This window comes from Saccoglossus kowalevskii, chromosome 6, assembly GCF_978046115.1.
Source record: "Saccoglossus kowalevskii chromosome 6, keSacKowa6.1, whole genome shotgun sequence".
Classification (NCBI taxonomy): domain Eukaryota; kingdom Metazoa; phylum Hemichordata; class Enteropneusta; family Harrimaniidae; genus Saccoglossus; species Saccoglossus kowalevskii.
Genome location: NC_140646.1, coordinates 1,975,543 through 2,045,326, shown reverse-complemented (window position 1 = coordinate 2,045,326; position 69,784 = coordinate 1,975,543). Strand labels below are relative to the sequence as shown.

General features: G+C 36.3%; 5 protein-coding genes and 2 long non-coding RNA genes across 8 annotated transcripts in view; 1 reads left to right on the top strand and 6 right to left on the bottom strand.

Moving 5' to 3' along the window:
- Window positions 1-22, bottom strand: part of LOC144350100 (uncharacterized) — an 8,170-nt gene extending 8,148 nt beyond the window's left edge. The window contains exon 1 of the long non-coding RNA XR_013420155.1: window positions 1-22. This exon is cut by the window's left edge and continues 30 nt beyond it. This is a non-coding gene — a long non-coding RNA (uncharacterized LOC144350100).
- A 10,081-nt stretch (window positions 23-10,103) lies between these two features.
- Window positions 10,104-27,211, bottom strand: LOC100368324 (large ribosomal subunit protein mL38-like). Its single transcript, XM_002733808.4, has 8 exons — window positions 27,019-27,211; window positions 23,708-23,839; window positions 21,617-21,822; window positions 17,132-17,204; window positions 16,527-16,572; window positions 16,140-16,298; window positions 14,613-14,749; window positions 10,104-10,537 (listed from the first exon to the last, which is right to left on the bottom strand). The coding sequence occupies exons 1-8, from the start codon at window positions 27,188-27,190 to the stop codon at window positions 10,422-10,424; spliced, it is 1,041 nt and encodes a 346-aa protein (XP_002733854.3). The 5' UTR covers window positions 27,191-27,211; the 3' UTR covers window positions 10,104-10,421.
- On the bottom strand, window positions 22,330-23,231 carry LOC146741463 (uncharacterized). 2 transcript variants are annotated; one of them, XR_014929758.1, is made up of 2 exons: window positions 23,134-23,231; window positions 22,330-22,591 (listed from the first exon to the last, which is right to left on the bottom strand). It is a non-coding gene; the product is annotated as an uncharacterized LOC146741463 (long non-coding RNA). The 2 variants fall into 2 exon arrangements; XR_014929756.1 differs by lacking the exon at window positions 23,134-23,231 and adding an exon at window positions 23,006-23,065.
- LOC144350097 (short transmembrane mitochondrial protein 1-like) lies at window positions 27,197-44,189 on the top strand. Its single transcript, XM_078008450.2, has 3 exons — window positions 27,197-27,285; window positions 39,696-39,749; window positions 43,816-44,189. Exons 1-3 carry the CDS (start codon window positions 27,271-27,273, stop codon window positions 43,915-43,917), a joined length of 171 nt encoding a protein of 56 aa, XP_077864576.1. The 5' UTR covers window positions 27,197-27,270; the 3' UTR covers window positions 43,918-44,189.
- A 7,729-nt stretch (window positions 44,190-51,918) lies between these two features.
- Window positions 51,919-52,506, bottom strand: LOC102803492 (uncharacterized). The gene has a single exon (XM_006815317.1). It carries the CDS (start codon window positions 52,504-52,506, stop codon window positions 51,919-51,921), a length of 588 nt encoding a protein of 195 aa, XP_006815380.1.
- A 5,966-nt stretch (window positions 52,507-58,472) lies between these two features.
- LOC144350098 (uncharacterized) lies at window positions 58,473-59,012 on the bottom strand. The gene has a single exon (XM_078008451.1). The coding sequence runs from the start codon at window positions 59,010-59,012 to the stop codon at window positions 58,473-58,475; it is 540 nt and encodes a 179-aa protein (XP_077864577.1).
- Window positions 59,013-60,712: 1,700 nt separating this feature from the next.
- LOC100368176 (uncharacterized) lies at window positions 60,713-62,933 on the bottom strand. The gene is made up of 3 exons (XM_078008453.2): window positions 62,429-62,933; window positions 61,583-61,672; window positions 60,713-60,955 (listed from the first exon to the last, which is right to left on the bottom strand). Exons 1-3 carry the CDS (start codon window positions 62,780-62,782, stop codon window positions 60,806-60,808), a joined length of 594 nt encoding a protein of 197 aa, XP_077864579.1. The 5' UTR covers window positions 62,783-62,933; the 3' UTR covers window positions 60,713-60,805.
- Window positions 62,934-69,784: the final 6,851 nt, after the last annotated feature.

Genomic DNA, 69,784 nt, shown 5'->3' with positions numbered 1-69,784 from the left:
AGCTCGACTTCAACAACAAATATTTATGGTAATTTAATGGTTCTATGATACGTCATATACTATTAAATATGCATTAGATGCTAGGTACACAGTACATGATATTAAATATGCATTAGATGCTAGGTACACAGTACATGATATTAAATATGCATTAGATGCTAGGTTCACAGTACATGATATTAAATATGCATTAGATGCTAGGTACACTGTACATGATATTAAATATGCATTAGATGCTAGGTACACAGTACATGATATTAAATATGCATTAGATGCTAGGTACACAGTACATGATATTAAATATGCATTAGATGCTAGGTACACAGTACATGATATCTAAAACAATCACACTACAAATTGTATGCAAAATAATTTATATTCATATTCATACTCAAATTTAATCTATATTTGTTAAGATCTAGTAGTCTTGGTGGGTCACTGATTGGCTTCCTTGCGTTTTTTGAGGTTTCATTAGCATTCAATGCCCCTCGTATTGCAATCTGATTGGTTTGCTTGTGTCTTGCGTTTCGCATCATTGTGCTGTGTTCAGTTCATCGTTTTGCTGTTCCCCGCCTCGTTGTGCTATGGCTCGTGTCTTGATTTGTGAAGTTCTGTCTTTGGCTGTAAACACTCAACTATTCAATTACGTAAAAACACTTGAACTCTGGAGAAGTTGAATACATATACATAGTCCAAATACGTAGTCCAACTAATTACTGAGACATATATAAATATATCTACTTCAGAATTATTTCAATATTAAAACGTTCCTTGATACAAAAAAACACGCCATACCAATGCATATTTGTAAGTAGATATCGAAAGAAAGTTTTACAACAAACTAAAGTTTTTCTTTGTATTTAAGATAACTTGGATATTACATTTTGGATACCTCGGAGTCTGTCACCATCATTTATAAATATCATAAAATTATGTTTATTTTGGAATCAACATTTAGTTTGATGACAACAATGTTTGAACACCGACCATGCAATGGACTGTTGCACAGTAAAACATTCTTTCATTGAGTTTTTCAATGCGGTATCCCGATAGTGTTGGTTAAACCAGCATGTTCTTTCTTTCCAACAGTAATAAAAGTATGAAACAGATGTCATTTTTATTCGTCGCACTGTTCAACAGACGCATGATATAGCAGTAGATTATCGTTTGTAGAAAGCTAAGATTTGGAAGAATACGATTGTGTATTTTTCGTCAGGGGGTTAGACATTTCGTCAAACATTAAGACATTCAAGTGAACCTTCTATTTTTCATGTGGAATGGCTGTTTCTCACTTTTCGTTATTCCTATGATTATTTCACTGTGTCTCCGAATTTTGATATGCCTCATAGTTTAGAGACATTGTCTGTTGAACTTAATCTTGTGGCCAGAATTAAAAATCAAATAATCACTAAAACTATGAGATGTAATTGTTCACGCAATGATTAATATTGATTTGTGTATCATTAGCGTACTGAAAGATGACATTTCCAATTGTCGCGATGGTTGCCATAAAATGTGTCATTTTGTTTGGCTGTGAATAAACAGATAATTAATAATCAAAAATTTGCCATTTGACTATACATATACAATTATCTGATTTACAGGACTGTTTCAACAAACAATTGGTGGTCAATCTACTAAAAAATGACAAAACTTAAAAATTAAATCGGATGCTAACTCGAAAAAGATGGCGTATTGCATAATTGATTTATTCAAGTTCAATTGTTGAAACTCGAACAGTACAATCAGTTCTGATTTGTGATAAAAAGGTGACTGTTTTGCCTCGCGGTGCATAAAAATGAACGTAGCGTTGGCTATGCTAAACAGGGATTCGCGTGTTATTGTTGTTGTATCGCAGATATCGTTATAGATTAACAACAAGTCATAAACATTATATTTATTTTGATTTATTTGTCAGTCAACACAAATAATCTCTGCACATTTTAATGTGTTGATTGAATGTCCGGTGTACAAATGGTTTTAATTGCACCGTCCGGGATATTGCATGGGACAGATAAGAATCCAGTATCTGTAAAAGAAAAAAAAGAAAAACTAATTTTTGATTAGGAGAAATGAAATGAACAATGAGTATTTTCATGAACATAAGGATGTTGTCAGTATCTATTACATCATGCCAATACTACAGTTCAAAACGTATAGGATTGTAGTTAAACCTTAACAACATTTTAAATCGATTACATTGTGGAATGATAATCAATTAGTGATCACAATGTTACCATCGTTCTTTTTCAGATATCGACCTCTTGCAATAGATTGTTTGGGGATCTGCCAGTATCCTCTTTCATGGAGTTTTTGAATGTAGTTCAATCCTGACAAAGTCGACGATACAAGCATGGTACACACTATTACCAGTATTAAAAATAAGGTTGTGAATTTCTTCATTTCAATTTTAAGCCTGTTAGTGAGAATTTTCAATGTTCAATCAGTTGAGAGAAAATGACGAGTTAAATAAGTGTTGATATATGTTTTCGTGGTAAATAGTGAAATACCTTGGAATGTGCTGAGCCCAGCGTTGTTTGCAATAAAAAAAGATATGACATCATTGACCCGAGTCTTGGATACAAATTGGTTTATTCCACTACAAAAATTGGCATCCTCTATACACTGATTTGTCGGCTATTTCAAGATAACCAGTCATTTCGTTGGATACATTTTATTGTTTGCATGGCCATAATTTAGTTTTAGTATTTAAGTTGAGACATGTCAGTCAGGTGACCTGACTTCATCCTGTAACATCCTGTGATGCTGATACCTGACTCCAGTGAGCTATCACGGGGAAATTCTCCTCCTTTGAGGTCTCCACACGTGCCAGCGGGGGAATCTCGTCTCTGTCTCTATATCGCTTCCCTTTGAAGTACGGGATCGGGAACGTCACTTAAACTATACAGTAAAATAAGACACACATACGTTTCAACTCTCGTCTTTAGTCGGTCAGTCGAGTATTCTATAAGACACAGCGCCCTGGGGAAAAGTCCCCAAGACTATCGCAAGGCTGGCCCAAGACTCTGTTAGACTGCCCCACGACTGCCCCAAGACTGCGTCTGTCGTGGTGTTCTCGCCAAGACCAACTAAAACAACTTTATTCATTTTCCAAAACCTTAACCAATTACAAAGAAGTTAAAAGACTCTAAGGCGTTGCCTTCACACATTCAACCAATCACCCTAAGTACTGGACACGTCATATCTTTTGATTAACCGTTCACTACATTAGTAACTGCGAATACCAACTGTCAGAAATAGTAGTCCGAATAGCGACGGTTATATCGTAATTAGTTCCAAATCACTGAGTCGAGTTCCATCCAGGACCTCGCATGAGCCTAAACGATGACAGACATAACACAGTCATTCGCTAGTAATCAGCTAAATAAGTCGATTAACAGATACCCGCGAATAAATTCATCACAGAGCTGTACCTTATACAGGGGAACATGTACAGACGTGCTGGGCAGTAATCCCTGCTGATCAACAGGAACCACTGACACTCACTGCCCGAATGGCTCCCGTTGTACCAGTGCTACCAGTAACAGCAGATAGCAGTAGTGCAGTTGCCGATACTCCCTGGACACAGGGCATGAGTTTAAATTGTAGTGCGGCTGCTTCGACAACGAAGGAACGCAACATTGTACATTGCTGTTCACGGGAGAATGGAGTGTTCCCTGCAGCATCGATCAGGTCCTAAATTTTGTTTGTTTACTGTATATTCCCATTCATTGCTGGTTCTAGTGACTAGCACTCTGTAATATTTATGTATTAAAGTGAAAGAAACCTATATTGTGTTGTTTTGATTTATTGTATTCGTTACCGGTATATTTCCTTCCCTGCACTGCCTCAGGTGTGGTGATATACTTTCATCAAACGATCCTCACCCCGTGACAGCGGACAAGCTGAATGGAGAAGACTTATAAGTTAAGCACTCTACTGGAGATGTCTATTAGACTTATATTGAAGATAAGCTTCCAGCTTCTGAATACGGATTAGCCTCACAAAGACCCCTCTCCATATTTTACGTCACAATATTATCATATATATGTATTATAATTTTGATATATAATCAGGAAATGAATAATTGGTTATTTAAAACAATGATTGTTGATAGAAAAAAACCCACAAATAGTAGTTTTTTGCATTTACTGGCTTATGTGAGTAAATTGCTTATTCAACAGCACTATAAAAACAGGGAATATGGACATTATTTAAGCTAGTAATGTTTACAATATGTGGCATAGTCTATTTAAATACATAGAATGAAGACGTGGTGGTATTTCAGGATATTAATAAAAGTGTTATATTCTCATACATTTATATGTCATTATTTTTTGGATTTTGTCAATTATTCATCAAAGACAATTATATATGTGTTTTAAATTCATGAATAAAATACATACATAGTGTTAGCTTTACTGAACACAGACAACACAGCTCGTATTTCATTACCTGCAACAACAAATGTTTATGGTAATTTATTGGCTACATGATACGTCGTGTACCACTAAATATTCATTAGATGCTAGATACACAATGCATGCCGTGTACCACTAAATATTCATTAGATGCTAGATACACAATGCATGTCGTGTACCACTAAATATTCATTAGATGCTAGATACACAATGCATGTTGTGTACCACTAAATATTCATTAGATGCTAGATACACAATGCATGTCGTGTACCACTAAATAGTCATTAGATGCTAGATACACAATGCATGTCGTGTACCACTAAATATTCATTAGATGCTAGATACACAATGCATGTCGTGTACCACTAAATATTCATTAGATGCTAGATACACAATGCATGTCGTGTACCACTAAATATTCATTAGATGCTAGATACACAATGCATGTCGTGTACCACTAAATATTCATTAGATGCTAGATACACAATGCATGTCGTGTACCACTAAATATTCATTAGATGCTAGATACACAATGCATGTCGTGTACCACTAAATATTCATTAGATGCTAGATACACAATGCATGTCGCGTACCACTAAATATTCATTAGATGCTAGATACACAATGCATGTCGTGTACCACTAAATATTCATTAGATGCTAGATACACAATGCATGTCGTGTACCACTAAATATTCATTAGATGCTAGATACACAATGCATGTCGCGTACCACTAAATATTCATTAGATGCTAGATACACAATGCATGTCGCGTACCACTAAATATTCATTAGATGCTAGATACACAATGCATGTCGTGTACCACTAAATATTCATTAGATGCTAGATACACAATGCATGTCGTGTACCACTAAATATTCATTAGATGCTAGATACACAATGCATGTCGTGTACCACTAAATATTCATTAGATGCTAGATACACAATGCATGTCGTGTACCACTAAATATTCATTAGATGCTAGATACACAATGCATGTCGTGTACCACTAAATATTCATTAGATGCTAGATACACAATGCATGTCGTGTACCACTAAATATTCATTAGATGCTAGATACACAATGCATGTCGTGTACCACTAAATATTCATTAGATGCTAGATACACAATGCATGTCGTGTACCACTAAATATTCATTGGATGCTAGATACACAATGTATGTCGTGTACCACTAAATATTCATTAGATGCTAGATACACAATGCATGTCGTGTACCACTAAATATTCATTAGATGCTAGATAGACAATGCATGTCGTGTACCATTAAATATTCATTAGATGCTAGATACACAATGCATGTCGTGTACCACTAAATATTCATTAGATGCTAGATACACAATGCATGTCGTGTACCACTAAATATTCATTAGATGCTAGATACACAATGCATGTCGTGTACCACTAACAATTCATTAGATGCTAGATACACAATGCATGTCGTGTACCGCTAAATATTCATTAGATGCTAGATACACAATGCATGTTGTGTACCACTAAATATTCATTAGATGCTAGATACACAATGCATGTCGTGTACCACTAAATATTCATTAGATGCTAGATACACAATGCATGTCGTGTACCACTAAATATTCATTAGATGCTAGATACACAATGCATGTCGTGTACCACTAAATATTCATTAGATGCTAGATACACAATGCATGTCGTGTACCACTAAATATTCATTAGATGCTAGATACACAATGCATGTCGCGTACCACTAAATATTCATTAGATGCTAGATACACAATGCATGTCGTGTACCACTAAATATTCATTAGATGCTAGATACACAATGCATGTTGTGTACCACTAAATATTCATTAGATGCTAGATACACAATGCATGTCGTGTACCACTAAATATTCATTAGATGCTAGATACACAATGCATGTCGTGTACCACTAAATATTCATTAGATGCTAGATACACAATGCATGTTGTGTACCGCTAAATATTCATTAGATGCTAGATACACAATGCATGTCGTGTACCACTAAATATTCATTAGATGCTAGATACACAATGCATGTTGTGTACCACTAAATATTCATTAGATGCTAGATACACAATGCATGTCGTGTACCACTAAATATTCATTAGATGCTAGATACACAATGCATGTCGTGTACCACTAAATATTCATTAGATGCTAGATACACAATGCATGTCGTGTACCACTAAATATTCATTAGATGCTAGATACACAATGCATGTCGTGTACCACTAAATAGTCATTAGATGCTAGATACACGATGCATGTCGTGTAGGACAATTACACTAAAAAGTTACACTTAAATTATACAACAATATATATTCAGATTTAATTAATGTATGTGTTCTAGTAGCCTTGTTTTTTCTTAGCACAATAATTTTGGCTTCTTTCCCTTCGTTTTGTCACCTGATTTGTTTGCTTGACAATGTGTTAGCTTCATTTTTGGAGTATTTGTATTTGTCTCGTTTTGCTGATTAGAATTTGAGCGAATTATGAAGTCATGTGGTTATGCACGCTATCACTGCATGCTCATTCAAATAATTGTGGTTGTCAATCAATATATTATATTTCTGTGATATGGATTTCTTGCCCATAATTTAATTCAAATAAGATGTTAGCAATTTATCAAGAATATGTTCGGCCACCAACGCCTGAAATCTGATTGCTCACATTATCACATTATTAAGTGTTGGTCACGTCGACCCGATGGTCTATATTGCTTTAATCAACAAGTAGTTTAACCAAACATGAGAACATATAAAGCAGTGAATCAGCTTTATTTTCTCCAGCGTTAGTTCATGCAAACAGGTGAATAGGTATCATTATACATCAATGAATGGGTGGCTGTTATTATACATCAATGGAAAGGTGTTATCATACATCAATGAATAGGTAACATTATACATCCATGGATAGGTGGCATTATACATCAATGAATGGGTGGGTGTTATTATACATCAATGGAAAGGTGTTATCATACATCAATGAATAGGTAACATTATACATCCATGGATAGGTGGCATTATACATCAATGAATGGGTGGGTGTTATTATACATTAATGGAAAGGTGTTATCATACATCAATGAATAGGTAACATTATACATCCATGGATAGGTGGCATTATACATCAATGAATGGGTGGGTGTTATTATACATCAATGGAAAGGTGTTATCATACATCAATGAATAGGTAACATTATACATCCATGGATAGGTGGCATTATACATCAATGAATGGGTGGGTGTTATTATACATTAATGGAAAGGTGTTATCATACATCAATGAATAGGTAACATTATACATCCATGGATAGGTGGCATTATACATCAATGAATGGGTGGGTGTTATTATACATCAATGGAAAGGTGTTATCATACATCAATGAATAGGTAACATTATACATCCATGGATAGGTGGCATTATACATCAATGAATGGGTGGGTGTTATTATACATCAATGGAAAGGTGTTATCATACATCAATGAATAGGTAACATTATACATCCATGGATAGGTGGCATTATACATCAATGAATGGGTGTTATTATACATCGATGGAAAGGTGTTATTATACATCAACGAATAGGTAACATTATACATCCATGGATAGGTGGCATTATACATCAATGAATAGGTGTCATGCATTAATGAATATGAATCATCATACATCACTGAATTGGTGTTATTATACATCAATGAATAGTAACATTACACATCAATAGATAGGTACCATTATACAACAATGAATTGGTGTTATTATACATCGATGAATGGGTGTTAGTATACATCGATAGATAGGTGCTATTATGTATCAATGAATAGGTAACATTATACATCAATGGATAGGTATCATTATATATCGATGAATAGGTAACATTATACATCGATAGATATGTTATTATGCATCAATGAATAGGTAACATACATCACTAAATAGGTACCATTATACAACAATGAATTTGTGTTATTATACATCGATGGGAAGGTGTTATACATCAATGAATAGGTAACATTCTACATCCATGAATAGGCTTTATTATACATTCATGGATAGGTGTTATTATACATCCACGGATAGATGTTATTATGCATCAATGAATAGGTGTAATTGTACATCAATGAATAGGTATCGTTATACATCAATGGATAGGTGTAATTATACATCAATGAGTAGGTATCGTTATACATTGATGGATAGGTGTTATTAAACATCAATGAATAGGTATCATTATTCATCAATGAATAGGTGTAATTGTACATCAATGAATAGGTATCGTTATACATCAATGGATAGGTGTTATTATATATCAATGAATAGGTAACATTACACATCAATAGATAGGTGGCTTTATACATCAATAGATAAGTGTTATACATCGATGGATAGATATCATTATACAGCAATGAATGGGTTTATTATACATCAATGGATAGAAATACATTGATGGATATGTATCATTATACATCAATGGAAAGGTGTTATACATCAATAAATAGGTAACATTCTACATCCATGAATAGGCTTTATTATACATTCATGTATAGATGAATAGGTGTAATTGTACATCAATGGATAGGTGTAATTATACATCAATGAATAGGTATCGTTATACATCAATGAATAGGTGTAATTGTACATCAATTAATAGGTATTGTTATACATTGATGGATAGGTGTTATTAAACATCAATGAATAGGTATCATTATTCATCAATGAATGGGTGTAATTGTACATCAATGAATAGGTATCGTTATACATCAATGGATAGGTGTTATTATATATCAATGAATAGGTAACATTACACATTAATAGATAGGTGGCATTATACATCAATAGATACGTGTTATACATCGATGAATAGGTATCATTATAAATCAATGAATGGGTTTATTATACATCAATGAATAGGTATCATTATACATCAATGAATAGGTTTCATTATACATTGATGGATAGGTGTTATTAAACATCGATGAATAGATAGAAATACATCGATGGATGGGTTTTATTATACATCAATGAATAAGTGTTATACATCAATGAATGGGTTTATTATACATCAGTGGATATGTATCAATATACATCAATGAATACATCAATGAGTAAGTATTATCATAGACGAACAATTGCCTTCTCAAAAAATGGTCATGAATTGTCCACTTGGAGAAACACACTATTGCATTTCATGCTTGAAAAATATACCAAGAAAACAGTAAACTATCATTATTAGTTATCTTTTCCCCAAGCTTCTCGTGTACTGCATACAGACTTGGGCATTCAAGAGCTTATCTTACAAGCAAAATGTATAATAACTTTGTAAATGACATTGTTATATTCCAAAACGTTCTACAAATAAACCAGTCTGTGGAGTTTGCTTCCATAACTTTAGTCCAAATATATAGTTCAGGGAAGATTGCTCAACACTACAATACACAAGGTATCATGCGAACACATTCTAACTCTATGTTATGCATACTATAATTTCTCTTGAGTAGCGAATAGTTTGTATTTTACAACATTCACAGTCCCCATTTTCAGAAGAGAATAATATTGGAGTACAGCACTCAAAGTTACTTTAACAATGTGGATAAGGGTTCAGTGCATAGCATACTGGTTCTAACCAAAAATAAAAAAAAATTAAAACGACAATACACAAACATTTTGTTAAACACTTTATTACACAACTATGACCAAAAACAATAGAATTGACTACACTTGTGTTCAAATCGATTAAATACACATGAATAACACTGTCATAGTATGTTATATGCTGTTAATGCAAATGCTCCATGATTATTTTACAGTATTTGCATAATGCTATGTGTGATACAGGATTTTAACGTTCCAAAGTATCCCAATTTTTTTAAATCTAATTTCACAGCTTATGTCTTCCTTGATGGTATATGGACAAAGTGGTAGATGTCCATCCACATGGATACCAGTTTTCTTGTACAATAGTTACACACCATTATGACAATCACTTGGGAGGAATGTATTTGTCAAGGTACTCTATTCGTTTTTTGTGCGGCCATTTCCTCTGTGGTGCTGTATAGAGTGGTGGGGCGTCATAATCATATACTGGTTCCCTCATATCTGAAAACAAAATAAACACTTAGTACTAATGTAGCAAGGTGTCTTGACCAGTAATTGTACAAAATAATCAAGATTTCATACATGTTTGGTTAAGGCCAATGTGAAAAACAGTTGTTTGAATATGATGACTCATAGTAAATACCACAAGTCATTGGCAATGACATGTCACGTCACGTTTTTAGTGAAAACAATGAAAAACATGGTATGGTCAGATTATGTTTAAATATTGGGATAGTATTTAGCATATTAAATACAAATGTGCTTGAAGTATAAAGACTAAGTTTGAATGAAATTGGTCAGGACATGCCCCAGAAAATCAATGACATGTCCAATTGTTGATTTTTTGGGACAATTAATGGCTGTCAGTTGAAGGTCAACAAAATAAAACAAAGTGATATTCACATGTATCATGATTTGTGTGATGTAACAACAGGCAGGCATGCACAGAAAATAACAGACAGAAGGATGCATGTGACAGTCAAAAGTCAGCAATTTTTTATCAACTTGCAAAACTTATTTGCAGCAGTCACACATCAGATGTGATGTTCATATGTTCAGTAGAAGCGCTTGAGAAATGATACAAACAGAAAATGTTTAGAAGGCAAAATTGATTAAAACTTGGCCAAAGGTCGTTGAAAACAAATGGATGTGAAAATGCACAATTTCTTTGAAATTCAAAAATAACTGAAAACAACATTTAACTGATTATATCTTGCCTTTGTACAAAATTTAACCCAAATCTGTACAATTATTTCTTTAAAATGAGCAGAACACACTTGTAAAAAACAAATGGCCACCAATTGGCTATTTTGAATTGAATTTGATTTCAATAAAGTAAAAATCATACCATCATACAGTATGCATACAATGTATCCATGTTTTGGTCAACTATAACAGATCAATGAATGAGGGCGTGATTTTGGCACGAGCCAATTGGGTTCCGACTTACATGAATGCAACTGCTGTGATTAATCAAAGAAAGCTTAGAAAGAACTCCCATGTGCTGAGAGTATTGGAGACACATTAAATATAATTCGAAATTACTTAGCTGAAAACTAATTATGCAAATCAGAAAATTAATATGACCAGATTTGAGTGTAAAACTAATGAGGTCTGCGCAATGTAACAGAAAATCTATGTCTCCAAGTTTAATTGAAATGTGATTAGAACCAAAAAATTATGAATTATTATGCTTATTAGGGAATTAATATGAACAGATTTTTACCCCAAACTAATTAGGTTTGTACATTGTCCTAGAGCATCTTTGTACTAAGTTTCATTGAAATGGAATAATTAGCACCGTGAAAACTCCAAAATTTCGACCCCTCTAAAAATTTGACCGCCTATTTATTTGCCGGGTTTCGGTGTTTTATTTACCTCCAAATTTTCGACTCCACTAAAAATTGCCGACTCATTCTTATTCGAAAATTGCGACCAGTTTTAGTTTTCCCCCAAACGAAAAAAAAAAACGATGTGAGCGTTCAAACGGGACCTTCCTCAAAGGCATGAATCCGGGTTTCTGATTGACTGAGAGATTTTTATTTTATTGGTAACGAAAATATATTCTAAATAAACGAAGTTTCAAATAAAAACGAACACAAAAATCTCGGCATGCTGCGTTTCTGAATTGTTGATTATTACTGTACTCAGTAGTGATTATAATAATGTACACAAAATAAATTTGTTGAATGGTTATGAAATACAAATAAAAGTCAACTTAGTTTCATCGTAAGCGAATGATTCCGGTCTCGTATAAACGTTTGATGCTGTAGGATATCCGCCATGTTCTCTTAGGTCAAATAGGTCAAATCGCTAATTAACCAATCAAAAAGCTGGATGATGCGAAAACGGCATGATTTTTTTTAAATAAAAAAATTAGTTGTTTTTAAAAAATAAACTGGTCATCTGAAGAATAATTTAACATTGTTCACAGTGATAACAGCTCATTCTCGAAAGGAAGCTTACCCGCTCACGCTAGTCACGATAAAAATCATACACGTGTACTCTTGAATAGACAGACGTCAATGACTACGGTAAAACTTAGACTCTATTTTAGCCGGCAGGATTGATTGAAATGTCCGAAAAATGACGCCAAAATACACCTTAAAAGTCCCATTTTATTTTCTTAAATCCCATTATATTTTTTAATCCAAGGGCGAATTTACGGCAGAATTTGGTCCCTCAAATCACCGGTACGGTGCTCAAATAAGGGACACGTGAGCTTTGATTCTAACCGGATACATTGCACTGGGTCGGGGAGATCGTTTGCTAAACTTCCATGTATCTTTTGTCCAATGGGTACCTGTACTTCGAACATTCGCAAGTTTTCCTAGGTAGTGCGAGACAGCTTTGTCTTTTGACCTATTAGTTTTGTGCTGACCTCTTCTCCGCGTCTTGATGTTTTGTTTTGCTTGTCATAATACTCACTGATTGATGACTTTGTTTAGATTTTGAGTTACAACTCGGCCACAACCTTTGCTTTTACCGTGAAACATGAGGAAGTTTACGTCAATTGACGGACATTGCATTTTTTAAAAACTAATGAAGCACACTGTCTATCATCCCCATTTTTTTTTGCTGATTTCTATTCTGAAAAATTCGACCGTCCGAAAATGCACCTTAATTTTGACTCTAAAAACATGTCACATTTCTAACACAAATTATTTAAAACCGGTCGAAATTTTGGAGTTTTTACGGTACTTTAGATATCAGTGTGAAAGATTAAAATTGGTTAATTATGCAAATTAGGTAATTAATATGTACAGATTTTAACCCACAATTATTCAGGTCTGTCTATTGTCCTACAGCATCCATGTACATTCATTGATATGTGATGTATAGTACCTGAGATATCAGTGTGAAAGTTGGTTAATTATGCAAATTAGGTGATTAATATGCACAAATATTTACCGGAAACTAATTGGGTCTGCATAATTCTAGATTCATTGAAATATGATGATTAGTACTTTAGATATCAGTAGAAAAGCTGAAAATTAATTATGCAAATTAGGTAATTAATATGCACAATTATTTACCCTAAAACTAATCAGGTCTCTGCATAGTCCTAAAGGATCTATGTACCAAGTTTCATTGAAATGCGATGATTAGTACTTGAGATACCCGTGGAAAAGCTGAAAATTAACTAATTATGCAAATTAGGTGATTAATATGCACAAATATTTATCGAAAACAATCAATCTCTGCATAGTCCTTGAGTATGTAAGTACCAAGTTTCATTGAAATGTAATGCTAACTACTTATATCAAATGCTGAAAATTAATTAATTATGCAAATTAGGTAATTAATATGTACTGATATTACCATAAAAACTATCAGGTCTGTGCAGTGTCGTATGACATCTATGTACCAAGTTTCATTGAAATGTGATGATTAGTACTTGAGATATCAGTGGAAAAACCGAAAATTGACTAATCATTATGCAAATTAGTTAATTAGTATCCACGGATTATTACCAAAAACTAATCAAAACCTAGCATTAGTTCAGAGCATCTATGTACCAAGTTTCATCAAAATCCAATGAGTGGTTGTTTAGATATCAGTGGAACAGTCATGGAACCACTAAAAAATAGCTAATTATCATGCAAATTAGGTAATTAATATGCACGGATTTTTACCAAAAATTAATCAAATCTGCGCATATGTTTAGAGCATCTATGTACCAAGTTTCATCAAAATCCAATGAGTGGTTCTTTAGATATCAGTGGAACAGTCATAGAACAGCTAAAAATTAGCTAATTATCATGCAAATTAGGTAATTAACGAGCATGGATTTTTACCAAAACCTAATCAAATCTGCGCATTGGCCCAGAGCATCTATGCACCAAGTTTCATCAAAAACCGATGTATGGTTCTTGAGATAGCAGTGGAACAGTCGGACACACATACACACACACATACACACATACACACATACACACATACAGACACACTAACTGCAAAGACTCCCATTTTGTGCTTCGCACATGGGAGTCAAAAATGTTTGCACATGCCAAGATCCAGTAACATGAATGTAGGAATAGGAGGACCATAGTTGCATGTCCTTCACTTTACTTACTCAGAGTTTGACGGTACATGTCAGTAACTGATTTATCCCATCGACACTGGAAGAAATTCAGTCCACCGGGAGTGATCACGTCTTCATAACGTCTGTAAAAATCTAATGTTCGAAAAGTCCTCTCTTTCAAGCTGTGACTGTAGATAGAATGACAATTCACATAATAGTTGGAAGTTATGCAATGATAAACAGAATGATAATTGTCAATGATACATTCATTGGTATCATCAGATATACATACAGACATGAACATTAAAAACATTACATATAAAATACAGATAATCAATAAAAGAACTGATGAGAGCCTTGGAGGCATATTAAAACTGTTTCAAAATTGAAGATTAACCTTTCAAGCATAATGCTTGGCAACTAATATTTATCTGCTTCTTGATTTGCACAACGTGAAAACGATGAAATCCACATTATTGAAGTTTATAATACGGTACTTACAGAAAATAAATCTGTGATTTGCAGTCTTACTATATCCCAAGGCACCTCAATTGAAATCTGATTGTTTGAGATTAGAAATAGGCTAATAATTTTTTGATAATCAATATGCATGCTGTAACATTAAACTAATCATGTCTGTGAATTACCCTAGAGCATCTATGAACCAAATTTCAGTGAAATGTGATGACTATGAAATTTAGGCAATTAGTACGCTTTAATTCAATCCAAAACTAATTAGATCTTTAGCATTGTTTCCAGACACTTGTATACCAAGTCCTATTGCAATGAAATAATTGTTTTTCTGAGATACAGGTAGAAAATTGGGTAATTATTATGTATATTAAGCAATTATTATGCACAGATTTCAACCTACACTTAACTAGATCTGTGCATTGTTCCGGGGCACTTACTTATCAGTTTCATTGTAATGTGATGATTAATTCTTAAAATTTTTTTTGAAAAGCCAAAAAGTAAATGATTATGCATATTAGTTAATAATTACTTGAGATATCAATGGAAGAGCTGAAAACTGACTACTATGCAAATCAGGAAATGAAGAAAACTAATATGGGTCTGCGCAATTTCACAGAGTATCTGTACCAAGTTTCATTGAAATGTGATTAGGACTTGAGATTAGGATATTAATAAGAGCTGATTTTAACCTAAAACTGAGCACATTTGTGCATTGTTCTAGAGAAACAAGTTTTATTAAAATTAGACCAGCTGTACTGTATGGACAGACATAAAGACATAAATGTATAAGTACATACAGACAGGGTAAACGCAAATGCTCCCATTGTGTGCTACACACATGGGAGTCAAAAAATTTTCACACCAGATCATGTAATATTTGAAGAAATGATCTCTTTTTTCCTATGTTATAACATTTGTAGCGATCTAATTCCTAATAATTAAGTACCGGTACACAGCTGAATCGATTCTAAAACTAAAGGAATTAAGTTTTTTATCAGACATCTATAATTTGTGGTTGTCCCTCAATCCCTTATTTTTTACCCCTTTAATGAGATAACATTCATTATTGTGTATCCATATGTAATACAAAGCTGTAAAATATACCATGGCGAGTTTCTTTTGTCTTGGCTAAAATCAATGCATCCGTCCTGCTTGAATAGAATGAATATAAACCTATGATACCCGGTACCCTGAGCTGGGAATGGTTTTATATAGTCACATACAACCTCTCCTTTGCTGATGTCATTACCAGGTATGTTGCCACTGAAATATTACATAGTAATTGATTAGAATAAACAAAAGTTTTAAGATAATCAAACAATGAGGGCATACATCAGCAAATAAAAAAAAAAAATTTGAAAGTAATTTGAGGAAGCAGGTGACTACATAACAGGCAGCTAGACGAACAGTTGAATACAGTTGAAAAATATAGGAAAATAGGTACAGTACTTTACAGTAGATATGGATACATTAAATACACTTTTTACTTACACCATCCAATGCAAATATTCAGCATTATTATCTAATAAATGACCATCTGAAAATTGAACATAACATGTTTCTCAATAGATAAATAATTAAAAATGGAATCTAACCTAATTAACCCCCCCCATAAACTGGTATACATTGTATGATTAAAACATAGAATGTAAGAATTACAGCAATTACTGGACTGTCAATTCTAATCTATAATGAATATATGCCTTTACATCCATGCCTGTATTCATGTACATGATTTTGAAAAAATAGCATGTGAGATATTTTAACCTATGATTCAATGAAATTTGTATTAAACATTGCCATGAACAGCTGCTATGCAGCAAACAGTGTTGTTAATTAAAGATAACCATCATTGTTAAAGTTTGGCCAGATATGGTTCATTGTTCATGTTTGTGTTTTGGATTCCACATAGAGTAAATACAGTGAATGGAAATTTATTCTCTAGCAAAAGCTGAACATTTGATCTCCAACATCGAGCAATAAGCACTGACAAAACCCTTGAATGTATAAAAATCATAGTTAGACAATAATCATTATAAAAAACAGAAGAGAAGTCTAAAAACCACCTATTTCCTGAAGAAAAGTGGAGGGCTTACCTGGGTTGACGAGAATTAATGTCCACAAATCTTTTGGAGGTGAACTGAATAATACGGAGGGCTCGCTTGCAGCCTACAAACACAGGAAATACATTTTGATTAAAAACACAAACTGCAGTACAGTACTGAAAAGGTCTCATTGTACGTCTGGCAATGGGCATAATTTGAAATTTGGCTGTGCACATTACATAGTTTAAAATATGAAAATCATGCAGTAATGTTCTAAATATCTTTAAGTTAATGGAGGAGACACAAACTGAATTTTCTCAGTATTTTCCATCAAACAAACTTTTGACCATAACTTTCACACACTTCAGTCAAATCCCAAGTGATATATAAAGTCAGAGTGGCTGTGATTAAACAGTATTTTTCACAAGTTGTCTCTTAACTTTAAGCTATATTTCTAACACAGCAAAGCAGATTTACATTTGCACTCCTCCCATAAGAGATAGACATACAGACTGATACATTCCCTCCATTTCAGGAGCGAGAGAAAACATCACTGGGTTTTTTTTTTAAATTTTTAAAATACACTTCATTTTAAATTTCCATTCCACAAAAATGAATGTATATACAAATTGATTCACTTAGTCTTTGTATTCAGTATTTATTCTGTAAAAATGATGCAAGTTCTAATTTTCATACTTAGTTCCAACTGGGAACAAAACTGGTAAAAGTATGTCTTAGAAATAGTTAAGGAGCAATGAGAATAAAACAACTCGGTAACATGACCACCATTTGTTGGAAGTTCATATACATTGTAGTACCAAGTCTGAATCAAATCAGGCCTGGTATGTCTGGGAAATGGGGTTCAAATATTGTGATTTTAAGTTTTTTTAATAATCAAAGAAAGCTTAGAAAGAACTCCCATGTGCTGAGAGTATTGGAGACACATTAAATATAATTCGAAATTACTTAGCTGAAAACTAATTATGCAAATCAGAAAATTAATATGACCAGATTTGAGTGTAAAACTAATGAGGTCTGCGCAATGTAACAGAAAATCTATGTCTCCAAGTTTAATTGAAATGTGATTAGAACCAAAAAATTATGAATTATTATGCTTATTAGGGAATTAATATGAACAGATTTTTACCCCAAACTAATTAGGTTTGTACATTGTCCTAGAGCATCTTTGTACTAAGTTTCATTGAAATGGAATAATTAGCACCGTGAAAACTCCAAAATTTCGACCCCTCTAAAAATTTGACCGCCTATTTATTTGCCGGGTTTCGGTGTTTTATTTACCTCCAAATTTTCGACTCCACTAAAAATTGCCGACTCATTCTTATTCGGAAATTTCGACCAGTTTTAGTTTTCCCCCAAACGAAAAAAAAACCGATGTGAGCGTTCAAACGGGACCTTCCTCAAAGGCATGAATCCGGGTTTCTGATTGACTGAGAGATTTTTATTTTATTGGTAACGAAAATATATTCTAAATAAACGAAGTTTCAAATAAAAACGAACACAAAAATCTCGGCATGCTGCGTTTCTGAATTGTTGATTATTACTGTACTCAGTAGTGATTATAATAATGTACACAAAATAAATTTGTTGAATGGTTATGAAATACAAATAAAAGTCAACTTAGTTTCATCGTAAGCGAATGATTCCGGTCTCGTATAAACGTTTGATGCTGTAGGATATCCGCCATGTTCTCTTAGGTCAAATAGGTCAAATCGCTAATTAACCAATCAAAAAGCTGGATGATGCGAAAACGGCATGATTTTTTTTAAATAAAAAAATTAGTTGTTTTTAAAAAATAAACTGGTCATCTGAAGAATAATTTAACATTGTTCACAGTGATAACAGCTCATTCTCGAAAGGAAGCTTACCCGCTCACGCTAGTCACGATAAAAATCATACACGTGTACTCTTGAATAGACAGACGTCAATGACTACGGTAAAACTTAGACTCTATTTTAGCCGGCAGGATTGATTGAAATGTCCGAAAAATGACGCCAAAATACACCTTAAAAGTCCCATTTTATTTTCTTAAATCCCATTATATTTTTTAATCCAAGGGCGAATTTACGGCAGAATTTGGTCCCTCAAATCACCGGTACGGTGCTCAAATAAGGGACACGTGAGCTTTGATTCTAACCGGATACATTGCACTGGGTCGGGGAGATCGTTTGCTAAACTTCCATGTATCTTTTGTCCAATGGGTACCTGTACTTCGAACATTCGCAAGTTTTCCTAGGTAGTGCGAGACAGCTTTGTCTTTTGACCTATTAGTTTTGTGCTGACCTCTTCTCCGCGTCTTGATGTTTTGTTTTGCTTGTCATAATACTCACTGATTGATGACTTTGTTTAGATTTTGAGTTACAACTCGGCCACGACCTTTGCTTTTACCGTGAAACATGAGGAAGTTTACGTCAATTGACGGACATTGCATTATTTAAAAACTAATGAAGCACACTGTCTATCATCCCCATTTTTTTTGCTGATTTCTATTCTGAAAAATTCGACCGTCCGAAAATGCACCTTAATTTTGACTCTAAAAACACGTCACATTTCTAACACAAATTATTTAAAACCGGTCGAAATTTTGAAGTTTTTACGGTACTTTAGATATCAGTGTGAAAGATTAAAATTGGTTAATTATGCAAATTAGGTAATTAATATGTACAGATTTTAACCCACAATTATTCAGGTCTGTCTATTGTCCTACAGCATCCATGTACATTCATTGATATGTGATGTATAGTACCTGAGATATCAGTGTGAAAGTTGGTTAATTATGCAAATTAGGTGATTAATATGCACAAATATTTACCGGAAACTAATTGGGTCTGCATAATTCTAGATTCATTGAAATATGATGATTAGTACTTTAGATATCAGTAGAAAAGCTGAAAATTAATTATGCAAATTAGGTAATTAATATGCACAATTATTTACCCTAAAACTAATCAGGTCTCTGCATAGTCCTAAAGGATCTATGTACCAAGTTTCATTGAAATGCGATGATTAGTACTTGAGATACCCGTGGAAAAGCTGAAAATTAACTAATTATGCAAATTAGGTGATTAATATGCACAAATATTTATCGAAAACAATCAATCTCTGCATAGTCCTTGAGTATGTAAGTACCAAGTTTCATTGAAATGTAATGCTAACTACTTATATCAAATGCTGAAAATTAATTAATTATGCAAATTAGGTAATTAATATGTACTGATATTACCATAAAAACTATCAGGTCTGTGCAGTGTCGTATGACATCTATGTACCAAGTTTCATTGAAATGTGATGATTAGTACTTGAGATATCAGTGGAAAAACCGAAAATTGACTAATCATTATGCAAATTAGGTAATTAGTATCCACGGATTATTACCAAAAACTAATCAAAACCTAGCATTAGTTCAGAGCATCTATGTACCAAGTTTCATCAAAATCCAATGAGTGGTTGTTTAGATATCAGTGGAACAGTCATGGAACCACTAAAAAATAGCTAATTATCATGCAAATTAGGTAATTAATATGCACGGATTTTTACCAAAAATTAATCAAATCTGCGCATATGTTCAGAGCATCTATGTACCAAGTTTCATCAAAATCCAATGAGTGGTTCTTTAGATATCAGTGGAACAGTCATAGAACAGCTAAAAATTAGCTAATTATCATGCAAATTAGGTAATTAACGAGCATGGATTTTTACCAAAACCTAACCAAATCTGCGCATTGGCCCAGAGCATCTATGCACCAAGTTTCATCAAAAACCGATGTATGGTTCTTGAGATAGCAGTGGAACAGTCGGACACACATACACACATACACACACACATACACACACACACACATACACACATACACACATACAGACACACTAACTGCAAAGACTCCCATTTTGTGCTTCGCACATGGGAGTCAAAAATAGCTGCCACTCCATCAAATCTTAAACAAATGATGACTTGTTTTTGTATTAAATTCAAACAAAACCTGTGAAAGTGTATCTAAGAAACTTGTATAAGTATTAACAATGCACAGTCTTTGTTTTATATTTAATGTCAAATTCCATCACTAGCAGCAATCCAGTGTATGTTGAATAGTACTGTGTCATGCTATGTACTGTAATGGTCTGAGCATATTTGGTTGAATCACTATGTGATCTGCAACCGACAGAGTATGTAGAATTTAAACGAAATCATGCAAACCATTTCAGAAAAACAGTTGTTGAAATAATGTGCATCTGTAACCAAGTATGTATGACCCTGATACAAAGCCCTCTCTATCTGAGAGAAATTTCGGATACATATACAAACTGCAATTTTAAACAAATTAAGGTCACCCAAACAAGAAAAAATTGACTTGCATATGTAGTCCATAATGATTTGTCTTTTTACCAACAATAAACAATATTGATCCACACATGTTCGAGAAATGATGCGAGACGAACACATGAATGGACGATCAGATTCCAAACCACTAGTCTGTTTCAGACTATGTCTGACGGGCACTACATAACAATAGCACAAACCTCTGTTGGTGTCACTAGATTTCCCCTATACACAGGAGCAATTTCTCCACCTTGATCAAAACCAATGTGCATAATAATCTGAGGTAAAAAATCAGCACCATCAAATAAATCTTGGAATATATTATAATGGTGTCCAACACTTCTTATTTGATATGGTGCACTTGTAGTCTCCCATTCTGCAATCACCTCCTCTAAAGGAATTTTCACTACAATCAAGAATCAAGAAAAAATGATAGAATGAGTGGAGTTCAAACAAATAAATGGAAGACAACTAATAATGAAGTTGAAGTGTTGGTGTAAACAAATTCATGACTAAGTGATGTAATTTGTCTAACAGGATTTCATCTTGCAATAAATATTTGATAAAATCACTATGAATAAATCCTAATTAAGACTTAAGACTAAAGGTCGCACATCCTGGCAATAATCATATTTGCTCATTCTTCTCCAATAGAAATTCTTGTTAAATTTTATAGTAATTTTTTTAAAATATGACTTTTTTTTACCTCTGCTTTTTAAGTTAGCACATGTGCTACTACTGTAATAGAGCAAGTATGGTATTATACTTCTTTTTTGCATGTCAGACTTTTTTAAAATTAGGCCAAAGAAATTACCAGGATGTGTGACCTTTAGGGGTCAGTGTTCTCAATTTGCATACTAATTTGCATATTTTTCAGGATTCACTCTTACAAAAACAAACATACAAGAGAGTATTAAAATGTATGAGAGGCTTTATTTAAATTACATAATACTTTACATAATATACCATAATTTGACAAGATCGTCATTTAATGTGAACTGTTCCATAAAAGTTAGTCTAAACTAATCCTCCTTGACTTTGCTGTGTTCCAAACATTGGCTGCCTTACTGTAGTTAAACTCGTCATAGACCGTACCGTGCACGGGACTTTGTTCCATAAAGAAGACCCTCTCTTTGCAATCATGTTGTGCTTTGAGCATAAACTGCACAACATTCCTAGTGGGAAAAAATGAAAAATAAAAAAAAAAAAAACACAATGAGGATTGAGGTTCAAATAATGTAAACATAACGATTGAATTGTGTCGCCATCGGGAACCCAATGCCGAATGGATAGAATACCGTCTGCAAAACATGTTGTTTACATGTTGGTTTTGTCAGGCCAACGACAAGGACTCGGGAATTTCGAGGAAAAAAACATGAGGTCATTATTCAATTAAAATGAAAACGTAACGATAGAATTATGTATACAAATCGGGATTCCATCGATCATAGCTCGTGACGATAGCAGCTGTCGTTCGCAAGACGTTGAGAGGCCGCCATCTTGGAAATACCCACACAGGTCAACATGTGACCGGAAGAATACAAAAATTCGATTTTTGTTTGCTTGGACAAATTATAACATACGCGTACCCATTAATCTATGAAGATATCCATAAATAATCTAAAAAAAGTTGACAGTAACGAGTGATGTTTTTTTTCATGCCGTGTCTATACCAGCCTCGCGTCTAAGATGTTGATTGAAATCGGTGTAGGCCTACCATGTTCGGTGTTATTACGATCGGCAAAACAAACACCTACTGGCATTTTATTTCTAAAATTACGAAATCATACCTGAACAATCTGAAGTTGACCTCAACCATGGAAATGTCTTCTTCCACGACTCATCAAAACCAGCCTCACGCCGTTTCTGTGTTTCTACACGCTTCCGTTTTTGTGTTGTGCTAGCGGTGACTGTACGTTTTAGCCGGGCGGCATCACCTTTTTTTCCTTTACATGTTTTGTCATATAGCATCTCGGTGTTTGCAACTCGAGTGACAATTTGTTCCCCATTGACAGCGTCCGTACTTCACACGTGTTTAACAATGGGACTGTTTTATTCGTCCCGGCAAGTTCAAAACACCGTGACGTTGACAGTGTTAATTTATGCAGTGCTACGTGTGAGTGGGTCAAATGGATGTAAATAATGCATCCTATTAGCATGGCAGTGAAGTTGTAAGCATGGCGGTCCGAGCCCAAGCGTGGTGGCCGGGTCGCCAAGCATGGCGGTGCCGCCATGCTTTGTTCTATGTGGGGAGAACACTGGGGGTTATTCAAAATGACCTATTGACCTACATGTTCTGTGTCTTGCTGATTGTTCAAATTTAGGATCTTTTCTTTTTTCAATTCGCCATGCTTTTCTTTCTCTGTGTATCCTTGTTCTTGATTGTTGATTTATTGGTAAACCAATATCAATGCCAGCGGAGGCTAGAAAAAAGAATTAAGCGATTCAATTTATGCAGCAATATGGGGATTATGTGTGTCATTTAGAAATTAACAAGCCATGCATGTGACAGTCCCCGTTAGTTATCAAATTTAAGATATATAGTTTTGTTTATAGTAATATAGCTGGAATATAACCATGTCAGGAATATGATTTTTTAACATTAAAATAATTGACATTTGTATCTGATTGTCAAACAAGTACTTGAAACAGCATTCAAAATCAGCCATTTTGAATTTATATATATATATATATATATATAACATGATGTATAACGAATATATAAAATTTGAATATAATCAGTCAAAGCATTTAAGAGATATGGCTCTAGAAGCCCAGTCATTAAAACAAAATGGCCGCCAGTCAGCCATTTTGAATCCAAGCTGAAAAATAAAATGATGTGCATCAGGAACCCGTAATGTCTAATGTATGTACCAAGTTTGAACGAAATCAATCCATAAATGCCAGAAATGCTTGATATTTGATGATTTTCTAGCAGAAAAATTGCCACCATTTGGCCATTTTGAATAGGATCGTTAAACCAAAAAATCTGTTCATCTATGACATGATGTATAATGAATATTTAAAATTTGAACATAATCAGTCAAAGCAAGTCAGAGATATGGCACTAGAACCACATTCACTAAAACAAAATGGCCGCTAGTTGGCCATTTTTGATGTGCATCAATGTCCTATAACGTATATACAAGGTTTGAACAAAATCCATCTGTAAACAGCCGGGAAATGCTTGATTTTGATGATTTTTTAGCACAAAAATGGCCACCGTTCGGCCATTTAATAGGATCGTCAAAGCAATATATCTGTATATCTATGATATGATCTATAATGAATATTTAAACTTTGAACATAATCAGTCAAAGCAAATCAGAGATATGGCATGAGAACCACATTCATTAAAACAAAATGGCCACCATTTTTAATTTTATCTGAAAAACAAAATGATGTGCATCAAGCTCCTATAATGTCTAACGTATATACCAATTTTGAACATAATCCATCTGTAAACAGATGAAAAAAGTTTGATTTTGATAATTTTTAGCACAAAAATGGCCGCCATTCGGCCATCTTGAATCAGATCATGAAACAAATTGACGTGCATGTGCATGTGCATATGTATAATATCATGTATGATGTATGTGTGAAGTTTGATTGTGATTGGTCCAGGCATTACTAAGATACAGGTTTGGACGCACGCACGCACGGTAACACAGACGCACAGAGGTCAAAACATAAGTCCCTGTTTTCGGACTGCGTTCGAATGGGGACTAATAATGAGTGATGTGAATATATAGAAAGTGTTATGACAGAACCCCACACCCTCCGTGTGGCTTTTGTTGCGTATGGAAGTTATTTTCACAAGTGATGCGGTGTATCCTGCGGCCGTGCTTTCACGAGCGAAGCAAGTTAAAGTACAGCAGAATACACCGCATCTCGAGTGGTTTATAAAACTCAGTTTCCAGGTGATCAACATACATTAAGTTCTTCCAATCATAGTATTCCATGTGATGTACACCTAATATGCCAAAAATGTTGCTGAACGATTTGAACCGGATAAAAATAGCAGACGAAAATATGTTTTCAAAATAAGAATAGTTCAGTAGCAAATGGAAATACCATGTTCATTTGCATATAGACTGTGAAAATACCGAAAACATTATTACAAGGGTGATATGCAAATTAGTTTTAGTCAAAATAAGTGACTGCCTAAAAGTACCAATGTTGTTCAAATTTCATTTCACTAGGGAAGGGACTGCTTTGTTTGCTCTCAGACCTCATTTGCATATGGGTGTAGAAATACCGATTTTGAGTTCAGGGACGAATCAAAATAAACTGCAGTACATATGTCATAATGTAAAGCATTCATTTTTGCTAGTAGGTATTTTGAAGTGGGAGGGTTGTTAGCTGCGCATGCGGCAGACCGCCATAGCATATCATTTTTAACAAACAAACATCTTCCCATGAGCCTTTGCATTTTTAGCATGCATTGTTATCGTTGTGTCAGACTCAATTCCCACATATGCACAGGTATTTTGCACAAGACAAAATTCCACCAATGGCTGGGGGTATTCTGTCCATAAATATTAAAATCGTTATTTTGCCTTCAAAATCTTATCCTACTTTATTTACAATCGCTGTTTAACAACGCGTGATGTCTGAAAGTGACACTGTGATGTAACTACTGTAAATCACTTCAATTTCAGCTGGAATTTATTTTCGGTGAAAAGACATTTTTGGCTGTCATGTATTTTTTTCTGATTTTTGATGAGTTTGTGAACTTTATTTTTACCAATTCATCCTTCCAGTGAAAATAAAGTATTTTACAAAACGTAAAATCATTTGGAATGCTAGTGACATTTAATCAAAATGGTTTCTTATCAAAATTGCAGTCATTCAGTTTACAATTGCCACACAAACTTTCTGGGCTGAAGTTTTAGAATTGTTTACAGATTAACTCGTGGAAGAGGTGTTGCATGTCTAAGACAAAATAAAAAAAAAATCCAGAACTTTGAGCAGGATACAAATACATGTATCTTAATGCTGTAACAGCGAGTATTTCCTTGATTTACCCAGAACTCTGAGCGAATCCCCCTTGATTCTGGCTGCTGGACATTTTCGTTCATGAAATCGTCGGACATCATCAGAAAACACGGAAATTGTGCAGTTTTTAATAAAACCAAGTTAGCAATTATGAACAATGGTTATTAACGTAACACCTGATCCCCTCTAAAATTTTTGTTTCGCATTTTAAGGTAAGAAATCGACATTTGAAACCAACAGGGTGTCGATTTACTAGGTGCCGTGTTTCACAACTTGTTTATTTATATACGTATAGTGGATGATTTTTTTTTTTTTAAATTAGTATTTATTGATTTTCAGCCCCCAAGTGACTGTGGGGGGGGGGGGGTAAGAGTTAGGATCAGGAGTGTGCTTACAAAAAAATTCTTTGCTCGATTCGCATTATTAGTAATATCGATGAGAAAAATCGAAAAAAAATAGTACTGATCAATTTAGTATGTATTATTTTTTTTCAGCCCTCAAGTGTCTGCTTGGCTGGCTGCAAATATGCACATGCTCGGATCTGGAGAGATTCATATATAATCGATATATCAAGCAAACAATGCAGTTACTTTACAGAACTTACCACCAGTACAAAGACATCGCGTGCTGATTAGTGAAAGTCCGTAGTTCGCAATCGGACAAGGTGTTGGCGGTGAAATCTTAGTAAACGATTTTGCTGTGTCCCGAAGCACTCTCAATAAGGGCGCAGACATTTTGGATGGACGTATTTGCCATGCGCAATGACCCAAGGTCATACTCCCAGCAGTGCTGTGGCGTTGACGACTGAACGATCGATCGATGAGTTGTTGTTTTTCTGATTTTCGAATCATTTGATATGTTTGGCTTCGTGGTGAGTATATTCATTTATAGTTAAGCAACCAACTGTTGTCTTCCGTGTTGAACGGATTGGACTAAACCGTAACGATCCGAGTAAACGGAATGTTTTGAGAAAGTGTGCTCAGCTGTTTTTGAAATATTAAGGACTTTAAGACCAACGCCATCAACACCAATTTGCTTTACATTCCATTATTTCTAAAATTCATAAGATAATTTGATTTAGTTGAACAACACGTCAATTTGCACTATATGACGAAATCTGTACAAGAATTTAAAGTGTAATTCCATGGTCTATCTAAAAAATAGCTGTTTACACTGTATACCAGCTGGACGAAAGGGGTCAGGTAGGTTACTCATCCATCACCCAGTGTACTTGTAGTTGGTATAAATGACAATGAGGGTACAAAACATACTCAGTTCGACTTTCGGAGTTTGCGACAGAGCTCCAGAAGGAGTACCTACACTTTATGCAATTTTTTTAAAATTATGCTAATTTATTCATGACGTAGCAGTTTCTGTGCTCATGAATATTCATTAATTTGTGGGTCAATACATTCTAAAAGGGGCGATATATTATTTTTGGGGGAAGAGTTAGAAAGGGGGATTAGCATAATTTAGGGGGTCAATACAAAAGAAGGGACTCATTTGGAGAGCAGCCATGCTCCTCGTGTCTGTTGTTGCACATGACCTACAGCTGTCAACTGTGTTCGTTCTTCGACTGTGTTCGTTCTTCGACGACTTCGACTGGCTTCCATGTGGGGGTAGTATTCTTGTGTTCTGTTTTCCTGACTTGAGTTTTTGAATCCGCTGTTTATGTTTTAAACGTCTTTCATGTCTTTTGTAGGAGTGTCCAATCCGTGATTCAAACTTGCGATCTTTGAGTTCCCAGCGCACTGTCTTGTCCACTGTACCACGAGTGTCTTCACACAGGAGTTAGGATTTAAGTCCTATTCATAGGAGCACTGTCTTCACTAGCATTCAAAAATCTAACTAAACATACTGGATTCGAACCAGCGATCGCTCACATTGCTGACATAGTACAAATCAACTGAGCTATGTGGGTAGTCATGCAAATTAAATAATTTGTTGTCATATTTAGCTTTATTGCCAAATGGTGTTTGCGAGAAAAAGATGGGCAGGCAAGGGAATTGAACCCAGGTCCTCCTGATCACTATGTAGAGAACTGACCCACAAGACCACAATGGATTGACTGGATGTGTTTGCATTTGATAAGACTATATAGTGTGTATATATATAGAAATACAACATATTTCTATTATTGAGTTACAATTGTCCAAAAAATTGCCAATTTTGTGTTTTTACTTGTGTAAACTATATGCATGCCATAACCCGTTGTACATCTTGCCAATTGGGTGTTTGCCATTTGCGTTGCCCATACCTGACCCGACCCTAACCCTAATGCCAAGACACGTTCCTGTTAATAATTCCGTTGCCCATACCTGACCCGACCCTAACCCTAATGCCAAGACACATCCTGTTTATAATTGCTCAATAATGATACTCTGTTGTGCACTGTCTGCGGGTAAGTTGCATTGATGTCAACTGATTAAACAAGTCGCGTTTAAGTAATTTCCACTATTAACAAGTGGTTAAATTGTGACAATAAATGTGTGGACAAATATTTGAGATTAATTTTGGTGTAGACAACTCTCGTTTAATTATTTTACACCATTACAAGTTGTTAAATTGAGAGAATAAATGTCTCAACAAATATTTAATACTTAGTTTGATGTAAACAACTCACGTTTGATTAATTCCCACAATTACAGGTTGTTAAATTGAAAGAATAAATGTGCGGACAAATATTTTAGACTTATTTTGGTGTAGACAGCTCTCGTTTAATTATTTTACACCATTACAAGTTGTTAAATTGAGAGAATAAATGTGCGGACAAATATTTTAGACTTATTTTGGTGTAGACAGCTCTCGTTTAATTATTTTACACCATTACAAGTTGTTAAATTGAGAGAATAAATGTGCGGACAAATATTTTAGACTTATTTTGGTGTACACAGCTCTTGTTTAATTATTTTAGACCATTACAAGTTGTTAAATTGAGAGAATAAATGTGCTGACAAATATTTTAGACTTATTTTGGTGTAGACAACTCTCGTTTAATTATTTTACACCATTACAAGTTGTTAAATTGAGAGAATAAATGTATGGACTAATATTTGAGACTTATTTTGGTGTAAACAACTCGCGTTTGATTAATTCCCACAATTACAAGTTGTTAAATTGAGAGACTAAATGTGTGGACAAATATTTAGCTCCGCTGTCGACTTTGTCGAGCGGAGCTTATCATATGAGTGATTGTCCGTCGTCGTCCGTGTCAATGTTTTACTTTTTCGACTTCTTCTTGAAAACTACAAGCCTGAATGCTTTGATACTTGGTGTATATGTACCTTGGGTAGACCTCTCTTAGGTTTGTTCATTTCATGTTGATATCTTCAATTCTCTAATTTTGGTGAATATTTTTGTCATTTTTGGTAAAAAGTGATATTTTCAACTTCTTGTTAAAAACCGCAAGTGCAATTGCTTTGATATTACATATATAGGTACTACATGTGGACCTCTCTCAGATTTGTTCATTTTGTAATGATATCTTTAATTCTCTAATTTTGGTGAATATTTTTGTCATTTTTGGTAAAAAGTGATATTTTCGACTTCTTGTTATAAACCGCAAGTCCAATTGCTTTGATACTACATATACAGGTACTACATGTGGACCTCTCTCAGATTTGTTCATTTCGTGATGATATCTTCAATTCTCTAATTTTGGTGAATATTTTTGTAATTTTTGGTAAAAAGTGATATTTTCGACTTCTTGTTAAAAACCAAAAGTTCAATTGCTTTGATATTACATATATAGATACTACATGTAGACCTTTCTCAGATTTGTTCATTTTGTGATGATATCTTCAGTTCTCTAATTTTGGTGAATATTTTTGTCATTTTTGGTAAAAAGTGATATTTTCGACTTCTTGTTGAAAACTGTAAGTCCGATTGCTTTGATATTACATATATAGGTACTACATGTGGACCTCTCAGATTTGTTCATTTTGTGATGATATCTTCAATTCTCTATTTATTTTGGTGAATATTTTTGTAATTTTTGGTAAAAAGTGATATTTTCGACTTCTTGTTAAAAACTGTAAGTCCGATTGCTTTGATACTATTCATATTGTTCATTTTCTAATGATGTCTTCAGTTCTTTAATTGAAATGTGCATTGCTAACAGCGGAGCTATCTCAGCCGATAGGCTGCTTGTTTAGACTTATTTTGGTGTAGAAAAGTCACATTTAATTTACTTCCACAAATTACAAATTGTTAAATTGAGAGAATAAATGTGTGGACAAATATTTTAGACTTATTTTGGTGTAGACAACTCTCATTTAATAATTTTACACCATTACAAGTTGTTAAATTGAGAGAATAAATGTATGGACAAGTATTTGAAACTTATTTTGGTGTAGACAACTCTCATTTGATTAATTCCAACAATTACAAGTTCTTAAATTGACAGAATGAATGTATGGACAAATATTGACCATTATATTTGTGAGTAAATACCTGTTGTTTAATTAATTTCCACCTCTACAAGGTTGAGAGAATAAATGTGTCGACAAATATTTGATACTTATTTAGGTGTAAGAACTCGTGTTTGACCAACTTCCACCATTGCAAGTTGTTAAAATAATGAAATAAATATACTGGTACATGTATCATTGGATATTTGATTTAATTGTGAAACTTTCTAGCAAAATGTTAACTGCTGGCTTTGAACCCTCAATCAACAATTCCGCAGACACAGTATAAATTCAACAACACCACAGAAGATATTCGTCTGTTGCCTGAATTGTTTTCGTAATATAGGGAACGCCATCGACACTTTAACAAAACTTACCTTGACTTGGGTCTTGTTTATCTCTTGTCACAATCTGGAAACTGTTGAACAAATTGCGCGTCGTCCAGTTTAAGACGTTAGTTATTTTATTATTTATTCATTCAGTTTTGTATGGTGGAGTTTTGTGAGTTTTATTATTTTTTTGCGACGTTCTTTGTTTACTTGTTTACGGTTTGAGAGATTTCAGTTTATTTGATTTATGTTTTTACGGTAACTCTGAGCGGGACTCGAACCCACTGTCTTTTCAAGCTAATTTTGTTTTATTTTGATGGCACGCTTGTGTACCACGCCACGACGTTGGTCGTTAAGTGGTGTTCATTTTTCTAACTACTCCAGTGTTCCGATGAGTTGAACGGAAAAGCCAAAACGATTGCTTGTTTCTGATTGCTTCGGTTCTGGTGAGTGTGTATCTAGTGTGATTCGAACCCATGTCGTTTGTATTGGGCGTTTTTTTATTTCCCATGTTGGCTACGCCGTAATATGCAACCACTTCCCCGTTTTATTGTGATTTTGAGTGTTTAATGATGTCTTCCTCACCCGTCACGCCATGACCCAGTTTCAACCACACAGCCATTTTGCAACACAGTTCGTGACCCTCGGCATCACCCGACTGACTATATGAGCGTTCTGTTCAACTGTTAAGCTATGATTTATTACCGTTATTATCATTATATTGTCACGTGATTTGTTTTACCTTATGTGTAATGTCTTAAGTATCTTTATTGTAATTTGTATATACCAATTCGTATATACCAAGGAAACGACCCCGATTGAAGGTCATGTATTTTATGACGTCACCAATTCGTGTGTAGGTACTGCTTCTAGATCTGTGCCAAGTTTGCTATGAGAGATATGCATCCATATCATTGGCACAGGGTTAGTAGAGGTGGCATGGCATTATCCATATCATTGGCACAGGGTTAGTAGAGGTGGCATGGCATTATCCATATCATTGGCACAGGGTTAGTAGAGGTGGCATGGCATTATCCATATCATTGGCACAGGGTTAGTAGAGGTGGCATGGCATTATTCATATCATTGGCACAGGGTTAGTAGAGGTGGCATGGCATTATCCATATCATTGGCACAGGGTTAGTAGAGGTGGCATGGCATTATCCATATCATTGGCACAGGGTTATTAGAGGTGGCATGGCATTATCCATATCATTGGCACAGGGTTATTAGAGGTGGCATGGCATTATCCATATCATTGGCACAGGGTTATTAGAGGTGGCATGGCATTATCCATATCATTGGCACAGGGTTATTAGAGGTGGCATGGCATTATCCATATCATTGGCACAGGGTTAGTAGAGGTGTCATGGCATTATCCGTATCATTGGCACAGGGTTAGTAGAGGTGGCATGGCATTATCCATATCATTGGCACAGGGTTAGTAGAGGTGGCATGGCATTATCCATATCATTGGCACAGGGTTAGTAGAGGTGGCATGGCATTATCCATATCATTGGCACAGGGTTAGTAGAGGTGGCATGGCATTATCCATATCATTGGCACAGGGTTAGTAGAGGTGGCATGGCATTATCCATATCATTGGCACAGGGTTAGTAGAGGTGGCATGGCATTATCCATATCATTGGCACAGGGTTAGTAGAGGTGGCATGGCATTATCCATATCATTGGCACAGGGTTAGTAGAGGTGGCATGGCATTATCCATATCATTGGCACAGGGTTAGTAGAGGTGGCATGGCATTATCCATATCATTGGCACAGGGTTAGTAGAGGTGGCATGGCATTATCCATATCATTGGCACAGGGTTAGTAGAGGTGGCATGGCATTATCCATATCATTGGCACAGGGTTAGTAGAGGTGGCATGGCATTATCCATATCATTGGCACAGGGTTAGTAGAGGTGGCATGGCATTATCCATATCATTGGCACAGGGTTAGTAGAGGTGGCATGGCATTATCCATATCATTGGCACAGGGTTAGTAGAGGTGGCATGGCATTATCCATATCATTGGCACAGGGTTAGTAGAGGTGGCATGGCATTATCCATATCATTGGCACAGGGTTAGTAGAGCTGGCATGGCATTATCCATATCATTGGCACAGGGTTAGTAGAGGTGGCATGGTATTATCCATATCATTGGCACAGGGTTAGTAGAGGTGGCATGGCATTATCCATATCATTGGCACAGGGTTAGTAGAGGTGGCATGGCATTATCCATATCATTGGCACAGGGTTAGTAGAGCTGGCATGGCATTATCCATATCATTGGCACAGGGTTAGTAGAGGTGGCATGGTATTATCCATATCATTGGCACAGGGTTAGTAGAGGTGGCATGGCATTATCCATATCATTGGCACAGGGTTAGTAGAGGTGGCATGGCATTATCCATATCATTGGCACAGGGTTAGTAGAGGTGGCATGGTATTATCCATATCATTGGCACAGGGTTAGTAGAGGTGGCATGGCATTATCCATATCATTGGCACAGGGTTAGTAGAGGTGGCATGGCATTATCCATATCATTGGCACAGGGTTAGTAGAGGTGGCATGGCATTATCCATATCATTGGCACAGGGTTAGTAGAGGTGGCATGGCATTATCCATATCATTGGCACAGGGTTAGTAGAGGTGGCATGGCATTATCCATATCATTGGCACAGGGTTAGTAGAGGTGGCATGGCATTATCCATATCATTGGCACAGGGTTAGTAGAGCTGGCATGGCATTATCCATATCATTGGCACAGGGTTAGTAGAGGTGGCATGGTATTATCCATATCATTGGCACAGGGTTAGTAGAGGTGGCATGGCATTATCCATATCATTGGCACAGGGTTAGTAGAGGTGGCATGGCATTATCCATATCATTGGCACAGGGTTAGTAGAGGTGGCATGGCATTATCCATATCATTGGCACAGGGTTAGTAGAGGTGGCATGGCATTATCCATATCATTGGCACAGGGTTAGTAGAGGTGGCATGGCATTATCCATATCATTGGCACAGGGTTAGTAGAGGTGGCATGGCATTATCCATATCATTGGCACAGGGTTAGTAGAGGTGGCATGGCATTATCCATATCATTGGCACAGGGTTAGTAGAGGTGGCATGGCATTATCCATATCATTGGCACAGGGTTAGTAGAGGTGGCATGGCATTATCCATATCATTGGCACAGGGTTAGTAGAGGTGGCATGGTATTATCCATATCATTGGCACAGGGTTAGTAGAGGTGGCATGGTATTATCCATATCATTGGCACAGGGTTAGTAGAGGTGGCATGGTATTATCCATATCATTGGCACAGGGTTATTAGAGGTGGCATGGCATTATCCATATCATTGGCACAGGGTTAGTAGAGGTGGCATGGTATTATCCATATCATTGGCACAGGGTTAGTAGAGGTGGCATGGTATTATCCATATCATTGGCACAGGGTTAGTAGAGGTGGCATGGCATTATCCATATCATTGGCACAGGGTTAGTAGAGGTGGCATAGTATTATCCATATCATTGGCACAGGGTTAGTAGAGGTGGCATGGTATTATCCATATCATTGGCACAGGGTTATTAGAGGTGGCATGGCATTATCCATATCATTGGCACAGGGTTAGTAGAGGTGGCATGGTATTATCCATATCATTGGCACAGGGTTAGTAGAGGTGGCATGGTATTATCCATATCATTGGCACAGGGTTATTAGAGGTGGCATGGCATTATCCATATCATTGGCACAGGGTTAGTAGAGGTGGCATGGCATTATCCGTATCATTGGCACAGGGTTAGTAGAGGTGGCATGGTATTATCCATATCATTGGCACAGGGTTAGTAGAGGTGGCATGGCATTATCCATATCATTGGCACAGGGTTAGTAGAGGTGGCATGGCATTATCCGTATCATTGGCACAGGGTTATTAGAGGTGGCATGGCATTATCCATATCATTGGCACAGGGTTAGTAGAGGTGGCATGGCATTATCCGTATCATTGGCACAGGGTTAGTAGAGGTGGCATGGTATTATCCATATCATTGGCACAGGGTTAGTAGAGGTGGCATGGCATTATCCATATCATTGGCACAGGGTTAGTAGAGGTGGCATGGCATTATCCATATCATTGGCACAGGGTTAGTAGAGGTGGCATGGCATTATCCATATCATTGGCACAGGGTTAGTAGAGGTGGCATGGCATTATCCATATCATTGGCACAGGGTTAGTAGAGGTGGCATGGCATTATCCATATCATTGGCACAGGGTTAGTAGAGGTGGCATGGCATTATCCATATCATTGGCACAGGGTTAGTAGAGGTGGCATGGTATTATCCATATCATTGGCACAGGGTTAGTAGAGGTGGCATGGCATTATCCATATCATTGGCACAGGGTTAGTAGAGGTGGCATGGCATTATCCATATCATTGGCACAGGGTTAGTAGAGGTGGCATGGCATTATCCATATCATTGGCACAGGGTTAGTAGAGGTGGCATGGCATTATCCATATCATTGGCACAGGGTTAGTAGAGGTGGCATGGCATTCCTGTTTGCCCCATGGTGACATTGACATCATCATGTCCAAAACCCAATGTCATGCAATTTTTTTCTTTTCCACCTCGCTATATATATTATGTACATTTCAGTCAAATGTATGGACTCTGTCTGAAATAAATAATAATAATAATAATAAATGTAATCTGTATTATCAAAAACACTGTCTCGATCTTCATTGACCAAGAATTCAGGTTTTTTGTTTTGTTTTTTGATTAAAATCCCCTCCTCCATGTGCCAAATTGTTATTGCATCAAATGCAATAACTGTTTGACATCTTGTGACTTTTTTATCTTGCTGATCTAGTATATTATTATACATCTGTCACAGTAACGCCATAAGTTACAGCGTGCTGTAATTTTGCGATATTTTACGAGGTATTTTCATCCTAACATATTAGGAAATGCGAATTCCAAATATGAAATGATTATGCGTGTAAGCGTCCTCTAATTATATAAACAAACATGGCTGCCACCAGGGTTTGACTGGACCCACACACAGAAGTTTGCTGATTCTGTTTCAAACATTTTGGATTCTACATTCCCATGGTGTATCCTTGGAAGGAAAAGATGTATAATAATAAGGTTATTACAAGAATACCTCAAAGTATGCACTCAGACAGTACGCTGCGCATCGACATCCGCTGCACGTCGGTCGATAGTCCAGCTGTACTGTACTGGTCTTCATGCTTACTATGAGGTAGTCTCGTAATAACCTTATAGTATAATACAAGTATAATATTGGGTTGTGTCAAGGATGTATAAGATAAGGAAATTCACCTTTTATATCCATGTGTGGTGAGGCAATGAAAATCCTGCGAGTACCGCTAACGAACTCTAATAATTTGAAAGCGATCTCATTTCTTGCATCACAGAACACAGTTGGAAATGTTCAACTGTATTAACAGATACAATGTATGAGAAGATTATTGCCACATCCAAAAACACACATACATGTACCGCATATATTTTCCTAAAACGCCCACCCCCCACTTTTGATAAAATAAAGGAGTTGAGGTCATATCCTAGCAAACGCCCAGGGGTGTTTTTTCTACACCTGTAATAAAATAAAAAAACAAAAACCTATTTTTTTCGTTGTATTAAAAGTTTACGTCCTTGCAGTCTGTTGTGATTCTGATAACAAAATTTGAAAAATAAATGTCAATTGCATAAAACGAGGAGTGAACGCAAAATAGTTGACATAAATAGAGCAGCGCGTTCACCATTGTTTACGTAATTTACATTTATTTTTTATCAGAAACATAACAGCCAGCGAGTCCAAAAAATGTATATTAAAGGAGAAACAGTAGTTCTTTTTTAGCTCCGCTGTTGACTTTGTCGAGCGGAGCTTATCATATGAGTGATTGTCCGTCGTCGTCGTCGTCTGTCGTCCGTCGTCCGTGTCAATGTTTTACTTTTTCGACTTCTTCTTGAAAACTACAAGCCTGAATGCTTTGATACTTGGTGTATATGTACCTTGGGTAGACCTCTCTTAGGTTTGTTCATTTCATGTTGATATCTTCAATTCTCTAATTTTGGTGAATATTTTTGTCATTTTTGGTAAAAACTGATATTTTCGACTTCTTGTTAAAAACCGCAAGTCCAATTGCTTTGATACTACATATATAGGTACTACATGTGGACCTCTCTCAGATTTGTTCATTTTGTAATGATATCTTTAATTCTCTAATTTTGGTGAATATTTTTGTCATTTTTGGTAAAAACTGATATTTTCGACTTCTTGTTAAAAACCGCAAGTCCAATCGCTTTGATACTACATATATAGGTACTACATGTGGACCTCTCTCAGATTTGTTCATTTCGTGATGATATCTTCAATTCTCTAATTTTGGTGAATATTTTTGTCATTTTTGGTAAAAAGTGATATTTTCGACTTCTTGTTAAAAACCAAAAGTTCAATTGCTTTGATATTACATATATAGATACTACATGTAGACCTTTCTCAGATTTGTTCATTTTGTGATGATATCTTCAGTTCTCTAATTTTGGTTAATATTTTTGTCATTTTTGGTAAAAAGTGATATTTTCGACTTCTTGTTGAAAACTGTAAGTCCGATTGCTTTGATATTACATATATAGGTACTACATGTGAACCTCTCTCAGATTTGTTTGTTTTGTGATGATATCTTCAATTCTCTATTTATTTTGGTGAATATTTTTGTAATTTTTGGTAAAAAGTGATATTTTCGACTTCTTGTTAAAAACTGTAATTTTCTAATGATGTCTTCAGTTCTTTAATTGAAATGTGCATTGCTAACAGCGGAGCTATCTCAGCCGATAGGCTGCTTGTTTGAAATATGACGTGGCCCTGAAAAGGGCCGTTAGGTTAGTGTTACCTCATAGAAACGATTCAAGCAAATCTTACAGTATATAGAGAGCCGTGAAGAAAGTGTCACACTTGTTCGGCTTTAGGGTCGCTGACAATGAAACCAATGTTGCAATATTGTAGTGGTTTAAAGCACGTTGTTTTGGCTTTATAAAATATTTGCGAATCCATAACTGGGGCCTGCAATTTTGCAATGTCACGCCGAAGACTGCCAACTTTTTTTACCATCTATCACCACAGCATTTCATGGAAATTATTCTTCTGTCGTTGGAAAAAAAAAATCTCCCTATTTCAAGCCCACCGCGATATCCATACAACTTGCTGAATGGTAACTTTCACCATGATTGATGAACACCTAGTCTGATAAGAAAACTATGTTGAATTTACCTCTATGATGAAACACTAGTAGTGATGTCATTCTTAGCCAATCGGTAAAGCGGATGCTTAAAGGTCAAAGATGATTACCAGACAGTAAACAAAAGCATTGTGCGAGTCGGTTGCCGCGACCCTATTTTTCTTGTCTTTTTATTCTGATTAGACGTGAATTAAAAGTGCCAAGCAACCAGACAGCAAAATCTGTGGATTAAATGTGCTAAGTCCAAATTGTGTGGGACGACATCGACAAACTTCAAGACGAAGCTATAGGGATTTTGTTCGATCACGACAGTGGCGCCGACTTGGAATTTCAGGGTTTTGACTTTTACAAAGATAGCAATGAACGTACAAATAGAGATCTTAGATGTGTTTTTTTCTAACAACTATGAACTTTCGTAATTTTACTGCATAAAATATTATTGATCTTGTATGGCTGTTGATCCGGTATTTGTCAAAACTGGGAATAATTCATGCGCATGGGACGGCGTGTTTGTCGACGGGGATATTCTAGTCCAAATGAATCTTTACTGTCGATTTTTATTATTTCTGGTTCATTTGTCACATTCTAAGCAATAAATTATTTCTTGTTACACTTCTAATGTTGCATGTTGTTCATTTATTTTGGTTACATGTTTTTATTTGCCGTTTTACTCCCTGTCGCAGTTCGATCTGCGTGTTGCCAATTTTTTGTTTTGCCGGGGATATCCGGACAAACGCCCACCCCTTCTTTTTGGCGATTTTCCATGTTCAGGACCCTGGGCTTATACTCGGATAAATACGGTACATGTATTACATTCTATTCAAATAAACAAAGACACTACCTACATGTAAAACAGTCTTAGATGTACTGTAAAATACTTTATTTTCACTTGTAATTAATTTTCGCTATTTATGCTGAAGGTACATGTATGAGCACAGCAAATAAGTCTTATTGTTTTGAGGGATCCTAGGCGATTTCAATTATTGCACACAAAAAGAGTTGTTTTTGTGTTTGTGTCATTTTTTTGCACTTGCATTATTCTTATTTAGAGGGTGGATGGGAGGGGGGTTGAATGTTAAATGAAAGGATTATGCTCTTTGCATGCTTAATTACCTACAACTCTCTAATGACATGAAAATTAAGTTTTACAGCAGAATTACATGTAGACAAATGTCGCCTAGGACCCGTAGACTTCCATCTAACACTATTGAGCATGGCACACAAGCTTATTCTTCAAACAAGTATTAATAATGTTTTGTTTGTTTCTCTGTTAGGCTGGTGTAATTGTAGGTGGTGTGATCGGAACATATGCCGCACAAAACTATGAGGTAAACTTGCATCTCTTGATTTCAGGATAATTAATAAGAATTTACTGAAAAATCAATTGATACATTGCTGCTTTGACATCTTCCCTCTTTGAATTTTATTCTTCAATTATGATTAATTGCTTCAATGCTTATGGGATCACGGGCGTCGGGATCCAAAGCAATTCCGTCGACACGTCTCCCTGTTTGGCGGAGTGGGGCGCACAAACGGTGTTGATGGGCCGACATATGGCCCCTGCATTGGGTTCAGGACCATCAGATCAACTGGCTCAAGCTGAAAGCGGTGCACCGAGCACTACTACGCTTTCTACCTGAAGTTCGAGACCACAGAGTCCTGCTCCACACAGACAACACAGCGGTGGTCTCCTACATCAACAAGGAGGAGGGAAGCGTTCCCCATCGTTGCCAGTCCTAGCAGAGAAATTTTTCTTTGGTGCCTGAAATACAATGTGGAGCTATCCGCACACCACCTTCCAGGGGTGAGGAACAGTCTGGCAGATGCCTTTCGAGGCGTGGCAGTTACCCCTGTGGGTAGCCTCCCGCGTATTTCGGCTGTGGGACGGTCCAAAGATAGGCCTGTTTGCCGCACCCCGGAATGCCAAGCTCCCGACGTACGTAACACTCCTGCCGACACCAGAGGCCTGGGCCATAGACGCCTTATCGATCCCATGGACCCACATGGATGCATACGCCTTTACTCCCTTGCCACTAATTCACCAGATACTGGAGAAACTTCGACGGGAGCCCACCTGTATATTGACTCTGGTGGCGCCCAATTGGTCAACCAAGACCTGGTTTCCGCTTCTGCCGGAAATGCTAGTCGAAACACCAGTAGTGCTTCTGGACCTACCGGACTTGCTGTCCCAACCAGACGGCGCACTACCAACAAGCCCAGTGGTGTACCACTTACTCGCATGGAGGCTCTCAGTAGACTCGTGCAGACGAAAGGTCTATCTAAGCGGGCTGCCTACGTCCTGGCCAGGGCGAACAGGGATTCCACCAACACTGCCTACAACTCAAAGTGGCGAGCATGCACTAGTTGGTGTAGTGGAAGGGAGATTAATCCATACCATCCCTCTATCGGCCAGGTAGCGGACTTCTTTGTCCTCCTGTTTGATGAAGTGGATTTGTCTTACGCAGCGATCGTTGGCTACAGAGCAGCCTTGTCCTCCGCCATAGAGAACACTTTGGGGTCAAGCCTAGCCGATTGTCCCATTATTAGGAGACTGGTTACTGCTTTCCATAATCAGAGGCCGAGAACCTGTACAAGGGAACCGCCCAATTGGGATCTGTCGGTTGTGTTATCAGCCCTAAGCAGACCACCCTTCGAGCCCCTCCTTTCAGCACCACTCAAGTTTTTGATGTGGAAAACAGTCTTCCTACTGGCCCTCGCCTCAGGTAGGTGCCGGTCAGAGCTAGGCGGGTGCGCAGCCTTTATGGACGATCAAGCTGTGCTAAAGACACGAATTGGGTTTCTCACCAAGAACCAAATCCCAGAACACGATCCCCAGCCGGTCGTCATCCCCCGGCTGTCAAATATTGTCGGCCTGGAGGATCAGGATGAATTGCTTCTCTGCCCATTTCGCGCGTTGAGTTGCTTCGAGAACCGTACTAGGATTCCGAGACGGCCAACCAAACACAGGTTTTTGTGTTATGGCCCTGGCAGGCAGGATAAGCCGGCCTCCCTGACTTCCATCGCCAGGTAGATCACTGTGACCGTATTGGAGATCTATAATACGTTATCCTCCTCAACACAGAGCTTGCGCAAGGGCAGGCTTCTGGAGAACGCAAAACGTCTTTATCAACTACTACCTAAGAGACACCCAATCTATTGAACAGGGTCTCTTCAGGTTGGGTAACATCGTAGCGGGTCAGACTTGGATTGCTGACCCAGCACGAACAACCACAAGGATCCCTGCACATAGACAATAAGTCAGTCTCGGCATTTTTGCGGACAGATTTCTCAAGCATAAGCACTCACTAGAAGCTCCCAGGTTCCGCTGTTTCTGTCTTAACTTCAAAAGCATACTACCCCCGAATTGTGTTTGGGTCTTGCTTTCTCGGGTACACCGAACCCTGTCACCGTAGCAGCATTTTTGGCTTCTTGCTCCGGGGATAGCACAGCCAAGGTAAGACACCACCCTCTTGGGGTCTTAACTAATGTGTTGACTGATTGTTGTATCATCTCGGACTGGGAAAAGACCTTCATCATTTTTCTGTTTGCTCGGAAAACCCACCACCTATCGGCGTCTGACTCTGCCTACAGTTCAAAGTAGTCATTTTGACTGACCGGATTCTATGGTGGGTAATTGAACGTAGTGAATTTAGGCAGAGGAACCCGCCTATTCACATAGTTCATACCCACCATAGACTCCGGGTCCCCCTCAACCAAACCACTCTTTCCGTAGCGTTGGTCTAAGTCCTTGATGCGAAGAGAAAGGAATCAGAGTGAATACCCAGCCGTAATGGCGCCGCCATATGGGCTCGGTCTCGTAGTTCATGACATAAGGGAAAAGAATCTTGGGGTCATGGGGCTTCCCCTGACCTAGATTCTATCTCTCCATCATTGGCAGAATCTCTTATTAATGCCTACAGTTCAAAATAGTCATTTTGACTGACTGGAGTCTGCCTAATTTACAAGTTATGCACATTTTTCTGTAGGTGATAAACTAACATAAACAAGTCATTGAAAATGTCCCGGTTAAACGTTTGAAAGTTCTCTTTGTGCTCGTCATATTAAAGCGGAGGGGTTGTAGTGAGCGTTTTCTTGAAACTTGAGTTCCAAGTGGCGTATACAACAGATTGTTTATTTACATCAAAACACGTGTTCTGTGTAGTAGTAATATGGCCAAAAATTAAAACAGCCGTTATTCGGCCATCTTTGATCTGATTATGAAACACACTGATATGTATGATGTATGTGCCAAATACGAATGAAAATGGTACATAAATTGTGGAAATATAGTAGTAAGGCCAAAAAGTCAGATGGCTGTCAATCGGCCATCCTTGACCAGATTTTGAAACAAATTGTCATGGACATGCATCCTAACATGTATAAAGTACATGTATGTGCTAAATTTGAATGACAACTGACAAAGCATGTCCAAAATACAACATTTTCAAAAAACAAGATGGCTGCCAGTCGGCCATTTTGAATCAAATCGCTAAACCACTGCATGTGCATATGTCCAACATAAGGTGCTAGGCACATGCAAAGAATGAAGGGAATCGGTCAACAGGATTCTGAAATATGACTCTGGACAGACTGACGCATGGACAGACGGACACACGGACGGACAGACTCAGGAACTCATGGACGGTCAGGACATGTATCCTAACATGTATAATATATGTACCAAGTTTGAATGAAAACTGACAAAGCATGTCCAAAATACAACATTTTCAAAAAAACAAGATGGCTGCCAGTCGGCCATCTTTGATCCAATTGTGAAATAAATCGTCATGGACATGTATCCTGACATGTATAATATATGTACCAAGTTTGAATGAAAACTGACAAAGCATGTCCAAAATACAACATTTTCAAAAACCAAGATGGCTGCCAGTCAGCCATTTTGAATCAAATCGCTAAACCACTGCATGTGCATATGTCCCACATAAAGTACTAGGCACATGCAAAGAATGAACGGAATCGGTCCAAGGGATTCTGAGTTATGACTCCGCACAGACGCACGGACGGACGGAGGCCGAATTATAAGTCCCCGCTTTCGGACTTCATCCGAACGGGAACTAATAAGCATAAATAAATTGGGTTTACAGAAATAAGTTGGTGATTTGGTCACATGACCAAAAGTGGTATAAGAAAAGTAATTCCTAAACTAGTCTGTTACTTGTTACAAAACTACTTGGGAAAGTGTGATACTGACAATTTGTTTAGGAAAATGGACGGTTGCTTAATAATAGAATAGAGATGTCCCACGAAACGTTTACTTGATATTTGCTGCAGGTGTCTGTCCATGTATTCTCTAGTGTCATTGTGTTTCTACTGTATTCACTACATTGTGTATTGTACACATATTCATACTTAATGCATTATTTTTTTTTTCAGGTTCCAAATATTAAGGATATAATGGGAGACTTCAAAGGCAGAATGAAGAAGTATGAAAAACCTAAAAGGGATCTTCCAAGTGATGACTCAGGTTCATCATGAGATCTGCTTCTATAACAAAATAAAGACTGTATATAAAATGATTTCTACTTTCTACAGACACACTATGCCTGTACCTGGTGACTTTTTCCTGGGAGCAATAAATGACTGTCTACAGCAAAAGCTTTTTTTTTACCTGGTATCTGTCATTAACTGGTAGTGCACACCTTGTGCAGTGTCTCAAATATCATGTATAAATATTATATATTTTGCATGGATCAATATCAAATATGATGCTCTTCATTCCTTAAATAAAGTTTTGACTTTCTTTTAAACTCTGAGTCGGTAAGGGCCATTTGGTGAAAACTTGAAAATATGGTTTTTGATGTCACCCTTTTCAACTTCTGTTGAATGCTACCTGGTAATTATTGTGTTTTGGGTATAACATAAGAGTTTCTATAAAATTGCTTTCTTTGAGCATAATCATTTGCAAATAAAAAAAAAATAGCCAAATTAGCAAGTATCAAATGATTTTCTGAAATTAGTTTAGTTTTGGTGTCAAAGAAGATTCTTTTTATGTCAGCCCAATAATTATTACCCATAAACACAATTATTAACGGAAGATTCTAACTGTAAAAGTAGAAATCATGTAGCATGCCTGATCAAAATACTGCATTTTGCAAGTTTTAGCCAAGTGGCCCCTATACAAGGTTTGAACAAATAGTTGCCAGTGATTTAGAATATACATGTACTAGGATGACTAATAAAATCTTTAAAGTAAATATGTTGGTGATTTCATATTAGAAGATAAAAAGCATTCTTAAGTCTAAGTTATGATTTTGTTAAAACGAAAAATGTGTAGCAGAGTGCCGACTACCCTTTCTTGAGCATATTAAATATTATTATTGCATTGAAAACAAAATGACAGTTGTATTTGCATTCATTCACAAAATGAAAATCCTGTCACTGTACATTCACACAAAGCAAAATGTTTTTGCGCTGTAATTTTGGACTGTTATTGTTCATTAAATTATTTACAATAAACGGGAAAATAATGTATAATAATATTGTTATCTTAGGAATACTGCAGATAATTCACTCTGGCAGCACATCGCATTAAAACTCTACAGTTTGAACAATATGATTGACATAATGCCTTTGTGCAAACTTTGCAATATTCTTGTGATAGGTTTATACTTTGACAATTCATTATCTGTATCAAATCATTAAAATGCATTGCAAAAATATAGCACAAACAAATTTAAGTACTTTTTGACTCCAATGTGTGAAGCACGCAAAGCGAATTTTTGCAGTGTGTCTATATGTATGTATGTATGTACATGTACCGGGTATGTGTACATGCGTGTCTGTCTGTCTGTCTGTCTGTTGTTTCACTGATATCTCAAGAACCATATATAACTCAATGCATAAATGTTCTGGGCTAATGCTAATTTGATTAGTTTTTGGTTTGAATCCATGCATTTTTTCCTAATTGCATGATAATTAGCTAATTTGTTGCTGTTCCATGACTGTTCCACTGATATCAAAAGAACCACTCATTGGATTTTGATGAAACTTGATACATAGATACTCTTGACTAATGCACAAATTTGAGTTCAAATCCGTTCATATTAATTATCTAATTTGCATAATGATCAGTCAATATCGGCTTTTCCGCTGATATCTTAAGTACACATTTCAATGACACTTGGTACATAAATGTCACTGAACAGTGCACTGCTTTAGGATAAATTAGACTGAAAACCAGATATGTAAAAATTAAATTTATAAACTTCAATGCAGATCACATTATTTTCATGTTGTTCATCTCAAATAGCAGACAAATATTAGTTGCTAAGCTTCTTGTTTGAAAGGTGAATTATGCTCTCAGCACACAGGTGTTGTTGCTTTCTTTGATCTCAGAATGTGTGTATAATGACTTTATTCAAGTTCTAGTTCATTGTATTTATATATATCAATAGTTATTAATGGCTATTGAAGTGGCAAAATGATAGTTTTATATTTATGTCATCAAAAAGTATTTCCTTGTGCTGTATTATATGACATTTATTAATTCCACCAATTAAAAAGATGGTCTGTTCAATGATTCCATAGTTATTAATAAACAAATGTTTAGAACAACACATGGATTTATTTTAATACTAGTATTAGCCCCAACAAACAAGGACTATTAATTTGGGATCCTTTCGGAGCCACATCTCAGACACCAATCTCATTCTAATATTACCCAAAGACACCATATCATATCTTACAGATGCTTTTTTTTAATTGAAGATTGGAACAAAAATGGCCGACTGGTGGCCATTTTGGGCATAAAATCTGCTATTTTTGAATCTCAAACGTGTCAGCACCTGTTTCAAAGAGATGACAATTTGGATCAAAATTGGTATGATGATCATACATATTAAGTTACAGGTGCATGTCATTTTTTTCGTGATTTTAACAAATTTCAGCGACTGGCTGCCATTTTGTTTTTTTAAACTACTTTTTAAACTACAATTAACGTAGATTTTACCTCGAGACACATTGGGCCATTCCAGATTATATCTGCACTCCAGGGGCGTCGATCATGGGGGGACAGGGGGGACACGTCCCCCCACTTTCTGAAGGGTGGGGGACACAATATCAACTGTCCCCTCCACTTTCCAGACTTACCCAAATATCAATAATAGGCTTATATCAAAGCCTGCGTTTGTGTAAGGCCTTTGGTTCTGTGTACATGTACTGTATTCTTAATGATCAAGAATGAAAATCCCCAAGTATGCACCAAATGACTTCATTTTGGTTGCATTTTTCAAAAATTTCTACCTTCTGAGGGGGGCACATCCCTCCTCGGGGTTACACACCTATATTCCGACACCCCTATGTTCCGACATCCCTATATTCCGACAACCCTATGTTGAGATGCTAATAGGTTCTGACACCTACGAAATTTTAGAAACGTTTTTGACATTTCACTGCGTTTTTATCTCTTTACTATAAGAAAAAATACCATTATTCTTCTTCAAATATTGTTCTACGCTCACCTTTTGTAACACAATGTTATATTTCTTTACATTAAAAAATAACTATGCCGGATTATAATACTTGCCACTCTTCTGGCCATGGGTTTTCATGGAGGTGTTTTTGTGATCATCGTCGGCAATATTCTCAGACGCTATGTATCCTATCAAGCTTCAGACGCAAAATATTTTTTTTTTTAATTATTGCCAAACGTTCAGGTCAACAATAAACTATGTACCTGACAGTCTTCATGTGGGCCTCTGACAACTTGTACTCGGGGAGACCTAAATTACATTGTTTAGTACTTTTATGTTCGACAATCATCCAATAAATTCTGAGCCGGCCAGAATGTGCCATATTTTAAATGGAAATATGTACGCTAGTGGTCGGAAGCCAAAATTGGATAAATACCCCTCTCCATGGTAGAACAAAGCAACATGTTTTTTCTCTGTTCAGCGCGATCAGTCTAGTTACAGAATATTGACTGTACAATTAAAATTAAAAAAAGGCTGTCAAATTTACATGCCGTAAAATAGACAGAAACTAGGGAATTAATTTGGTCAATTTTGGCTGTAGAATCTGAGCCGTTTTACCCCCGAAAATCAGGGTAAATATGTTAGCTTTAAAAAAATATACACAGCGTCAAATAAAAGGGAATTTTATAGGATCAACCTTACACTGGCACAAAGATATATTTACGTAATAGCCTGTCACATATTAAATAGGAATAGCTTAGACAAACACCATCATGTTATATATCAAATTAAAGCTATATTGGTGTAGCGTAACAAGTATTACGTTGGATATTACATCGTATAATCCATTACTTATTGATACTATGAATTCATTAACTTTATTATACGTTATTCAAAATCATCAAATGGCTTTTTCTGGGCAAATCCTGTCTATGATAAAATGAATTAGTCATGACATATTCATTTATTTGAAAATAAGTCTTTTATGCTTTCTCAATATTTTATTTATTTATTTATTTATTTATTTATTTATTTATTTATTTATTTATTTATTTATTTATTTATTTATTTATTTATTTATTTATTTATTTATTTATTTATTTATTTATTTATTTATTTATTTATTTAAGGTTGGAACCACATCCAACAGACACGAATATTGTCAAATAATTGTCGAAGTATTAGAATGATACAATGGGCAACATTGTTTGATAATTCTCTGATAATTATCCGATAACATTATGCAAGATCCCGCCTTCACGGACTTTCGAGCATCATGGCCGGACTACACTACAGTTGGATTTCCAGTATTAACCCACAGGACATCCTGATTATATCAAGGTAATAAAAGATCACGCACGGCTAGTCAGATTAAGTTTGACACAAGTATACTGTGTGTCGGAACATAGGGGTGTCGGAACATAGTGGTGTCGGAGCATAGGGCAGTCCCCCCTTCTCAGACACCCCCCTGTTCGCGCAAGCGCGGACATTGGCCGTTTACGCGGACACAAAAGTGTCCCCCTCACTTTTCAGAATGGATCGACGCCCCTGCTGCACTCCCCTGTTGATGTGGTCGGATTTCTAGCACTGTATGATGGGGAAAATACCCCGGAATTCCAACTGTATATGGAGAAACAGAATCTGGAAATCCAGACGAGTATGGAAAAAAATCCTGGAAATCCAGGCAGTTATGACTACTAAATACAATATGGCCTAGTTTATCTCGCCACATACCGGTTGATGAGGTTGGATTTCCAACAGTATGACTAAAAAACTTGGAATTCTGACTTGTATATGGTAAAAAAATGGGCCAGTATGAAATAGTTATTACTGAAATTAGATAAGGATGGTGGCACGAATGAGCTCATCAACACCGTGAATCAGGACTAGTTTGGATTTCCATTATCAAATATAAAATTTTGAACTTGGTAAATTAGCATATGATGAGAGTTATATTTGGAAATCCTACTCTGTATGGTGGCACAATGGAACTCATCAACACCATAAGTAGGAACTATAGTTTTGGATTTCCATCACTGTATGGTGAATGGTGATTTGGAAATACAACTTTGTATGACTTATACACCCATGAAATTATACCCTGTATGAAGTAAACACACAAGCTCATCAAGAGGGGTGCAGATATAAACTGGAATATCCATTAGGGTACATGGCGAATAGTTTTTTTCTTTGCAAGTTGAGAAAATAAGGTAAACCAGACTAGGGTAGTGATCTTCAGTACTAAAATTCTTCTCGGAATCATAAATTGTTCATAAACCGTTCATTGACCGGCCACCAAATGACTACAACTTATTTTTAAACTTTGTTTTTCCTGGAGCCCAAATAATTATTTATAAATGCAAAGTGCTGTTAGTGCTGTTTTTTTCAAGTTATGTACTCGGAGGGTAACACATTAACATGCTGAATACTTATAATAGTAATCTACAAGAGTCATTGTCTTTAATTAACAGTGGCGGATCCAGCAAAATATATTGGGGGGAGAGGTCCAAGCTTCGCTCAAGATATACGGAGCGTAAATCGCAGAGAAGCTATGCGTAATCCAGATGATATGAATCGTCATGCGTTTTGGGGGGCATGCCCCCCCCCCCGCCCCCTGGATCCACCACTGTTAATTAACACAGTAACTAACACAGGACGGGGACTGTGACATTGACTTGTTTAATTACGTACTGTGAAATGCATAACACTTACACCCACCTCAAAATGGCCGAATATTGATAACAAGTAGGCATACATACTTCATTAATTTCAAAAGAAACAAATTTTCCTAAATATATAGGATTGATGACATTGTATTGACAATTATTAATTGCATAACTTTTATTGTCTTCAATTGCAACAAGCTGTAAACATGTAACGTATACTAAAACACTGATTGTAGTGTCAAAATTTTGGAGAATGTTTTCATCAAACAAATCAAATCAACTCTATAAACATTTTCATTGAGAAATATTGTCTTTAATTACTTTAATATTTTGGTTCAAATAACTGTCCTGAACAATATACATAATCGATAATATTCCATAAACTTTCTATACAATTCAATAAAGTTTTAGTAATTTTTAATAGAATTTTATTGAATTTAATAGAAATCTGTCAATAGTTTGTTGAAATTTTATAGACGTTTTGTGTAATATGATTCAAAATTAAACAAGCAGCCTATCGGCTGAGATAGGTCCGCTGTTAGCAATGCACATTTCAATTAAAGAACTGAAGACATCATTAGAAAATGAACAATATGTATAATATCAAAGCAATCGGACTTACAGTTTTTAACAAGAAGTCGAAAATATCACTTTTTACCAAAAATTACAAAAATATTCACCAAAATTAGAGAATTGAAGATATCATCACAAAATGAACAAATCTGAGAGAGGTCCACATGTAGTACCTATATATGTAATATCAAAGCAATTGGACTTGCGGTTTTTAACAAGAAGTCGAAAATATCACTTTTTACCAAAAATGACAAAAATATTCACCAAAATTAGAGAATTGAAGATATCAACATGAAATGAACACACCTAAGAGAGGTATACCCAAGGTACATATACACCAAGTATCAAAGCATTCAGGCTTGTAGTTTTCAAGAAGAAGTCAAAAAAGTAAAACATTGACACGGACGACGAACGACGACGGACGACGGACGCCGACGGACAATCACTCATATGATAAGCTCCGCTCGACAAAGTCGACAGCGGAGCTAAAAAATAAAATCACAGTAAAATCCATGCAATTCTATTAAAAATTCTATAAATTTCTATAGAAATTACACGATTGTTAGTTCTGCTGTCATATAGATGGTCTGTTGTCCGTATTTGCATTTTTTACTTCTTGGAAACTACCGACTGGGTTGCTTTGATATGTTATATGTAGACATTTTTGTGGGAATTGTTAAGAAGAGTAGGTTCAAGTTCAGGAATGGAAGAATAAACCGTGTATGGACTGCAATAGATGACTTTATTGAACGAACCATGAACAAGCCAAAAATGACCTGAAGAAGAGACGTTTCGTCTCCTAATTATATACCCAAAGTAAATATTGGCCTTCAAAAGTTAAGACGTTCCCAGAAACCGCCGAACCACGGTGCACGTTTCGGGATGAATGACCATTGTACCCGTTTATTGGCGAGATATGTTTGAACGTCGGGAGAATCGAACAATTTACGTAGTTCGTCGGCCGCAGATAAATATGTTGAAGCGTTGTCAGACACCATTGTACCGGGTAGTGAGCGTCTAGCCGCGAATCTCCGAAATGCATAGAGAAAGGTTTAATAATTCCAGATGTACAGCTCGCGTTACCAACCAAATATAAACCTTTGTTTCCTTACAGCTTGTGGGTGTCCGAATGTAGAGCGCGCCGGTAAAGTCGACACAAGTGACAGTGAATGGCGGTGTCAAGTTAACTCTGTATGATTGCAGAGGCGCAGCGACAGGAGCTCGGAAAGGGTATACATTAACTTTGCGACACGTTACACACTTTCGAAGTAAATTCGTAACTATTTGTCTAATTCTTGGGATCCAGAATTTCTGACGGAAATTTGTGACGGTAGATTGAACTCCACTGTGGAATACGTGAGAATGTGAGTTCATGATAATGAGTGATTAGATGGTAGTTGGGCTGGAAATTGGTTGCCATATCGAGAGGCACATTGTGAATTCTCCCCCCGCAACGTATCATACCTTAATCGTCCATGAACAGTTTTTGTTGCTTCACCAGTGGTCCTATTGTACACTTTTCCGTAGTGATTCAATAATATCTTGATATTTCTTAATTTGGACATCCTTGATCCACATAATTCCGCGTAATTAATTTCTTCGCTGGTGAGGTGCCCGTTTTGTTGAGGTTTGTCACGTTTACCAGTGCGGATACACGAAGCAATGTATTGAGTGAGCTGAATCGATCTGCGTCAATAACTTGTGAAATACCAAGTGGGGTCGATTAGGCGCTTATTAGCGATGTGCGAGCTGGTGCGATTTCTGCGGGAATGGCCGTACTAGAAATGTGATGAACCGGGCTGTCAAATAATTTGCAAATTGGCCAGTTACCTTGCTTTAACCATGGAACTAGTTCCATGTTTTAAGAAAGTCGGTCCATTCCACCAGATGCCGGCTTGCTGAAGTTTATCGGCAAAGATACCTCGCGTCACCAAGTCGGCGGGATTGTCGCGAGTAGGGCAGTATTTAATTACGCACGGAAATTGGTTAATTTCCTGCACACGGTTAGCCACAAAGATTGGTAGCCGTTTGTCACTTTTCAACCAGTGTATGACAATTTGGCTTTCAGACCACATAATGCATTGTTCAATGTTTATCTTTCCTTTGAAGGCGTCGAACACAAACCGTAATAGTCGCGATCCCGGGCGCGATCCAGTCCGATCGGCCATCAGTTCGAGTTGAGGCAACGTGATGTCTTGCTTCTGTGGCGAGACACGATATTTGGCAATAACGAGAGATGATTGCATGCCACGAGGTAAATAAACGGCTGCACCATAAACCTTATCACTAGCATCTACAAAGACGTGGAATTCGTAGGGATTGTCCGTATTTTCTATATCAAAGTATTGGCGTTTGATAGTTGCCTTGGTGACAGCGCTTAAGTCAGTTGATATACCTTTCCATTGCCGATGCATAACGTTGCTTAATGGGTCATCCCAGTCAATATTGTTTTTCCATAGTTTCTGTATAAACAATTTCGCTTTCACGACAACGGGCGTTAAATATCCAAGCGGATCGTATATAACTTATAGTGTCTTGTTCGACCTTTCGTTTCGTAATTACCGAGTCGTCTTGTATATGTGCACTGTCTTTCTTATTGTAGGTAATTTGATCGGTATTAACGAGCCAGCGAATTCTAAGAACATTAACATTGCTGTCGGGATTCAAAGTTCCGTCATTGGCCGAAACAGCGCGAAGTTTTTCTGAGTTGGATGACCACGATCGTAGGTTGAATCCACCCGATTTCATTAAGCTGTTTGCCTCATTGTAATAATCCAGCGCTTCGGCTTGGGTAGTGATTCCACTAACAACGTTGTCAACGTATATATTTTCTTCGAGATCGGATGAAGTAGGAATCGATGCGTTGGATTCTAAATGTGTTTTCACAACTGCATTTAAAATGAACGATGAACACACTGCACCAAATAGTACTACCTTGAAGCGACGGACTTTCAATGTGCTTTCTACATCGGATGCTTCGGACAACCAAAGGAATTTGGTGAATTCGCGATCTTCTTTGCTGAGTCGACTAGTAGCTTCGCGGTAAGTGGCTTTCGCAGTAAGTGGGTTTCGTATTGGGTGGGTCTCGCAGGGTGTAGGGCTTTGTCGCAGTGACTGGTCATTGCATCGATGTTGAGAATTAAAGTTTTATGTTTCTTTAACAACTTGTGCTATTCTGGGAATACCATCCTTAGAAGCTATTAATTTGCCCTTATGATTTGTGCAGTTGCTCTAGCTGGAGTTCCAAAATAAGACCCATGCTCTGATAATGCGCATAGTTTCAAAAACCAAAAACATTATCATTATGATCTTATTGCAAAGGATACTTGAATATTGTTTATTAAAATTAATAATCAATATTTTCAATATAGATAAATTATAGTACGTAACAAATATATAACTCAGTCTCAAGAATGAAATAAAGAAATGTATACATATATATTTACATTATCATTAATGCATTTCAATACAACTAATTAAATTGAATGCATTGCAATACAACTAAATAAATTGAAAGAAATTGCAATATAAAATATTCCGTCAGTAATACTTCTCAAAGGCGTATTTCACGGTCAGTGTTATTTCCGAAAATATTTGTTTATAATTTTATAAATTGGCTTGGCAATTCCCACCCCAATTAGATATAATGTGTACATGTTTTAATAAATAAAATTAAAGACACACTAACAATAATGAAATATTAATTATTGGCGATCCGCTCCGCTAGGATTTCCCTTGTAATCACTTTTGTCGTTTTGTATTTGTGTGTCTGTGATTTCCAGTTTTTTACACAATAATTCTTCTGTGATTTTTTTGGCTTGGCCGATTTCGCTCAAACTTGGAAGGTAGATCACACCTTCACCCTAGTTATTAGGACAAATCTGGGGAAAAAATTGGCCCACCATAGCAACAACCAAAAAATGATTTTTGAATAGGTTTGCACCAGATGTATCTCCTCCTACAAATTTAGTTGTTTCTACTCAGCTTGAGTGTGGGCACAAAGTTACTCTTTGAATTTTTGATATCTTTTTTCATTACCGAGAAATTTGACCGCAAAGTTGGGGTAACTGTTCACCAGGAATGGCTTTTAAACTCTTCTGTGATTTTTTTGGCTTGGCTGATTTTGTTCATATTTGACAGGTAGGTACTGGCCCACCACTGCCATTGCAACAGCCAAAACCTGTTTTTTGAATACTTTCACCCCAAATTTAATACCTCCTGCCAGTTTTGTAAGAGCAGTGTTCAAATGATCATGTTTTTTATTTTGGCTACTTTGCGCACTGGTAAAATATGTGTCAACGTAATCCCAACACAACTTTGAACTTTGAATGAACTGTAAATGCTGCCTTCATTCTAGAAAATACTAATAAAACAAGTTTGGACGAAATCCATCCATGAATGCCAGAAATGCTTGATATTTGATGACTTTTTAGTACAAAAAATGACCACCATTCGGTCATTTTGAATATGATCGTCAAACCAATATATCTGTTTATCTATGACATGATGTATAATGAATATTTAAAATTTGAATATAATCAGTCAAAACAAGTCGGAGATATGGGTCTAGAAGCCCATTCATTAAAACAAAATAGCCGCCAGACAGCCATGTTGAATCCGATCTGAAAAATAAATGATGTGCATCAGGAACCTGTAATGTCTAATATATGTACCAAGTTTGAACGAAATCCATCCATAAATGCTTGATATTTGATAATTTTTTAGCACAAAAATGGCCACCATTTGGCCATTTTGAATAGGATCGTCAAACCAATATATCTGTCTATCTATGACATGATGTATAATGAATATTTAAAATTTGAACATAATCAGTGAAACTAAGTCAGAGATATGGCACGAGAACCACATTCATTAAAACAAAATGGCCGCCAGTCGGCCATTTTGAATCTTATCTGAAAAACAAAATGATGTGCATCAATGTCCTATAATGTCTAATGTTTATACCAGGTTTGAACAAAATCCATCTGTAAACAGCCGAGAAATGCTTGATTTTGATGATTTTTAGCACACAAATGGCCGCCATTGGGTCATCTTGAATCAGATCGTGAAACAAACTGATGTGCATATGTATAATATCATGTATGATGTATGTGTGAAGTTTGATTGTGATTGGTCCAGGCATTTCTAAGATACAGGTCCGGACGCACGCACAGACGCACGCACGGACGGACACATGGAGGTCAAAACAAAAAGTCCCCGTTTTCGGACTGCTCCAAACGGGGACTAATAAAACGGTTGGAAATAATAAATGTAAGAGCAGAATACATCCTAGTGACTGAATAAACTAAGTGACTTCTAAAGACTGAATGGTTTTTGCGAACTTTGTATACAGGGCCCATTTAGTTATAAACTGACGTTAGTCATGTTCATGTCCTACTTTGAAAACAGCCAAAAACGTGGTTGCTTGTTTTTTGAGTGGAGTGGGTCGTCAACCAGTCTACCGGCTTGTATTGACTATGTCCTGGACTGTTTACTAGTACTTACTTACTTGTCAGTGTCTGACTGTTATATACAGCGCAGAAAACGTCAGAATAGTAAAAAAAATCAGGAAATGTCAGTTGCCCGTGCCTTGAGAGCCGATGAACCAAAACAATCTGTCACCCTTCACCGCCCACAGCATTGATATGATTTTATATTGCATAGAAAAGAACACTAAATACAGCTATGCCGGTCACCAATCGAATCATCGATCTTCATGATTTATGCAACTGGTATTTCCATCTATTTGCTTAATGGTCTGAACTTTAAAATTGTCAAGTTCGAAAGTGTTTTGTACGTACAGTGACGCGGACATTCAACAACGTGTTGAACAGGAAGTCCATCTTGAGCTAGTGGCATTGTCAAATTTTAGGGAGTACAGTAAATGTTTCAGTAAGGAATTGTTATACATATCAAAATCCTTTATTGCAACAGAACATGTTACATATTCACCAAAAACAACGTTGCCATGTTTCTAGGCATACAACGAATTGGAAACAAATAAAATCATCCAATCCAAACGACCTGCATCCTTGGGAATCTAGTCTTATCGCCTTTGACTTTCGAGTGAAAAAAGGTCGCTTACCACGGCGATAGATACCTAAATTATGTTTTGATTTTAGTAATCGAGGGTAAAAACCGTGTTTATGCTATGAGAAAGTGCAGATTTTGAACAATGGTGCAAATACATTTTCGCTTATCACGGCGAATGCAATTTAATTGAGTGAATTTCCCTAGTTGTATGCGGTGTCCAATATGGCGACCAAGGACAAAAACATTGTTATGCAAATTAGCTTTAGTTGAAAATTTGAGTTTTTTCCTCGATATCTATGTGAATTTGAACCAAAATGTTATCGACAAGACTCAGAATACGACTGTGACAGCCACTGAACCGCAATTGAAGGCAAATGAACACATCAAGCAAACAAAACTTTTTCGAGTCGTGGCGTAAAATGGAGGCACATACCGTTTTGACTCTTGAGGGCAATGGAAATCAGTTGATTTGAGGGTGTCACAATAAGCAAGGGAGTAAATCGTTTTTATGCTATGAAAAAACGCAGACCTTGAACGTACTTTTTTGACTTTAGTACAACATCATTTTTGTTTGATTACCTAACGTTTTTAGGTTCATTTGCTGCAAGTAACAGAGTACATACCTAAGTAGCCGTCCCCCAGAAAATAATGAAGCAAAGTCATTTTTAATGTCGAAATCGCGAAACTCACCCATTTTACGCAAACTGGGAAGTTCGAATTAATAAACGAAGTACAGGACGACGAAGATAAAATATCCAAGAATTAACACATACCAAAAATTATATCTCAAAAGTGAATATTCGTGGTGTATTTTAAGTCTAACCGGACCATAAGTCGAAATTTGTTAGTACTCTAATTATCCAAATATATTTTAGTATGTAAATATTCAGAAACGCTTTTTCGATGTCACTTGTCAGTGCGATATCATTAACTTGAAATCTGAGAAGTATTGCAGACAGATCGTTGAGTAGAGGTGGTCCAGTTTGCAAACAGTCATTAAGACTGGGTGCATCGATTGACTGTCGACAGCTGCATTCTGTCGATTCTAATGGGCGTTGTCTTTGAATCTTTCTTGACTGAACGATGGAGTAAGTAATGTCCGTAGGAATTGTCATCGTCAATCACTTCTTCTATAAAGTCACGCATTTTCTGATCTTTGATTAATTTATTATAAGTTTGTAGCAGAGCAGGTAGTAGACGTTTCTTTTTCTGCAATACGATAGTTGGTCGGAAGTGAAGGGTGTTCTGGTTTCCAGGGGAGACGAGCTGTATAGCGTCTGTCTTCTTTTATGAGATGAGTGTCACAATAACGTTCCTTGGAAATGAGTTGGGGCGTGTCTTTAACACCAATGCCTTCTGAGTCCCAGAAATGTTGCAGAATGTTTTTGTCTTCAATGGAGTTCGTAGCTATGTGTAGAATTGTGGCGTCAAAATCATGATTGTTTGTTTGTCGGTAATCTGTCTGTCGAGAAAGTAAATACCCGAGTTTTGACTAGACAGCAGTGTGGCCAGCTCCGCGTAATACCGGTCTCCAACGATATCCCAATAATAGTTTGCGCCGATTAAGATGGCAATTTCAAATGAGTCAACCAATGATGCTGAGTGGGCGAACTTGATATTGCGAAGATAGGGTAAATCGTGTAAGGATCGATACACAAGGTTTTTTGTAGGTGTAGAAATCTTTGGTATCGTCAGAGCGGACATGTTCATTTTTCGACCATTATAATCGTGTGTAACGCGAAAGTAGACACATCAAACCATCGAGTACATGAATTGGTGTCTCCAAATGTACTTAAGTTGGTTGCTTCTTGTTTGTTTGGTTTCTAGTTCAACTTTTGGGTAAAACGTTGAGTCACAAAGCAGCGTGTGGCGCCTTCATAAAAGAGAATTACTGCTGTAGCCATTTCTGATTCGGATGACACTTCAGCAACGGCAGTCTTCAGTAGTACTGGTCCTTTAAACGGATTAGCGGTTGCTGTAAAATTAACGTGAGTCTTAGAAGTTGGTTTCGAAGCAACGCGAGAAGTAGGTGGAGTTTCAGACATAGATGTTGTAATCCCTTTACAGAGTGAGATTTGATGTCTCTTCTTACAAATACGACAGCTGAATTTCGTTTTGCAATCACTTGCCCTATGTTTACCTAGGCAATTGAAGCAGAGTTTGCGTACGTTGATTGGTAGTTTTTCCATTATAATAGGAACCAATAAATCGCCATACGCGTCTTCTATTTTTCCAAGAGATTTCAGTCCACGCACACAACTTTCGAGTGTATCGTGAAAGTTGTGCAGACTTTCTATGATTGAAGATGGCTTAGGAAGATCTCACGGCGATCGCATATATGCAGCAACTATTTTATGCTTTTGACCATATCGTTGTTCAGTAAATCAATAGCATGTGCGTAATTGTCGTTTGTCAACATTAAACCGTCGATTATGCTAGCAGCTTCTCCGGTTAGTTGGGCACGTAAATATTGGAATTTCTGGATAGTATCAAGGTTTGTATTGTCATGAATTGCTGAGTTATAAGCGTCTCTAAAACTCACCCATTGGAGAATATCGCCGCTGAACATCGGTAGAGAGAGCTTAGGTAGATTGATAGCACTTGAAGATCCTGACGGTGTAGTTTGTGCAGAGGTGACGTTTCCGGTACTGGGACTTCTGGGGTTTGCGTCGACTATCTGCTTGTCTAGATTAACTAGGAGTTCGTATTTGGCGTGTAACAACTCAAGGGTAGCGGTGATTTCATCTAAAAGATCGTCGTTACAATCTTGAGGAAGCGTATTGATGATATCTTCGGCTTTTCTGAGGAGTTTTGTCATTTGACCGCGGTGTGCTGCTCGGGTACCTTTGAGCTTCGGTAGACGTGTCGCTTGAGCAGATTCTGCCATCCTGTATCCTGGTCTCGGCACCAAAACAATGTGGGAATTGTTAAGAAGAGTAGGTTCAAGTTCAGGAATGGAAGAATAAACCGTGTATGGACTGCAATAGATGACTTTATTGAACGAACTATGAAGGAAGAACGAACAAAACGAACCAAAAATTAACTAAAGAAGAGTTGTTTCGTCTCTTATTTATATACTCAAAGTAAATATTGGCCTTGTTCATGAATTGTTACAATAAATATGGCCTTGGACATGATTGGTGAAAAGATAAACGAGCTGATTGGTTGAAATTAAAACAATTTCTTCGGCTGGCTAAATCTTAGAATCGTAAATTGTAATCAAGCTCAATTTTCCGACAATTTGGGGTGAACCTCTATCTGATTTGTTAATTTGTTGATAAAAATTATATTTTCTGCTTCATTTCAGAAAACTACTAGCTCAGATGCTTTGATAGGTGGTGTAAAGGTACTTTGAGTAAACCTCTGTCAAATTTGTTGATTTCGTGACAATATGTTCAATTGTTGGCAAATATTTTTGGTAAAGATTTAGGTATTCGACTTGTTTTTGAAAACTATCAGATATATCCATTTATTTATGTTATTAAGTTCTTTTTGTCATTTTTGGTAAAATATAATATTTAGCTCAATTGTCATCAAAGATGATACAGTGGAGCTGTTCACATTGTCTGTCGTTTGTCAATCATTTTATTTTTAACTACTTCATGAAAACTACTAGCTCAATTGCTTTGATACTTGGAATCTTGGGTGAAACTTTGTCCGACTCATTCACTTTGTGATGTAACCTTTACCATTTTTGATAGAAAATGCTATTTTCGACTTCTTCTTGAAAACTACTAGCTCAATTGCTTTGATACTTGGTATGTTAACTCTGTCAGATTTGATAATTTCACAATTTTCTGATTTTTGTTTATTAATTTTAAGTTAAAATATACCATTTCTAACTTCGTCTTGATAACTGCCAACTTACTTTGATATGTTATATGTAGGTGCTTCTGGTGGAACAATCATTGATACATTGTTAATATAACGTCAGAAAACGCATATCTTTTAGTATAGCTTTTATTTTGTTTACAGAACTTCGTTACGTACTAGTTAATTGTGACAGATCATTACAGTTGCAATATTTCATTAATTTGGCTATATTTCTAATTGTGTATGTTTAAATCGTTGATGATCCAAGACGAAAGAACTCCGGCTATTTAATTAGATTACTCTTAAACCAGTTATCGGATTGCTTTTCGCTTAGTTTGGAGGTATACCTGAGGATGAATCAATCTTATTTTAGATTCATAACCGAGATGAAGACACATTTGCATAAATATATAAACACAGCTTTGTAAGGAATTGTAAACACATGCGAGTACGACAAAATAAGAACACACTTTCAAGAAAATTGTACGTTATTGGAAGATGGTTATAAATAACTCACTTTTAGTAATGATGGAAAATGACATGAACAAACCTGCTGCGTATATATTTCTAATGAATATAGTCGACATTGTGTATATACTTGATAAATATATGCGCCCAAATGTAATAACTACATGTATTTAGTCTCAATTTCTAATTCATTTTATTCTGAATGATTCTAGTTTCTTTTGTATTTGTTTTAATATAACCTTTTTTATGAAAATATCGTCGACAATATTGCCTTTCTTGCTAAATTGTATCACAAATCCTGTTTGTGTCAATTATCAAATCTAGTTTGAGTTTTAGTTTCGCCTACGTACTATGCATGTATTGCATGCAATTGAAACACAAATGTGCGATGACTGACTGTCAGTTTAACCCCGTGATGTATATTCTGCACAAGAAGTTTAAGATGCCCTCGTCTCTAGTTAAATAACAGTATTCCACCAGTCTTTCATTGCTGGTTTCTAATCCAGCCGGCAACGCACGAAATCCACCCGCCAATTTATCTGGACATTTCTGTTGAAAGACAAATTAAAAAAAAACAAAAAAACACGTTGATTCACAATTTTTCCCAATAAAGGAATCTACCACTTATTCAGAAGGACTTTAATTGTACTGTTATTGTACTATCGATGGGAAACGGATTACATCCAAACTTCGACCTACGATCTTTTTGTTGCAAACGTGCTAACAATTTATGTATCCGATCAGTGTTAATTTGTGCTTGTGAACGTTGCACTAAATACTTCGTAAAGTCTCACGATACTCAGGCGAATACATTGCCAAACAAGCAACTCCACCACTTTAATTAAAGCGCGGTTGTCGTCGCGCAGCGCGTGTTCGAATTTCATGTAAATAAACAATGTATTTTACACGCGTTGTATACGTCGCTATCAGTCCCATATCGAACAGGACGCGGCACGACGACTGCCGCCCTTTAAAACACTTACTAGCCCGTGAATGACACTAAAATGAAAGCGGGTACTTCAATTGGAACGTTATATAAGGGTGTGCCGGCAGAAGATGTTCAAAATAACACTTAAATACATCACAAACGCGTATCAAATTCAAGAAACTAATAAACTAAAAAAATGTTTATTGAACCTTTTATGGCTGGGACACAATGATTCAGTAGATACTTACGATCTGTTCACAATCAATAGATGCCCAACCATGATCGTACACTCGGTCCGTACATATCAGACAATCAGACACGTCAGCTACAATTTCACCCTGAAACAACAACAATCACAACGCTCAGACAGACCTAGATAGTCATGCATCGGCAATTATGCATCAGATTTATGCAAGCATTCAGGAATTCATCGTTAGGCACCAGGGTAACTTTTACCTTAAGAGTGATGACCGGGGCGAAACAGGTTAACAGAATGAATGTAAGCCATCTATTACTGTTCTATTTCGATCTACATCATCTTTCAAGAAAGGTTTTATGTTAACCTAAGCTAATCGTTTTCTTATATAATAATGAAATGACATTTTATGCCAGTCATTGACAGTTACGAAATGACTGCCAAAAATACAATATTAGACGAATTTTCTGTCAGTATCTTTGAAGGTGACATTCACTGTCATAATGTAACGTTACATCATCAGGTTTGCTGCCTTTGTACATTTTCTATAGGAATTACATTGAAGTGGGGGGGGGGGGGGCTTCCATACATATGGTACTCAGCATCTATTTCTTTATTATTGCAGCGTTGTAACAGTTATATTACATCGTATCTCAACAAATATGACCGGGATAGCGTGAATCTCAAAACATCGGCAATGCTGTCGACTGTGCGGACGACTGTGTCAGGTAGTTAGGATCAAATTCTGCTTAGTCTGCTTAGTCTTATACACTACGACTCAACTGAAATATTACGACACAAACATGGATAGATTCACAATAATTGAGTAAATAAGCCAATGGCGAAGTATGTGCAGTTCGGTTGACATTAAAAAGCGTACAAATAAAACAACACTTACTAACGTTAAAGAATCGTAGCTCTCGAGGGGCACGCCCAACAGCCGGAATGACGCAGTGTCTGCGATGAAATTGGACGTGGATAGATAACTTTTGAACTCGTGCAGCGGCTTCTCTGTCTTCACAATTTTGAACCCTCCAGTGATATCGAGTGGACAGGGCGCATCGCGTTGACAGAAACCGGCTTCAATATGTGCTTCCCCATGTGAAGCTTCAGAGCATGAAAAGCATGTACCGCATATGGCGTTGAAGGGAGCTGTAAGATCAGACTCACCACAGTAATTGTCATCAGAGTGGCAGTGGTTCCCGGCACTGCAGGCAACTAAAACAAGACACAGCATCAAGAGCATCGCCATTTTAAAATAAAATCGGGATTTGCTGTGGTGTAAATAGTGTGGGAAAGATTCACTGCTAATTATGAAGAAACTACCACGTACGTACTGTGTACTGTTCAGGTACTACAAAAGAACTGACGAATGTCACAAACTAGGAACACTCACATTCCCGACAAAAAGTGAAATGAGTCAGGACAGGCTTTAAACTAATGTATTCATTCATGCATATAATACACTGACCTCTTGATCTCTTTGTGAGTGAATATTGGCGATCCGTCAGGTTAGCCCTTATAATCACTTTTGTATGTATGTATGTATGTATGTGTGTGTTTGTTTGTGTCTGTGTGTCGTCTCCATGTATTAACTCGATTTTTTGGCTGGACCGGTTTCCTTCAAACTCGGTAGACTGGTCACACCTCCATTCTAGTTAGGCAATAAACACGTTACCAAAAAACTAATCTGTTGAACACCTTCAATTTGGGTGTGGTTGCAAAAGTGTGTGTGGTAATTTTCGTAACTCGATGTTCGTAACTCGATGTTCGTAACTCGATGTTCGTAACTCGATGTCCGTACCTCGAACAATTCAGCATCTCCAGAGTGCAAGGGGTAAGGTGATAAATTCATAAATGCAGTGTCAACGACTCAGTTCGTGGATAATTATTATAATATAAAACCTGTACGAAATATAAAATTTACTAACCGTGTTATGGTAAAAAAAGAAAATAGTCTCATATTCCGCAATGCAAACGGTATATTGCTGAAATAAAATGTTTGTCATCTTATTGAAATCTAGGTCAAATGGTCAACTTGCTTGAATATAATACTACCAAAAAAGAGGCGTTAGTAATAAAGTCAAATGACTTCTGTAGACTGGATGCTTTTTGCAAACTTCGTATATGGCTCCGGTTTTAATTCCTCAGCTCCTGAGAGCGAGGTTATTTGTAGATATATTGGCGATCACCACTGTGGCTGTGGAAGTACTATGAGAGATTGCATGATGGGAGTGACAAGTCTTTGGATCTGTAAAATAATTTTAGAAAAGTGAAAACTAAAGTGACTGTGAAATAAAGGTTGGTTTTAAATATTAAATATCACGAAATTTAGATGTAATAATGAAAGGAAATTTAACTGGCATGAAAGGGCAGTAAATTTAGCCGGAATGCAAGGTCAGAATCCGGGGTCAAAATACATCCATCAAGGCGGTTGCAAAGTGTCAACAACTGGAAAGGTGAAAGACTTCGTTTGCAGTTTGTGTGAATGGCCGAGGAGAAAAAATCATGCAAATTCTGTGCTTCATTAACAATATTTGCTACTTGTTTGTGCAATGGAAATTAATACAAGAAATTCTGCCAAAAGACATGTCCTTCTAGTAAACAAAACAACCTTGGGACGTTTATCTTGAGAAATTGAGAAGACGAAAATCCCTTGGGACAGTCGATGTGAAACAATGGACATGCTTCGCCAGGGTATCAAGGTTATTTTGATTATTTGAAGATGGAAACTGCTGCTTTATGGAAGAGCAAAGTTCAATGTCATTGGCACAGTAATGACGTTTTTAGAGGGGTGACTCGCTAGAAGTATTCACTGTGACTCCAGACTTTTCATTCGGGTTTATACAACACTTACTTGTTACTATCAAGAAGGTTTAATGTTTTGTTTGTATTTGCACAATGTGAATGAGGGGTTTATTGTCAAAATATATACAGGTGCTTGTATGCCTATTGAAAACTATACACAATTCGACCAATGCACATCTGTTTCATGTGTTAAAAGAACGTTGCGATATTCTCATGGAATTGTTAAAGGGCGGCAGTCGTCGTGCCGCGTCCTGTTCGATATGGGACATATAGCGACGTATACAACGCGTGTAAAATACATTGTTTATTTACATGAAATTCGAACACGCGCTGCGCGACGACCACCGCGCTTTAAATCTTGGTATCATTTCCAACTGTCATCAAACTGTACATTTTGACGACTCGTATGTACTTCTGGGACTTGTAATAATTTTCTGGGAACTGCATAGCAAATCACATATTTTCCTTATTAGTATTTCACAATTTTTCTAAATTTCAGTTTTTATTGTTCATAATTATTTACAGTAATAACATATTTTTCCTATTGTGTGCATGACAGCTTTGCCCACACACAATAAGACAGGATGATATGTACGGATATGTGTGAGTATGTTTCATGGATTAATAGGCCACTTCTTTGCTTCAATTTCAACTACATCTCTGGAAATATCACTTGCTGTTTATCATCCATATTTTGATATCCCACAATGTGTCGATTGCGTATCTGGAAATTCTAACTACTATTTCGCAAAATTTGACCAGCCTTGCTTCTACCAGTCATTTAAGTCAACTCCCATATTGTCCTTCACAGTGAAGGTTAATGCAGATATATTGTAAATTACACAGAGGTAATACTACAATACATTTCCCTTCACATTCCCTTGTATTACATAACAATCTTTGAGCTGAGGCAGTTATGGTTCTACAACCATCACCAGTTCTCTTGTTATATACTGTTATAAAGTGACGTTAGCTTCACGTTTATGTCCTATCAGAAATTTTGTACCGAAGCGGATCGCCAATCAGCCTACCAGCTTGTTGTACAATTATGATGTACAATTGCCTGCAGCCCTCCGTTGTGCTCCAAACTCAACAGCCGTTCGGCCGGCGAGGGCGCCACTCAAGCCTACATGTCAGGCTACTCAGGTCGTTGCACTGCCTCCGCCACACGTACATTGTCAAATACAATAATCTGGCTGTGTGTATAAGATACATGATTATTATCCATGAGGATCAGTCCGCTTTCATTAAGGGTAGGCGGATCACAGAAAACATTCGTTTATTAAGTGACATTATTGAATGGTGTGTAGAAACCGGAAACAAAGCTGCACTACTGTTTTTAGATTATGCGAAAGCCTTCGACTCGTTAGAGTGGCCTTTTTCTTTTCAGAGCCTTGCAACTTTTTTCGTTTTAGCCCGTCGTTAGATAGATGGATTAAGACTTTTTATACAAACATCCAAAGTTGTGTAATATTTTACCCTCTGGTCATCAACAAAAATACTCTGCTTATGCAGATGATACAACGCTGATTCTTAGAGATTCTTCCATTAAAGTTTCTCTAAAGATTTTGTCAAATTTGTCCAAGTTATCTGGTTTGGCCCTTAACTTAGATAAAACTGAACTTATACTTCTTGGTAACCAGAAAGGGGTATGGGAGCTTCCACGAGGCCTTTTACCAACAAATAATCCCGTAAAAGTCCTAAGTGCTTATTTGGGCCATAATAAAGTTGAAAATGAAAGACTAAATTTTTGGGATAATCTAACAAAAATTTAAAATAAACTAAACATTTGGAAATCATGGGACTTGACCATCAAAGGAAAAGCTATTTTAGGAAAGTGCTTTGATGCATCACAATTAATCTATATTATGAATAGTTTCAGTACCAATCCAAGTAGTTAAACAAGCCAGCTCTTTTCTGTTTAATTTTCTGTGCAGAGGTAGAAAGCATCATGTTAAAAATTCAACTATGATTGAAGACTATTCACAAGGTGGTGTAAAAATGATGGACCTTGAACTAATGAACAAGGCATTAAAATTATCTTAGATTAACACAATCATAGACTCACAAGCACCATAGACGCACATACCAAACTATTTCTTTAATAAATTGGGCGGATTGAAATTTCTTTTGAACTGTGATTATTCTGTTGATCGTCTTCCAGTCAATGTCAATAGCTTTTACAAAGAAATCCTTATTATTTTGGGCAGAATTTAACAAAAATTAATGAATGACCGGCCTAGCCAATACATTATCTAGAATAATAAAAATATACTCGTGGGAGGAAAGTCTGTATTCTACCACGACTGGGTAAACCGAGGAGTAAAATTCATTAGCAATTTGGTTGACAATGACGGAAATATACTAACTTACAATCAATTTAAAAGTAAATATAATATAACAGGCGAGTTTCTCACTTACAATAGCATTATAGTTGCTATACCCAGCCAATGGAAACAAGAATTTGAAAAGTGATATTTTACCCGTGCGACAGAAAGAGAATATGACCTCTAAACTGTCAAAATATAAATGTCAACATTTTTATAATGATCTGAAAACTAACAAATTTGAAAAAGCATCTGCCATAGACACTTTCAACAGAAATGGATGTGTGTGAAACGTTGACTGGCGGGCAATTTGGATAAACGTGAAACAAATAACAGTTCAAAACAAATTGTGCAACTTTCAATATAAAATACTCCATCGCATTCTTGAAACAAATTAAATTCTAAAACTCAACCAAAAGATAGATGATGATAAATGTAATCCCTGTGACCAGACAGTGGATTTAGAACATTTTTTGTGGGAATGCAAAAAAAGCAGAACATTTTGGGAGTCTTTCAAAACTTTATGGACAAAAATCACGTTTATAGACATTGCATTTGGAAAGAAGGATGATATTTTCAAGACTATTGTGGCCCGGGCCGGGTATTACTTGTGTTATGTATCATTCGTTAATTTGTAACAATTTATGTCGCCCTCTGTGTCAAGATCATGGCTAGGAACTTTTCCCACTTGACCTTTAACACAGCACCTACTTCTGAATTTGTTGATTCGTAACTGATCTTTTGTGAGATTTGTATGGGATATCAGTTTTATTTATACTCAACATGAGGTATATGAACATTCTAAGTAATTTTGATCTTAGTTTTTTACTTGACCTTTGACACAGCACCTACTTCTGAATTCTGCATTTACAATAGGCACCGGAATAAAGTTATCCTCCAGCGAACCATTTATATATTTTTTATTTCCTCGCTCCTCCCGCCATACTTTACGGGATATCGAGGGCCGTGTTGCAGTGAGAGTGTCGTACGGTCCACCACACTATAGAGGCAATTCAATCAAAGGCCTTGTGGAAGCACTTAATACTAATTGGAAAATATGAATTGTACAGTCTCAAACCAAATTTTAATAGTTATATTATATGGAGAAACGTATGGCAAATACAAACCAACAATATGGAGAGTTTATAAATAAATGGCAGAAAGCTTTATTGTATTTTAAAATCGCACACTAATTTAAAAAATCTGATTATTTTCTTAAATTAAATCTTTCTTTATCTGTTTGTTGTCAAATAGGTATGTACTTCATTCTTTTGACCTTGTATTTTGTAGTGTTTATATAGTTAACAAAACTGTATTACATAGCGCACATTTCCAAAGTTTCTGGTTAAGAATAACTTTAGTATCATTTGGATAAATATTTACCTGGATAATAGCCAACAAATCCAAATTAAGTATGTAAATGGCATTATAGAATAAAATTGAAACTCCAAAATCTAAAATATGCTTATACCAATGTTTTTTTTAACTTAATTCCTCTTTATCTGTCTACAAACAGCTATGTATTTTATTATTATCTAAAAAAGGAATCACTGTTACAAATAGAAAAGACGTGATGAATCGCATATATCAAAAATAAAAAAAATATTATCATTTATAAAAAAAATAAAAATAAGATACATGATTGGCAGCTTAGAACATTTTTATTCGATGGTCTGATAACCATGCTGATATTGATTAGCTTTACCCCTCTATTCTGTGGCACTGATTTTTTTGTTTTGTTTTTATTTTCAGATTTTGCTGCTGACGATAATACAACTATATTTGTGTTTAAATATAATGCTTTGAACCGAAGAGCAAAACCAATGAGTAAAAATATCCAGTTATGTAAGGAAAAAACAACTTCTGATAAATAATTATCTAAAACAAACATTTTTTAAACGCACCACAAAATGACTCGATGGCGCGAATCGCAGAATCACATTTCAAAATATTGTTTCATGTTGCTTCAAAATGTTCAGAAATGTTTTTTTAGAGGGATTGTTGTTTTTTTAGACGGATTGTTGTTTTTTTAGAGGGATTGTTTTTTTTTAGAGGGATTGTTGTTTTTTTTAGAGGGATTGTTGTTTTTTTAGAGGGATTGTTTTTTTTTTTTTAGAGGGATTGTTGTTTTTTTAGAGGGATTGTTTTTTTTTTAGAGGGATTGTTTTTTTAGAGGGATTGTTGTTTTTTTAGAGGGATTGTTGTTGTTTTTAGAGAGATTGTTGTTGTTTTTAGAGGGATTGTTGTTTTTATTAGAGGGATTATTGTTGTTTTTAGAGGGATTGTTTTTTTTTTAGAGGGATTGTTTTTTTTTAGAGGGATTGTTTTTTTTTAGAGGGATTGTTGTTTTTTTAGAGGGATTGTTTTTTTTTAGAGGGATTGTTGTTTTTTTAGAGGGATTGTTGTTGTTTTTAGAGGGATTGTTGTTTTTATTAGAGGGATTATTGTTGTTTTTAGAGGGATTGTTTTTTTTTTAGAGGGATTGTTTTTTTTTAGAGGGATTGTTTTTTTTTTAGAGGGATTGTTTTTTTTTAGAGGGATTGTTGTTTTTTAGAGGGATTGTTGTTTTTTTAGAGGGATTGTTTTTTTTTTTTAGAGGGATTGTTTTTTTTTTAGAGGGATTGTTGCGCCTAATTTTAAAATCTGATTTGTAAGTATGTACTTACTTATGGATAGTGAAAATACAGCCGTTAAAGACGTACTCAACGCATGTACAGTACAATGTTAACATGAAATTCGACGACCATCACCCTTTAAGTGGTGCCTTCAGGTGAAGGTGGTGTACTACCGCAAGCCACAATATGCTCTTCAGTGCCTGGGGGATTATCAGTAATATTCTACACATATCGTATTTTCTAAACTGCGGTCGAATTTTAAGGAGATTGCAAAAACAAGTGTATGCCAATTATCTTTTTAGTCATTGTAAATCATTCTGAACGTTTGTTAAAAGCAACACTAAAAATAATCCTATCCCGGCATGCATTTCGTGCGATGCATGTTCAGCCGATAGTCCCGAAGAAACCGCAGTTATTTAACAATTATTTTGACTCCCTGAACGGCCTAATAATAATTTCTTCTGTGACTCTATCCTATGAGGTTTTTACGAGGGTACCTCAAAG

Coding starts and splice junctions, on each gene's coding strand:
- LOC100368324 (XM_002733808.4), bottom strand. CDS start 27,190: ATGACCTTGGGTCATTGCGCATGGCAAATACGTCCATCCAAAATGTCT. Junction 23,840..27,018: donor GCGATGTCTTTGTACTGGTG/GTAAGTTCTGTA, acceptor TCTTTTTTCTAG/CCTCCGCTGGCATTGATATT. Junction 21,823..23,707: donor ATCAGCAAGACACAGAACAT/GTAGGTCAATAG, acceptor TCTTGATTGTAG/TGAAAATTCCTTTAGAGGAG.
- LOC144350097 (XM_078008450.2), top strand. Junction 39,750..43,815: donor ATGCCGCACAAAACTATGAG/GTAAACTTGCAT, acceptor TTTTTTTTTCAG/GTTCCAAATATTAAGGATAT.
- LOC102803492 (XM_006815317.1), bottom strand. CDS start 52,506: ATGCATCGGCAATGGAAAGGTATATCAACTGACTTAAGCGCTGTCACC.
- LOC144350098 (XM_078008451.1), bottom strand. CDS start 59,012: ATGGCAGAATCTGCTCAAGCGACACGTCTACCGAAGCTCAAAGGTACC.
- LOC100368176 (XM_078008453.2), bottom strand. CDS start 62,782: ATGGCGATGCTCTTGATGCTGTGTCTTGTTTTAGTTGCCTGCAGTGCC. Junction 61,673..62,428: donor GCTACGATTCTTTAACGTTA/GTAAGTGTTGTT, acceptor TTGTTGTTTCAG/GGTGAAATTGTAGCTGACGT. Junction 60,956..61,582: donor CTATTGATTGTGAACAGATC/GTAAGTATCTAC, acceptor GTCTTTCAACAG/AAATGTCCAGATAAATTGGC.